Source organism: Leiobunum rupestre, chromosome 5 (genome assembly GCF_980474605.1).
Source record: "Leiobunum rupestre chromosome 5, qqLeiRupe1.1.hap1, whole genome shotgun sequence".
NCBI classification, from domain to species: Eukaryota; Metazoa; Arthropoda; class Arachnida; order Opiliones; family Sclerosomatidae; genus Leiobunum; species Leiobunum rupestre.
Window position 1 is genome coordinate 37,927,554 of NC_143388.1, and position 72,089 is coordinate 37,999,642.

Sequence of the window (72,089 nt, forward strand, 5' to 3'; positions counted from 1 at the left end):
GTGTATTAGTCTCACGTACAGTGTAGCCGTTGCCGCCGATGCCGCCCACGGTTATAACTAGAAGATGATATCTCGTTCGAATGTACATACATTACCATTGATAGCCTTTCATAAAGTTTTCAAATCGGAACCCAAGAAGTTGGGCATTGCCCGATTTACCGTTTTCGGTAGTTTGGCTTTGTGTGGTTGATATTTTGTTAACAATTAAGTCCAGTAACGTTAAAAAAAATATTATTGGATAGGTTAGGATTCAGTGGAACTACAACTTCGGTTATATCAGTAAATATTAAATTTAACTATAGTTTTCGGGGTTATTTACGGGACCCCAATGTTCGTGGTTTTATATTTCCGCCTGAAAGTCGACATAATGTTCCTTAATTTAAGTCCGATTTTCATGAAAGTTATATTTTTGAATAGCTGTGGTTTCCATAGCACATACAGTACCGCCTAGAACAAAGTTCACTAAGCGAGCGCTCGCTTAAAGCGGCTCTTATGGGGGGGAAACATGAGCTAGGGCTGCTGCCAGACCCCCGCTTCGCTTTAAGCGAGCGCTCGCTTAGTGAACTTGGTTCTAGGCGGTACTGTAGATTTGCAATTACGTTGCTTAATTTTAATTCTAAGTAAGGTTTTTTGGGCAGCGTATACGGACCCCCTCAACTTCCAACATTGGAAATACGCGTGGTTATAGAGACTATACGCGAATTTATCTCTGGCATTTTTCAAGGCCGTTCTAATATGGCCCAAAGTAATAAATAAGTGTGACACTTATTGGAGTAATACGCGATGCTTACAACGTATAACCTGAAGTAACAAATAAGTGTGACCCTTACCGGAGGCACTTCTAATATGACTAAAAGTAACAAATAAGTGTAAATACAATTATGTGTGGCCGTGGATATATATTGGTTGTGATACCGGCGTTGCAGGTTGCTGTGAATAGCTCAAACAAACTTAACACATTAGGTTTGTGTGTATTCTGACCATCGTACGTCTTGTTCTCTCTCTGGATTGTTAGGAAATCGGTGACCGACAGGCTGCATGTGGATAGCGAAGACATCGCGCTTCTTAGATTCGTGGCAGCTTTGACCATTACTCGCTGATCGGAATGCCCTGGATGGATGTCATCTGGGTGATTAGCGATTAAAATTTAGTTCGCGACCGGCGCGAGGGATCAGCGAGGGATACTTTACTTAGTTAAATTAATAGGAGATTCGAGCGCGACTTCATCGCAAATTTTTTATGTTCTTTGCGACATGGCTTCTCTCGCACTCCGAGAATCAGAGCTCTGACGTTTGTAGCTCTATCCTCTGGTTTTGTTGGGTGGAGTTGAAACCAAAACAAATGGTGATCACACGTTTTATGCGGGTCATTGGGGAACTTAAGACTCGTGTCTTGTGATGCTACGGATGACGTCGTCTGATCTAGGAAAATTCACTCGGGGTTGCGGGGATCTCCGAGAGTCTCGGAGTAACTTTAAGTTTCGTATCCAAATATTGATTTGGACCTTAATTAAATCTTAAAACGTGATGTGTCAAAAATACTCCCAAAATTGTGTTTCGGTAAAATCATAGACTAAGACTGGACACACGACGTTAACTTTCCGCAGTAAAAATTCAGGTTTTGACTTTTGAAAAGATTGGTTCAGTATGGTGTCGCCTCTAGCGAAAGGTAAACACAACAAGACGTACGACGGTCAGAATACACACAATCCTTCTAATGTGTTAAGTTTGTTTGAGCTATTCACAGCAACCTGCAACGCCGGTATCGCAACCAAAGTATATCCACGGTCACACATTTATACATATTAACACTTATTTGTTACTTCTAGTCATACTTTGAAAGCATCGAAGATTCCTTCGATCAGTGTCACTTTTATTTTTTACTTCTGATCACACTTATTTCTTACTACTAGTCAGCCGTTGAGTGTCACACTTATTTCTTCTAGTAACTTATTTGTTACTTCTGATCACACTTATTGGTTACTTCTGATCACACTTATTGGTTACTTCTGATCACACTTATTTTTTACTTCTGGTCATACGCCGAAGACTAGGCCGATCAGTGTCATACTTAATTGTTACTTTTGCTCATACGTTGAAAACGCGGCCCACTCAGAACGGCCTTGAAAAACGCCTGAGGGAAACGTGCGCGTAGACCTCTATAAACACGCGGATTTACAATGTTGGAAATTGCGGGGTCGGTATACGCTGCCCAAAAAACCTTACTTAGAATTAAATTTAAGGAACGTATTTGCAATTCTAGGTTAAATGTAAACCACAGCTATTCAAAAATATTACTTTCATGAAAATCGGACTTAAATATGTAGATTTTTAGGCGGAAATATAAAACCACGAAAATTGGGGTCCCGTAAATTACCCTGAAAATTATACTTAAATTTAATATTTACTGATATGACCGAAGTTGTAGGTCCAGTGAATCCTAACCTATCCAATAATATTTTTTTAACGTTATCGGACTTAATTTTAATCAAAATATCTACCTCATAAAGGAAATCACCGAAAATAGTAAATTTGGCAAATTCCCAACTTCTTGGGCTCCGATTTGAAAACTTTATGAAAGGCTATCAATGGCAATGTCTGTACATTCGAACGAGATATCATTGACTCGTCTAGCCGTAACCGTTGAAGAGGTATGCGCGACACGGCGGCATCGGCGGCAACGGCTACACTGTACGAGAGACTAATACACACAAATCCTTAGGATTGTGTGTAAAAACGACACAGCGTAGGCGCGTCGATAGAAAAACTTCATTTCCCGCTACTCACAGGGTTTATAATAAGTTATAAGCTTGTAGTTGTCTGTGTTGTTTTTAATTATAAAGGAGTAATTTTCAATATTATTTATCATTTTGTGGATAAGCACTGCGGAGAGTCTTATTACAGATATGTAGTTGGATATTTTTCAACTTTAAAGCTTTCAAATGTGGATAGGTGCTTGTAAGCTATTTGAATTTACAAGCCTCTGACACGAAACATAACTTCTAAATTTTTTAAATACCAAAAAAAAAAAGATTTGCAGAATAAGTTAATCGTACCATTTCGAAAGTCAGAAATGAAGTGAATGTATTTGCTAGCTTCGTTGGCTTGATCGCAATGGATCATAAGAAACATTCGCGTAGTCGATTTATGGAGATGGAGAAGAATTACATTTACATCATAGAGGACAGAAAAACACAAGGAAACCACAAATATCAGAACTAAATATTGGGTTATTTGTAGAAATTGCTTCGTCTACTGAAATTGAATAATATCAGCAATATTTTTGTCTTTTACTAGATTAAATCCAACTAAACGATGATCTCGTGTGTAAATAAGTTCAGCGTAATTTTATAAGGTACATGAAATTAAATAACATTGGTGCTATAGAAAACTACACCCCTGAACTTCAAGTGATTAATAACCTATAGCGTATTTTGCCACCCACTCTCATACAGACGAAAAACTATCCAGCTGTTAAGTATGTGGCCTCAAAAGTTAGTGCAGTATAGGATAATATTTTACCAAAAGTTAAAACAATACTTCATCAGAAGTCAACTACAAATGCGAAATCTCTCTCGAAGATGGGAATTTATTTTTATAATTGATGTCATCCATTTACTAATAACTACCAGAAACTGTGCGCCAGGTTTAAAAACTATGAATGAATGGACAATATCTCCTTTGGTCAAGCTTTGAAGAAATGTGTAATTTGGAAAAAGCCATAAAGTTAAATTTAAGACAACTACAGAAAATTATGATGAAATATAAATGCTCAGATTCTTTCCCAAACAATGGCTGCATAGCCTGCAATATCTAAGAAATCACTAGCATTACGAAGAGAAGGTGTCAGAAACAATAATTTTTTTAACAAATGGTTCAAAGTTATGAACACTTGGCCGGAATCGACCCTTCGATCTTTGGGTCACCGTCTCAACGCTTCTTCCACTGGACTACCGAGGCTACATATTAACAGGCCTCGGACATCGAATTTTGGAAGGCCTCGGTAGTGCAATGGAAGAGGCTTTGGGACGGTGATCCAAAGGTCGCAGGCTGGATTCCTGCACGAGGTATGTGATCTTTCACCCTCTGGTATGTCAAGCATGCGCATAACTTTCCTTCATTACAAATATTCTGATATAGTGTTTATACCTGCCCAATAAAAAAAAGGATTGAATTCATGTAGACTTTAACATAGCTCGAGTAACCGTATGTTTTAAGCCGCGAAACATACACAGGGCTATTTCAAGCAAGTAAAGGATATACATTTATATTTAATCTTTAAAATTTTAAGTTTATTTTTGAGTTAAGGCAATGTTTGAAATCGTACAGTTTTTGATACAGAAAGGTGCACTATTTGCTTTTACACGGAGTTTTAATCAAGATCCTTTGTACCATGAATTTAGTCGTTTACGTTAGCCTGGGGTGCTGCAACAAACCCTACACTGAGCCGAGTGGAAACTTTAACCAAATAAGAAGTACAAACTTGAAAATTTCTGTAATGCGAGGAAATACTGAACAAAAAGATTAATAAATACCCTTTTTATACACCCTTTAAACATTCTTGAAGTACTTTACCTGATCCAATGCGATGCTAATATTTATTATTTGCACACTTGACATTCTTCTGAAACATTTTAATTAAAATTTTAAAAGCTCAACTCAGTAAAATATTTCACTAAAATATTTAAACAAAATCATTAAAAAATAAAGAAAAAGAAGCGGGGTTTGGATATGTTTTTCTACAAAACTTCAACAAGGATTAATCAAAGTTTAATTTCATTATAAATATTTTAAAATGACTAACATGCAAATAATGACATGTTATTGTACCTTTTAGAGAACGGTGGATTAAATTTCAAATAAAAATTATATATATTACGAAATTACTGAGATAAATTCAACTAAATTTGATAATCTGACTGTTACTTTTCGTGCCAAGAAAGCAAGTTGGCATTTAATTTAAAAATGCCATTTAATTATTATTAAAAAACATTTTTAACCGCAAAATGTTTAATCCTATATAAATGCTAGCGGCCAGACACATTGATTAAAAAAATATGGTACATAAACAACGCTTATCTGATTAATTGCTAATCCCTCCAGCCTTTAAAACGACTAAACGATACCGAACACTTATGGTTCTTTCTGATCATTGAAAATTTATTTTATTTGTTTAAAAGGTTTTAACACCATTATCTTTATACTACTTAAAAAGCAATATGAAAACTGTAAAATATTTTATAGATCTAACGTTTGAAATGGTAGGAATATTCATTGGTTTTCAAATTTCATTTTTATGGGGAATATTTTTGCTAGCTTACTCGAAACAATGTAATGTAAAAAGATCTCGTTGCCAAATTAATCATGTACTCTTAGTTTGAGAAAACAATTTGTTTAAATTTCAGCGGTTTTGGGTTAAGATTAAATGAATTTCTTCTAAGCTATTATATTGATAAAATTTTATTACTAAAAAATAAAACGCGAACAAATTTTATAATAGAATTTACTTACTTACTTTATAAGGGAAGTACAAAAAATATTTAAAATATTCCTTAGGAAAATTGTTTTCCCCAAAGGAACGAGCATGCTTCATGTAGACTTATTGACAAAATCAGGGGAGGGGGGCGAAAGAAAAATATGCGGTGGGGTACCAAAGTATAAACCCGAAAATCCAATACCTAATTTATAAATATTGTCTAAATATTTACTTACAAGGTGTTTATTTACCCAGGTGTTTATGGCTGACTTTGTTCAAAGTTGGGAGAAATGTAGACCTATTTAAGATATAAAATTTCTCAAAAGGAGACGTTGCACTACCCATTTGATTTCCCACGGCACGTTTTGACAACTGAAAATGTATCTGTCCAAAAAGTGTGGCAATTTTATCACAACTTTATTCCAATTTACATAAATGTGGTCCTAATAACCCATTTCGTGATTTTAAAATAAAAACAAATTTCGTAGCAAGTGCCCTGTGAAACCGAGAAAATTCCATGCTTTTTTAAATTTTTTGTTTTACTTGGTCAAAAACATTTCTAGTTGCCATGTCAAATCGAATGGGTAGTGCAAGGTCTCCTTTTGGGAAATTTCATATCTCATTTAGGTTTGCATTACGCCCGACTTTGAACAAAATCAGCAATAAACACCTCGGGTACTGTCCTTGTTAGTGTTTGTCCTCATGTACCTTGTTTAACCAAACAATAACTAAAATAGTTGTTTTCTTTAAACAGTGCTTTTTCTCTTACGAGTCGTTAGTGTTTCCTTCTCGCCAAAATGTTTTTATTATTCTTATTCAGTTGGAAAATTACAAACGTAAAAGAAAATTTTGGCGAGCGTATTTTTAGACGAGATTATAAATACGAACATTTTACCCTCACTAAAAAATGGGGGAAATGAACCTCGAGAGCCCCATTTTTCACCGCCTTATTTTTAAATGTTATTTTTCTCATAATTTATATTTTCCTCTAACGTTTGAAATTAGTTTATAGGTTTAATAATATACACTTTTAGTTTGATATATCTTAATGTATAAATTGAATTTTAACTTCAGCTAATCGAAGTACAATATCTTTCCAGTTAACTGCGTTATGGTCAGATCATGTTTAGTGAGCACTGGTTATTAAACGGCAAAAGAAAGTATCTTAAAATTCGACCTTAGTTGCTTTTACGGGACACACGTTTAGTCTGAATGTATTATCTGAAACAGTTGGTGCTGTAATTCCCATTAATTTGTGTTTATTATTAATTATAAATAAAGATCTGGGGAAGGTTTGTCGTATCTATCGATTGAAGTTCCATTAAAGGTTATACAGGTCACTGATTAAAATTTCTCTAATATCTAGTTGTCATTAAACCAACTTCACAACTTTAAATAGTCAAAAGAGGGTCAACCTCAATATATAATCGAGGCCTGGTGTTCAAATTTAAATGTTTAAAAGCTGATTGAAAGAAATTTCTACAAAACAGGAATAAACTAGAACGAAAATAACCGCATTATCAAACCTTAATATCATTAACGATGGCCTGAGTGACTTAACTTTTTATTATAATAGAGGTTACGTGGTTAAGTTTACTGATAACTTTAAGGTTTTGATAAATGTAATAGAGATATTGCAAGTGTTAACTAGTAAAACTAAATTAAATAAATGTTTAATACATATATAGTGAAATTAATACTCGATCAGAGAACTAGAATACATTTTTAATTTTTACAGGTGACGGTGTATACCAACAATTTCAATTTTAATTCTATGATATTGATAATCACTCAGATCACTAATTACTTTTAAGTAATTTCTCGGATAAACCTCAGAAATAAGTCAAGTTACCGGGTGTTTTTAAATTATTCCTTGACTCTTTTATAGAGCAACGGAACTCTTTTGAGAAAATCTATTACTAGAATAAAGAAAAATAATCTTAATTTCAGCACTCGATAACCCGACTCAAGGAAAATTATTCTCATCTAAGGCCACTATTAGCACAGCCCTACTTTCTTAACCTTTATCTCACAACGATAGAAACGCCAAAATTTTTTAATTCTTCGACTTACCGAGTTGCAATTAGGTCTTTATTTATTGTGTAGTCTGATAAATTTTATATCTTTTCAATTTCTGCAATCTTGCTCCAAATTAACAAGTTTCTTAAAAGATAATCATCGTTTTAAAGGTAGACAAAGCTTTTTATGGTTTATGAAAACGAAAAAGAATAGTAAATAAAGAACTAAAAAAATAATGTAAGTTAAAAATTATATGTAAAATAACAACCAAATTGGGAAATAAAGACCATTTTCAAGAGAAATTAGGTATCAACTGATTAACTTGCCGTACGTATGTCATTTATAGTGTAAAATACAAAAGTTCTAGAAGCTATCTATTAACACGGAATATATCAATTTATAAATTAACTATCAGGGTAGTTTAATCGATAATTACAGGGGAAGTTTCCAAAGTGTGTAATATTTGTCAGTGACGCTCCGTTTTTACCTATAAAGACATTTTCCCCACAAAGCCTCGTTTATTAAGCAGAAAAACAATAACATACCACCCAGATGGTATATTTCACAGAAACGGAGCCAAATCGAACATATACTTCTTTCTCTCAAACATATTCTACAGTTCCTTAATGCTGAGTAAATTCATTTTTCTAAGGAGGTGCCGCCGAACGAGAGTTACCCCTTCCCAACATGGATTGACCCGTACACTCTTAAAGGGATGATGAAAAGCCAATACAAACTATTATTTATCGATTCCTACTCTAAAAATAAACTCAATAATGATACTCACGTTACGAGATAATTTAAACTCAATTTTTGATTACTTAAAAACTTCTTAAAAAACAGGCCTTGGCGACTTCGACAGCTTTCAACTGTATTTCCCGGAAAATAATAAGCGACCAATCGCGTTGCAGCAAGGTCTTCAGCCACGTGACTCGAGTAGGAATTTACTCGCAGCAGGGGGTAGAAACGTACGCGAAATGCGTTGTCTCATGCGATTCCCTAGCAAAGATGGGCACGTTTTGTTCACGAACCAAAGAAAACCGAGATCAGAGCACGAAATATTACATTCCCAAATAAAATACTATTTCTTACCAAAATTATGTTTTGTCATATAATTGAGTGAATGTTATTAGATATCACACTTATTAAATAGTTTTACGGATATCACTTCGTAAAATGACCTTTAGCTCTATATCTACCTAAGATTTGTTATTGAATAGTCAGTTTTCAGATTGATCATTTTAGAATATATTAATTACGACTTATAGGCAAAATTACGGTCGTGAATTATTATTAGAATAATTTTTACCGGCGATCACGACGTGAAAATATTAATATTGGTTTCGAACACCAAAATTACCACTGTTATCTGACAAATAAATATTTAATCACCAGTAAACCGTACGATAATATATCTGGACATAAAATAATTTACATTCTTGAAAAAAATAAATACCGAAACACGTCTTGAGTTCGAGATAAAAAAGGACCAGATAGGATTTTTTTTAAATAATATTATCTAACTTTTAATTTAGTCGGCCGTATTCTGCATGACCCCGCAAGTAAGAAGGGAAACGCCTACTTGCTTCGGCCCTACCATTCGACGAGAGCTCACTGATTTCCCTCTTCTTCCCCTCTTGCTTGGCCAATTGAAGGGCTGCCCTCTACTCCAAAATTAAGCGTACAGTGTCATCTAGTGTTATTTTAGGGAAGAAAATTTGCAATGCCATCTATTTTTCATTTTTTATTCCAAACTTTTGTAATGCCATCTTCTTACAAACCAAAAAGTAATAACCCTAAAACAATGCCATCTATTTTAAATTTCATTAACTTTAGAACAACATCTTTTAGAATAATAACAATCATTAAAAATAGCCTTCCATGGTAATCTTGTTTGAAATTAAAACAGAATAAAAATATAATTATTTTTGACAATATTTTTGTTACATATTCAGCTTTAGTGTACAATTTATTGAATAAAATTTACATAAATTTACAGCCAACTTTGAGCACTCAGTTGCGCGGGGAAAACGGAAGAAGAGCTTCGTGAAGTTACCAACAAGTGACGAATATTCTTTAGTTCGTTTACTTTATGGAATTATATTCTAGCAAGAATTATGAACCTGTAGGCCATATAAAATTATGCACCTATAAGCCATATCAAAATAGGAACCTGTAGGAGTAACGAACTAGTGATTGTATTATCAGTAGTTACTAAGCGGCTGGAGCTCTTTTCCAACAGCCAAATGTAGGCGGTGGTGATAATTACACCTTTTATGTTGCTATAATTGGCTGTATTCAAATAGGGATGGCTCTTAAATCAACTTATGGAAATAACTGCTCACCCATTCGCCATCCCTACAGGTTTTTTTCTCCCAATCACAAAAATAAATAGTTTTTTAGTATTGTTTGGAAAATGTGTAGAAATTTGTGAAATAAATATTTTACTCAGTTCGGTTTTGTGAGATATTTTCGTAAGCATTAAGCAATTGTTTAAAAATGGGTGATGAAGACCCTTCTTATACTGTGGAGGAAGTGGAAGCATCTATTCCCCATCTTAAGGAACCCAAATGGGAAGAGCTTCAGCGGCATAAAAGCAGTGCTCATAACTATAGGCAGAATAATCGATGGGAAACAGTTGCACTCGTGGTTAATCTGCTTTGCTAGACCACAAAATTTCGTCATCTGATTTTACAAAAATTGAACAACCTAAAAACTGATGAAAGAAATAACAATACTGGTGGCGGATAATATTCAGACATACTTAAAAATGAACCACTTAAAAGAAAACACTTGTACATATTATTGCATAATTGTCGTATGGAGGAGTACCTGGTAGTATTTACATCTGAATAGGGGCTTTCTGTGAAAAATCTGCAATATATAAAGAGTGTTAATGATGCGATGAGATAATTGTTAATTGTTACATTCAGCCTTTTCAGTCTGACTGCATCCAGAGATAGTGAGACATTCGGAAGATTAATGAAGCTTCTGGAGTAGGAGAAAAAATTTAAGTAAAAAGCAATTGTGATAAAATAAATATTACCTTTAAGTAATGAATTAACTGAGTTTAGTGCTCTTGATTGAAAAATATTCTTGCCAATTGTAACAGGACGGGCGAAATTTTTCGAAGTTCGAAAAATTATGCAAGAGACAGCAGGATAAAATTATATTCCATCGACACATCGGCCCTAACAGTAAATAAAAAACATTACGGTAAATATCATTCGTATTGACGTATTTTTTAGCCCCAGCCCTTGTGGGTTAGGACACTAAGCCAACGTGCAAAGATATCACCCAAATATACATGCGAATGTGTATTATTGATGTGCGCAGAGTTCATTCGGTAGTACGCATCTGCAAATAAAAATATTTGTATTTCCAAATTAATAATGTAATCATAATTTACAAAGAGTATTGTACCATTGGCTCTTCAATTTTATAATTGTGTACCGGTAAGCCGCATGTGTTGATGAGCGTTACTGAACGTAGCCCAGTTTCGTGGTTACTAGAAAAAAACACGTTGAAAAGATCTTTAACTGTAAAAAAACGCCAATTAAAACCTTATGTTCAACGATTGTAACGTACATATTAAATACCTGTTTCTCCAATGATGCGCTTAGCTCAACATTCTCAATTCCATGCTACCTTCGTTAAAAATTTCTACTTCTTCCGCTAAGCCTAACGCTTCAACTCCCAAGACAGCAGCGATAACTCCCATTGCAGTTTCGGCAAAATTCACTTTACAAATGATATTAAAAATGTCGGAAAATTTTAACCGGAAGTTTGGAATTCAAAACAAGTAAAACGTCACACTAAAGCAGCCCTTCAATTGGCCAAGCAAGAGGGGAAAGAAGAGGGAAATCAGTGAGTTCTCGTCGAATGGTAGGGATGAAGCAAGATAGGCGTTTCCCTTCTTACTTGCGGGGTCATGCAGAATACGGCCGAATATCGTGTGGCGAGTGTTTACTGCTCCTTGAAAAGATTAGTAGACCTTCTATTCGGCTATTACATTATTCGTGTCAATGAAGGTGGAAGGTTTGCGATTAGTAAGCATCCTCAATTATTGATAGTCGACGATGAGCGAAGACAACGAATTAAATCGAGCTACCACGAGTAACGCTGACCAACAAAATCAAGCTCCTAAGTTAATAAAATGTCCAGTTTTTATCGATAAATTCGATACAGGGAATTTCGGGCAGTTCAATCTCCATAAGTACTTTGATTATAAAGGTTCTATTCCAATTACTGGTACAAATACCCCAGGATCAAACAAAGTGTTAACTTGCAAACTATGTAAAGAAAACAAGAGAGGGGACGGAGCATCAAACTTTGAACGGCACATTCAGGTACGTTGTCCGAATTTTAAATAGACCTTAATGTTCTTTCATTACTCTTAAAAAGCGATTTACGAAACGAAATTGATGCACGCGACCAACCGCAGAATTGGGTATAATTCCGTAGAATAATAATAATAGTAAAATTAGCTAGGCACCACCACAGGCTTATGTCATCTTACAATGCGTAGGAGGGTGGGGGCAAGCCCTTCATGCCAGGCGAGCTAGCCGACAGCTCCCAACACTAAATATTACCGTAGAATTTCGTCGAGGTGGGTAGAATTTCGTCGAGGTGGGTAGACCTGATGTTATGTAATGTTTCATTGGATATTTTAGGCCAAACACAAAGACGTTGAACTCGTACCACGTGGCAGCTTGGAAAATAGCCATGAGCTCTTACAATGTCATGGGTTACCACGCAAGCAAGTTCAAAAAATTAAATTGACATCAGCCCAGCAATTGTGTTTCAAACAGTCGATGGTGGATTTAGTGGCTGTCGATGGCTTTCCTCTCAGCTTTATCGAAGGAAAAGCTTTTCAAGCGTTCCTTACGATGTTCTTACCTCAAATCAACATTCAATGCCGTCGAACCGTAACGAGGGACTTAAAAATGGTTGTTTCCAATGAAATAACACCGAAATTAAAAGATTTGCTTCAAAACCAGTCGTATTTACACCTGACGCTCGACATATGGAGCGCACGATCGAGGGTAGCCGTTCTAGGTGTAAAATGCCAATTTATAAATAATGAGTTCGAACTGGTAAATCGCACACTTGCATTCACACATTTCGAAGAAGCACATACAGGGGAAAACATTCTGGCAAAACTTGAACAGATTCTGCTCAACTTAGGCGTGATGTCAACGCCGGTACTTTATTATCTATATGCTCTTTTAAAAATAATTATCAAACATTTACTTAAGTAGATTGTCACAGTTTGTGCTGATAACGCCAGCAACATGGTTAAAGCCTTCAACCTTCAAGCAGTATACTCGGAGCCTTGGGAGGTTGAGGATTCTGCTGACGAGTCTGACGCTGACGATCAATTAGATAATGGTAAATAGCAGTGAGTCTGCATTTTGTAAAAATCATTCTTTGAAACGTAGTATTATTATTGAAGTCACATAAATCTTTAACCCTTGCAAAAATACATTTAAGATCGGTTTACGCCAGACTTATTTCAAAATAAGTAATTAATATCGTTTATTTAGCGTGGAACGATGAAAGTTGGATGATGATTCAAAGCACAATTTCAAGCGCTAAGTGGAATAGATTAGGGTGGGTCGCCCATACGCTGCAGTTGGTAGTAGTCGACAGCCTAAAAAAAGACCAATCATCGAAAATAGTTAGCCAATACGTCACTGGGGTCGTAATGTTTTTTCGCAAGTCTACGAAATGGACGGAAAAACTACGCGCTTTAACGAACGGGTTGGATTTGGTTTGTCCTGTAAAACCCCGGTGGAATTCGTTATGCTTTGCCATGGAGCGTTTCTTAATGGTAATTATTACAGTTTATCAAAAGTAAATGAGTCAAACTATTTGGAATAACCCCCAAAATATGGAGGCATTCTATTTCATTTATCAAAACTTGGTGAAACTTTCGATCAACCCGTCGAATTTGAAAAGAGAGGACAGCCACTCAATTAAATTGGAAAGTGGCGATTGGGTCATTCCATGTCAAATCGAGAGGCTGGTAGGTACCGCCTTCCCGATTTGTAAATTGATGGTTTGTGTGAAAGTTGGCTTAAAATAATGGCTATTCCCAAAATTTGGTCCTTCTAGCCGTATAATTGTCCGTTTTATGTTTAATTGAAATTGAGCTCCACCAAAGGCCCTAAGGACCCAAAAATTAGAATTTTTGACCATAACTTCGAATTAAATATCTTTTACTGCCACAAATTACTTTCCTATACCTACTTTTGACGAGAAATTTGAATCCGGTTTCAAAATTTACCTCTGATTCCTGGATTTTGGAGAAAAATCGGATATCACGTCACCTTTGATTTTTTTTCATTTTTTAATATGTTAGTGCTATTGAACCAAGAAGCATATGCTTAGATTTTCATCAATGTGAAACATTTAGTTAACAATTCTTAACAGAATTTAGAATGGAAACTAAATTTCCAAATCTGTTGACCAAAGAACAAATGAAAAATGACCTTGAAAAAGATGTTCAAGGTCCTCCACAATTTATTATCCTATACACCTTTAAATGGTTAATATATCGTTAAGGTTTCAAGTATTGCCCTTGAAGTGTGACTTCTTTAGCGTTGTCTCTAAGATAAAGCGAGAAATGTGCAGTTTAAAAACTTTATATTAAAAACTATAAAAATACAAATGTCTAAGAACATACATTTCAGATGTTATAAATCTGAAACTGACCATTTAAATTTTTCCTACGAAAATGATAGTATTTGATGACCTTGAAGGTTTTTTCAAGGTCATTCACTAATGATTTCCATGACTAATAGATATTGATATTATTATTAGGGGCAATATTAAATTAAAGTTTTGGGTGTCTCGAAATGGTTATATCGAAATTATAAAAATGCCACCAACGTGTTGGTAATATATTCTTTTAAGTTCTGACTCTTAAGGTGTTTAAATGCAGTGGCGTAGACAAGGGGGTTTCCGTGTCAAAACCCCTCCCTTGGGCTTACCTTTGACTGCAGTAAATTCCCGCCCCCTTCTTGACCCACCTCTTAATATTCACATACTTGGACCCCCCTTGACGAATTTCTGGCTACGCCACTGTTTGAATGTATGTCCTTTAAGGTTAGCAGTCCGAAATTCAATTGCAAAATCTAAAGGATCAAACGTTTTTACCCACTAGTACGGTTGTACGATGTTAAATTTTTGTATATTGTCACGAAGCCCGACATGAAATGTGCCATTACGAAGGTAATAATGGAAGCTATAAACGCTAAAGAAACTTCATTGGCCCAACGTGGAATAACAACTGCACCTTCGCCTGGTTTGTTCAATAAAATAAGGGATATTCAAGGTTTGCTGTCTCCTTTACGAAATGCCACAGATTGCCTTCAAGGCGATGGTCCGCAAATTTCATGGGTCGTTATGAAATTATTGGAAACGTTCGAAACTATATACGAGAATACCACCACCAAATTTGAAAGACTGCGATCACATTTGTTGGAGGAACTGGAATCTAGGTTCAGTAGTCACTTGTCCGATCCGTTTTACATTATACCCGGCATGGTTGACCCCAGACAGAAACTATTTATTTTTCAAGGTAATATTATATTAGTGTTTTTGTTTAACAATTTAAGCTAATAAGCACCGATGTTTATTATATTACGAAATCTATTAGGGTGCGAGCTCCTTAATCGATACAGGGGCGCCGATCGAAATTTTTAAATTAGTATGAATTTCCTCGAATTTAGCATAAAAATTGGAACTTCGCGGTTATATTTCAAAATAAAAGTTCTTAACCAACGTCGACTAAATCGACTATCCGTCACTAGTGTATCCAAAGGTTCATTCATTAAAGTCGTTTCTTCCCTAAGAAAAAAATAAATGTGCACCGCCCGTCCCGAAGTAGGCACCGCCCTGCCCCCTACATGTGTTGTTAATTGGGTTCTCATTTGGAATTGAAATGTTTTTCTAACGAAATGTATCATTATTACACCAGAAACATTATAATCGATCCTCAAAGTATGAATTTAACAAAAAAATCACGTGCTTAAAAGAAAAATGCCTTATTGTAAAAAGTGTCCCGAATATTTTATATAATAATATTAGCTAGGCTAATACCCTAGGTACCACCTCAGGCCCAAGTCGCAAGCGACTTTTATTGCCTTATCCTACATTGCGTTGGAGGGTGGTGGCAAGCCCTTCATGCCACGCGAGCTCACCGTCCGCTCCCTACGTAACTATTACCGTTAACCTAAGCAAGTTTTAAGAGCTCCCAGCCTTTATGGATATTATATGGTCGGGGTAGAAGTTTCGAGCCTCCTTAATTTATAAGAAGACTCATTACCTTCAATTGGTCTTCATTAGAGCTCGGCGAAACGGATAAATTAACCGCTAAAATTTCGATTAACCATAAAAATTACGATTAACTGTTTATTCGTGGATATTATCCAGACTAAAAAGCAATTTAACATGTAAAAATAATAGATTTTTTCGGATAATTTGTGGATGGATAATTGTGTGTTTTGGATAAAAATAAATAAAGTCATTAATTCTTATCCAAACGCCGAGCTCTAGTCTTGATCGAAAGATCGAAACTTTTACCCCCTTTTAAAGGTTTTTTAATTGCATTCATTAACCTATATCTCCCCCACCCTCGCAGCAGCGTAACTATATAGCCTTTTATACGCCTGGTGCGAGCTCCTAAAACTGCGCCCTTCGAATCTGACTAACTACCATGCATGACAGAACAATTTGTAATTTCTGCGCCCCTCCATGGTCTGCGCCTTGTTCCTGGGCATCACTTGCACTACCTTAAGCCCTAGTTTTGGCAGTGCGCCCTCGTTAGGGGAATTACTTATTAAGTGCAGTAGATAACTCCAGTTCATTTACTTCTGATATTATTTGTAGATGATTTCAGTTCACCGCCCTGGGCAGAGGGTTACCCAAATTTCAGAACTCCCACAAAAAAAGACGCCCTTCAAATGTTGGAAAACTATGGGTCAGAGTTTTTTACCCCAACGAATCTGGAAAATGCAACTGTGGAAACGACTTCAAAGTATTTCGGTCTTATGTTGAAAAAGAGACCTAGGTTGGAACCAGGCTCGCTTAAAGTCATGATAAATTCGTACGTTCATGAAGAAACGGCAAATACTGAACTTTCGTGCCCATTGGCTTATTGGAAAGAATACCATACGAAGTATCCGGCAATCGCCGCACTTGCAAAGAGACATTTGTCTACACCCGCAACCTCAGCTAGTTGCGAACGAATGTTCTCCAGAGGCGGATCACTAAAAAGGCCAAGACGCGCGAGGCTTGGAATTAGTTTAGTCGAGGACTGTTTGATTTATAAAGAATACAGGGAGCCACAATTAGAAAAGATTTTGTGTAAAACCGAAAGCTAAATGAATAATGAAGTCATGTAATTATTAAGATAGACTTGTGCCATTATGTTACTAATGTTTATTTACATTTCCGTTAAACTGATATAAAATGCGTTAGAGAAGGTATTTGAATTGTTTTACCTATTACCCTCAAATATTCGAAGTGTCATACTTAATTAATAATAAGAAGAAGAATAATATTAAGCTAAGCTAATACCCTGGGCACCACTACTTATGGACAATATTTTACTTAACGACTTTCGACGAATTACCGGTGGCACATTCCAAAGTAACATTCAAGAGGTTGGGAGGCACCACCTCACCAATTTGTACATGGATTTTTATGTGAAAGTAGGCTTGAAATAATGAACATTCTCAAAATGTGGTCCCTCTGGCGGTAAAATTGGCCGTTTTATGATTAAATTTGTTTTTACAACTACAAATTACTCTACTAGACCTAATTTTGACGATAAATCTGAATCCGGTTTCAAAATGCACCTTTGGATTCGGAGGTATTCTAGGATCCGGGGGGGTACAATTGACCCCCAAAAAACGGAAATGACGTCACCTTCGATTTTCTTAATTTTTTAATATGTTGAAACTGTTAAACCAAGAGGCATATGCTGAAATTTTTGACAATGCGAAACGTTTGGTTAACAATTTTTCAGAAAAGTTCGAATTTAAATTGAATTTCCAAACCTGTTGGTCATGGAAAACATTTGCAAATGACATTGAAAAATAGGTTCAAGGCCATCCACAATTTAGTATTGTAGACACCTTTACATGGTTAACATATTGCCAAAGTTTCATTTCCCTGTGATAATTTGCTGTAAAATTATTGCCCTTGAAGTGTGTCTTCTGTAGCATCTATATTATAAGGAACAGATTTTCCTTAGTCGTCATTGTCGAGCGCTAATTTTCGTCACTTTGGGATCGTCGTGTAAGGCGTTGGGGGCTCCACAGAGTCGTTTCGACTTTGGTATCTAAAACTACGATACGCGTTCTCCAACTTGGCCGTCTCAGATTTTAAATTCAGCTTTTAATTATTTTATAAAAAAATCGTAAACGTGACCGTTCAAATTCACTAATTTGGGGTGGAGGTTCTCCCACTTTCAGAAAGACGGGTTGAAGGGGGAACTGCATTCGAACACGAGAGGTAAACAAATCCCCTTCCAGATATTATCTCCCCCTCGGTTGCTTCCGCCCCTACCAGCTTTACGATAATCAGTGTTGCCAGCCTTACGATAATAATTGTCGTATCATAGATGATAAAATATGTGGAGATGTGGAGATACAAAATCTTAAATATTTCTCACATTATGTTAATGTTGATGTGAAACCGTCAGTCTTGCCATCCATAGTACGCGTCAATAACTTTGAGAAATTTTGGCAGCGTACTATAATTCCAACTACCTACTATATAGTACGCTATTTTCCGATAATTTCACTTTGTCGTACTATAATGTACTATATATTTTGACGTTTGTGCTGATTCGCACTTTCCCCTGACAACGATCTAAGCGATTAACGGGCTAGTCTGAAAAATGGGAAGAGAGGACGGCGGACGTGCTTTCAAAGAAAATATTTTAGAGGGGATTTACGAGCTCAAGTGGCGTTCTTTTAACTGTTACAGCACACTACATTAAAAGGAGTCCAGGGCCGGACTGACCCGGGTGGCTAACCGGCGATCGCCGGTCAGATCGGGGCTAAATAAGATCGGGGGCCACATCCCCGACTTATAGAGGTTATGCACATCTGGGGCCAACACGAATTCATAGCCGGTGGGGCCAACTACTAGCCAGTCCGGCCCTGAAGGAGTCAGTTGGGTTTCTTATGGGTCTAAAGCAGTCTACATGGTTTCTTGAAATTCAGAATCGACACGAGTATTTGGGTATTGTTGTTGATACCAAATTATTGACATATCGGCGATTAAAATAATTTATTAAATAGTGTCATTTTGATCCCATGGATAGTTGTCAGCTAACTGCTTATTGTGAAGTAACTTTGTTGCGATTAGCGCTGTCAGCTTTACGATAATTATCGTCGTCTTATAAAATAGAAAATATGTGGAGATACAAAATCTTTAATATATCTCGGATTAAATTATTTTGATGTGCAACCGTCAGTCTTGGCATCCGTAGGATAGTTATCGTCGTCAAAATAAAAAAATGTGTATTCTTTAATATATTAATGAATTATTATACGAATTATATACGATCATCCCAACTAGCTGGGGCCCGGCCATAGGCCGGGCTTCCCAGCTAGTTGTCTCTTAGATAAAGCGATAAATATACAGTCAGAAAAGTTTATATTAAAAACTATATTAACTCTAAATAAATAATGTCTAACAACACACATTAATTTTAGACGTTATAAATCTGAAAATAAACGTGGCACTGAATTGAAACTTTCAGACCATTTAAGTGGCCCGGGAAAAGTATAATTTTTGATGACCTTGAACTCTTTTTCAAGGTCATTCACTCATTTTTTCCATGGCAAACAGGTTTGGAAATTCAATTTCAATTCGAAATTTTCTCAAAAATTGTTAACCAAACGTTTCTCATCGTCACAAATATCAGAATATGCCTCTAGGTTCAATAGTTTCAACATATTAAAAAATTAAGAAAATCGAAGGTGACGTCATTTCAAATTTTGGGGGTCATTCGTACCCCCCAGATTCTCGAATATCTCCGAATCCACAAATCGAAGGTTAATTGTGAAACCGGATTGAGATTTATCGTCAAAATTAGGTCTAGTAGAGTAATTTGTAGTAGTAAAAACAAATTTAATTGGAAGCTATGGGCAAACATTCGAATTTTTGGGTCCTCTGAGCCTTTGGTGCGGCTATATTTCAATTAATCATAAAACGGCCAATTTTACCGACAGAGGGACCAAATTTTGGGAATAGCCATTATGTCAAGCCTACTTGCACAGAAAAAATCCATGTACAAATCGGTGAGGTGGTGCCTATCACCCTCTCGATTTGACATGGAATGACCCATGTGCATGGTTTCATAATTCGTTATATACAAATACTGCAGTGGCGCACCCAGGGGTAGGCAGGGGACCCCTCCAGGAAGAAGAACAAAATAAGCAGGACCGAAGCTTTCATGAAATTAAAGTAGTCGAAAAATTTGATAACTCGTCGGGCGCCTCCCAGAAAAAAAATCCTGGGTGCACCACTGGGTTACTCAACTTCCCATCAAAGTACAATATACTCGAGATCACTGTTACCAAAGTACACTACCAAAGGCAGGGATTTTTATACGTCCGCTGGAAATATAGTCCCCCAACCGAACCGACTGGTCTTTAGAAATTTTAGCTTAGAGTAAAGTGTAAAATATTGTTTGACACGAAAATGAGCTACAATCGTAAAAGATTTTGTAAAAAATTTATTATCGTACCTAAAATTCAAATTTAAAGTAACACAGGTACCTCGATCACTATCTCGAATATTGCCATTTGTCGTAACAACGGTTTCTTCGAAGAAAAGAACATGACAACACTGTTTTAAATAGTACGTTTGATTTTTCTACTTAAATTAACAATTTAATGTTTCTGTACGAGCTTGAGTAAAAGTTGTTGCGATTACTTAAAATTTGCGCCGCTAAAAGTTCAGTTCAGTTCTTTGTTCCACCCCAAAAAATGATCCCTTTTGGATCAGGGAGGGTCATTTTTGCCTGCACATAAGGGGCACGGTGAAGCACGCCGTGAATTCACCACGTGGGTCGCTTGCAGAGGTTAACGGTAATAGTAAGTGTAGGGAGCTGTCGGCTAGCTCACGTGGTATGAAGGGCTTGCCACCACCCTCTTACGCAAGATAACCCGGCCACTGGTTAGAAGGCCTTATATGTCGCAAGTTGACTTAGGCCTGTAGTGGGGACTTGGGTATTAGCCTAGCTAATTATTATTATTAATTATTTGGTTTTCTAAGAGACCACCACCTGTTGTTTAGTGGCCTCCGTCGATGCTGATTTTGGTTTTTCAGGGGCTAGGCCAAGCCATCGGATATTATAAAGTGTTGAATGCGGTTCGCCTGGGGGAGTAGTCTCTGTCTCTCCTATACAGGGTGTTACGGATAAGAGTACCGAAACTTTCTATATGCATTCTATGGGTCTCTATGAGTACAAAACGTCCATTAAACATGGGTCCTAAAGTGCTTCGTTTCAGAGATATGGGCTCCCAAAAAACTACACGAAAAACCCGGACACAGCCTTAATTCTGTCAAACAATATTCTTCCTTGAACCAAATTGTTTTCATTAAACTATCAATTGTTTTTTATGCGTGAGGCGAGAAACTTTAATAACAAGTGGCAAAAGTGCATTAATGTCATTTTAGAAGTAAAATGAGTTTGAAGACAAAGCCATTTTAATTTAGTGATACGATTTTAATTATTAAATATAAAGATACAAATTTCATAGAAATTCTAAAGGAATGGTTTTAAAATTGTCTAATTCGTTTTGCAGCTAATATGGCACATTGGTCTAGGAACGCTTATTGCACGGACGGGCTCAAGAAAAATGGGTTAGAAGCTCAAAGATCCAACCAGCAGTAGATCATTTTACTTCTAAAAGGACATTAATGAACTTTTGCCACTTGTTATTAACGTTTCTCGCCTCACGCATAAAAAACAATTGATAGTTTAATGAAAACAATTTGGTACAAGGAAGAATATTGTCTGGTTTTTGGGGTAGTTTTTTGGGAGCCCATATCTCTGAAACGAAGCAATTTAGGACCCATGTTTATCAGACATTTTTACTCACAGAGACTCATAGAATGCATATAGAAAGTTTCGGTACTCTTATCCGTAACACCCTGTAGATTCGCGTTCCCTAGTCAGGACCGGACACTTTTCCAGGATGTGCTTGACGGTTTCTGCCTGAGTGGCGCAGAGTTTGCAATCCGGTGCATTGCCCAGAAGGTCGGACTCCCTGGCTGCAGTTGGCAAGGCTCCCGTACGGGTCTGGAAAAACAAACAGCTTCCTTGGCTGTTGTCGTACATTCGTTCCTAGGCAGGTTTTGGTTTCAACCGTTTTTCGTGGAGACTGGATTTCTTGGCCACGTCGGATTTCCTTCTGGATTCATTGGCAGCCGCCACATCCCTTCAAACCCATTGGCGCCACGTTTTGGCTGTTGGGCACGTTCCAATCATCGACAAATAACCCTCAGAGGGACTCGAAACCGTTAATATTTTCAAATCCCTACATGGGAGATGCGCTTTTGTTAGTGCCAGCATCTAGTGAATCTCAACGCAACTAAAATCGAGGAGCAAATGGCGCCGTCCACTAAAGCAGCTAATCCTGGTGATATCTTTTTGAATCCATAAACCATGTCAAGTCGTAAACTGCTTTAACTCTCTTATTTTATATTTTTAGTTCATTATATTTGTTATATTTTATAAAGTTGTTACTTAATCACACTACAAATAAGTTGAAATCTATTTCTTTGCTGAAAAACAATAAGCCTGGTTCATTCAGAGATCACTTATGGAAGCGGCCATTTTGGCTTTCACCCCGCGTTTTGAACTCATTTTTACGCCACTAGGTAGCATGACACCGAAATCAACGCGCTCGTGTAGATACGAATAATTTTGTATGGGGAAATGCTACGGAGTGGAGTCCCTCTGAGGGTTATTTGTCGATGTTCCAATGTTCGCGCGCACTCCGAACTTCTTGTAGGGGCAGTTTGTGCGGCGAATCCATTGGGTACGATGCATGGGACGGTTGATGTAGTCATACACCGCACGGTAGGCATGTTCCCAGGTAGTTTATTTTCGCCCTAGTTTCTCTTGCTTCGAACTTGGATCAGCCCATTTCAGCCTTCAAAGGCTGCATTCGCGGTGATTACATCCTAAGGCTACTTTACCGACTTCCCTCTGGCGGCGTTCGAGAGAAGTCCAGGTTGGAGTTGCTAAACAGAGGGCTCCGTGGCAAACGTAAGAGCTGGAACTGCGACTGCTTTCCATAATGAGCGGGCTACTTCATAGAGGTCATATATAGAAACCTCTGCCCGTGGACAAGATTGTACCTTTTACTTTTGTGACCCGTGCCGCATTCATTGCTGCAAGATAATACTCTTGCGTTGAGAAATGGATCCCCAAGTACTTTTCCTCAGTGAACTCTTGGAGCAGGTGCCACCAAAGTAAAAACTCTTTGTTTGGGGGTCGTCTGGAAACCAGTGACCATTCTCGCCATCTGTTGGTCAGTTAATGAAGTTCCGCGTACGTATATTGTTGTTAAATACCGACCAATTTATTGCCTCAGGTAACAGTGATTTCGAGTATAGTTGCAAGGAAATGCTCCTCTGCTGAATAAAAAACAGCGTCGTATTTATGGAAGCAAATTTATGTTATAGCTTTGAAACTATTTCAAGGTTATTCACGGCAGATATCTATGTTGTTGTCGTTTTCCTATTCAAAGTTTCTTCGGTATTATTTTTAAACAAAATTTGAGCGCGGATGAATTTTTGATATTATCGCGGTATTGACCTTTTTTTGGCAGAAGGAGAAAGTTTCTGTGTTCTGTTTTCCCATAGCCTCAAAACCAGATTTTTCTGAAAAAACCATATTCGCTACCCCAAAATCTTATCAAAAAAAAACCAGCGAAACAGCCAGTGACCAAAAATTAACTGCGAATGTTACCTATTGAATATGTTCTTTACGTTCGAACGATTGTTTTTTCTCGACAAGATCCGTTAACTATATGAAAAAAAATTGTTCTTTTCTTTCTTAAAAATATTTTAATGAATGTAACGTCTCGAGGTTTGAACGGAAATAGATTACGGTATGTGGATACACTTGCCGTAGTTTTTTTAAGATCTTCATTAGAACGACCTTTGCCGTGATAATATCAAAATCAAGCCGTCAATTCTTATATGATCACTGTTATTATCAAGAAAAACGAACTCGATTGGGAACTTTTAAGGATGTAGGAGTTCACTCGTGCGGCGAAACGAGCTACTTTAAGTAAGACTGTTCTTGCTCAAGTCAGTGAATGAACATGAATGAAAAATTCGCAAAATGCCCATCTTTGTTCCCTAGTGGGAGAGTGGGGGTGAAAGTTTAAGTCTGAAAAGTTTCAGCGGGTTCGCCTGGACCTCGTTCGGGCCTCGGACTCAAAATGGATCACGCTTATTGTCAAAAGAAACAACCCAAATCTAAAAAGCCGAAAGGTTAGTATTACAATTTTAATTATCATCGATGTAGTCATATATTGTTTGTTTTAAATATAATTTCAGGGGTAAACTTTAAAAAACGCTTCAAAATTAATATCTTTGCCCAATGAAGAGATTGAATCTCCTGATTTACCTTTTGTAAAAATAAGTTTTAAATGCTTAATTTCAAATGTTTTTCTATATTTTTATTCTTTTTAAACAGCTCTGCTTAGAAACAAATTAAGGCTAGAGGTCGGCGGAACGAATAAATTAACCGACAAAATTTGGATTAACCATAAAAAGTTTGGTTAACTGTTTTTTATGAACATTTTGCACGAATAAACAACGATTTAACATGCAAAAATAATCGTTTTTTTCGTTTATTTTTTGAATAATTTGCGGTTATGAATAAAAATAAATAATTGGATAATTTCTTATTCAAACGCCGATCTCTAATTAAGGCAAATCCAATAAAAAATGATAACAAATGAAGCATTCCATTAGGCCTACAGCCACTTGTCCATATCTACAATTGAAGGCACCAACGTTATTATTAAACTTCGCTACAATTTCAATTTAACCCAACTTGTGATTCAAGATGATTTGTGATAGTTCTTACAACTCTTGAATTGGCAAGATTTTCCCATATTTAGTTTACACCTTAGTAAAATAAAATTCCAATCAGTAAAATAAAGAAAATTTACGCTTCAAATCAAACTTAGTCGAAACCTCGGGCCTCGTCCTCCAGTCCCGATTTTTTTTGTTTAGACTGCCAGCAGCCAGCACCGACCTAAGATACGAGATTTAAAACTGAACCGAATTGAATTTTTCAGACTTTTTAGCCCCACGCTATTACATTGCCCCCCGCAACTAGGGAATCGCATGCATTTCCAATCTAGGGTACGTAGTCTAGATTATCTTTGCTCACAGACATAGTTTTTTTTTTGTTTTTTCTCAGTCGCTAAGCCTACTCGCGCTGACTACACGGTCTGTTTACGCGTTCGTTATTTACCTCGATTTCGGCGGATTTTTAAGCGTTTCTAATTCGATATTTTGCTCGTTGAAAGGTTCGCAACATTTAGGCTTCTTTGGTAAGAATAAATAATCACATATAGCTATAATTCAGATAATTTTGTTAAACGTTTAATCAATATTTTTTCAGGTTAAATCTTATTGAAAGATGCCCGGCGGTTACAAATGTGCAGTTTTCACATTTCAGAATACGAAAAATGAGAACATAAAGTTTCATTACTTTCCCAAGGATCCCAATCTTAAATGCCAGTGGTTTAAAGCCCTGGGGAGAGCCGATGATTGGAATCCTTCTGCTAGTTTAGGAGTATGTTCCAACCACTTTAAAGAAGACAGTTATAACTATGATTATGCTGGCGTAAAACAGCACCTTAAACCTGGCTCAGTCCCCAGTGTATTTGGTAATATACGGTACGATGATTCTCAACCAAAAAGAATTAGACTAGTCGTTGCTAGTGCAGATCGCGCTGAACCATGCTCATCAGCTGTTTCTGTCACTCCGGCATTAGAAGTTCCTCAACCATCAAATATAGAAGAGACTCCATCTTTAGTTGAAAGTGTGTGTTGTGGAACCTAGGCAAGTTTTCACGAGGCTCAGAGTTCAGCACAAGCTTTAGCGTTACACTCGTATGCCTCAAAAGTAAACCAAACATTTTTTGTCTAGTGTAAGAATTATTTTGGTTAGATAAATTCTGTTAAATTTTAGAAAACCACTAAATCAGGAGGGGTTCAAACCGAAGAAGCAGCTTTAGTTTCTATAACCAAAAGCGTATCAACACTTGTACGCCCATCGGATAAAAATAAACATTTACTGTATTTATAATAATAAGTTTGAATGCAAGCGTGACTAACTGCTTGCTCTCTTATTCGCCCTACCTCCTGACAACAAAGGCTTTCTGCAGCTGTTGGCATCTCTTTGCAGTTGTAGCATTTACACCTACAAATTTACGTTTTTTTTTATTATGTCAACAAGGGTACAAAACTACAACTAAATTACTGACCAGTTAGTATTTCCAACGCGTTCAATGTAAACATTAACGTCAACTTCATTTTCCTCCTCCTCCTCCTCGTCTTCACTGTCTTGGAGATATCTGTTACGATTACGATCAGCTACTCTTGGTTCATACATGTAAGGTTGAGCACCTAAATCATCTTCTTCCATAATAACTTAGCTCCCACAATCTTTCAAAGGGCACAATTATTTACTTTTAGGTTAATATTTTGGAAGAGGATAGTTACTACTTACACTAAAATTAGTGATGAATTTGAGTATCAGCCCTGTAATCACTTCTCTCGCAGAGACATACTGTCAATATCCAAAAATCGATGTAAAAAATGCGTATTAAAATTTAAAAGGAGGCAGACCGTGTAGTCAGCGCGAGTAGGCTTAGCGACTGAGAAAAAACAAAAAACAATTTCTGCGAGAAAATTCCTCCACGAATGTGGCTCTTTGACTACTTGGACTAGAATCAGTTGCAAAATTAGAGTATTTTCTTGCCTCATTAGATACAGTAGGTATTAAACTAGGTAATGAACCTGCCAAATATAATACAGGTATAAAATTTATTTATTATTCAGTAGTTTGTAAATAAAAAATAGTATAAAAGTTTAGATGTAATAGTATTAACGTTAAAATGAAATACTGTAAAAGTATATAATGCAAAGCATGTAAAAATATTAATGTATAGAGTAGTGTCAGTGCTACATCACACAACGTCACCCATGCTTTTTCCTATAGAGAAAAAAAACACGCCTAAAATGGCGGCCATGGCCAAAGCTACGAGGTGATACTACTCTATAGTATGAAAACTGGGTTCGAAGGATGAAGCCTGCAACAGACTCAAATGGTTTTCGATACCTCGACAGTTATAATAGTGAAGTTTACTTGTATAAACATGGCTTTTAGTTTTACCAGAATCCGTGCTAGGCTCTTGCAATTCTTGATTCTTATTTTCAAAATATTTCGGTGGAACAGCATTCCGAAGTAGTTTCGATCTATGTTTCAGAAATATACAATATATATATTTTGTACAGAATTGACATTAACTTGCACATACCTGGAGCTGGGGTTGAAAAACTGACTATTTTCGAAGTGCTCGCTACAAACCTTTTTTTCTGAACTACCCTACCCGAGTTTTCTATCCATTTTTTACATCTATTTTACATAAAATATCAATGAGCCAAGGCATACGTAAAAATAAATAATTTATTATAACTAACCTCTGTTTGTCTTTTGGGAAGAAAAAAAAAGAAATTCCAGTCTTTAAGTTATACTGTGCAATTTCACCATTTAAAAAAGTACAAGATTTTCCACCGTAATATTTCCAATTTGAAGAAATACTCTTATTTTTTTTTTTACTTTCGTCAGCCCCCCCCCCCCCAAAAAAATAGTTCAGCATGGTAACTAGGGGGCAGCAGGTTCGCGTTTCAAAAATCACTTTACACACTCCAAAGGCGGAGTCGGCTCTCCCTGCTATCCTTCGGCTTATGACATTCTAGCAGACTTTCGGCAATTTATCTGTTCTTAGAAATAGAGATGAAAGGTTCTTACATTTATATTGACGATTCTCCAAAGAGGTTTATATTTTATCAAAAATGTATACATTTCGGATTTCTAATCCGGAAATTACAATTCTTTATGGATTTTTTTTTGAAAAATGTGCAACTTTAGGTGGTTCTACTTGAATGTTTAAATCGCTGAAATAAAATATTTTTAAAATTAAACAATCGTCGGTGATATTATTGAAAGTTGAAATTTTATATTTAATAATATATAACTTTTTTTGATTTCAATATTAAACAAAAGTTGTTTATAAACAATAATTACATTGATCTGTCTCAAGGTTCCATAGGTTTAAAAATTTTGAGATACCAAATTTTGAATTAACTTTGGTTTTACGCGTATATCTTACTTTAAAGAAACTAATATATCATAGATCACATTTACAATTAATTTTGTTTATTAGTTTTTATAATCGAATTGTTTACAAATATGCTAATTAATAACTCTGTGTGAAAATTTTGAAACACTAATATCCTAAGGTAAAATGTATTTCGAAACGTTATTTTTCTTAAAAATCTTTTAATGCGTAAAATACACGTTTAAACTATAACCGTAATATTATATATTATAGTAGGCAGTTCGTTTCTAAACCAAGACCAACACTTTAAACATTAAAAATGGATGTGCGAAAAGCGCGCTCTTGTAGACATCCCAAAAGGTCGTCTTATGGGGCGGGCTCGCACGCACTGCCTTCCAATCCTTAGAAGTCCTAAAATCATAGTAATAATTCCAAGTTCCATTATTTCCCAGTATTGAGTTTAATCGCCATTTTCTGAAATTCAAAGTATTTTCCCCGATGGATGCTGGGATAATTGAGTTGGAAATATATAACTAGAGATACAATTATGGATTCAGAAATCGGGGTTTCGTTGGACGAATTCTTCACTGTCTGTAAACTTTATCATTCGGTGATGGCACCTTATATTTTTTCCAAAAAAATATTTTTTTGCAAATATCGTCTGCTTATATACTTTTTTGCACGTGTTCACGTGTATCATAGTGATAATTTGTATTTAGATAATTAAATTACTGGGAATAAACTCAAAATAACGTTTAATATTACTATTATAATATTTTACTGAGTTTTAAGTGTAAAAGTTAATTACTTTAGGGACGGTGAAATTTAAATGATATAGTTCAAACCAACCTATCGGTCAAACTTGTGGTCATTCGAATATGTTTCATCATGGTCAAATATGATCGTGGTTGAGGCACCTTCGAACCAGCAACTCAATTTTTAAGGTAAGGCGTTTATTTGAGGCCCCTTGATTTTCCAGTTTATTATTGCCATAAGTGGTATTACTCTAAGTACCCAACTTCGAACGGGTTCTATGGGGGCCATGCTTGTCCGTGTGCCAAACTATCTCTCTCTAAAATAGAACTATCTATACCTGCTACTAAAATGAATGCTAACCATTGCCGCGGTAGGCTTACGCTTAAGTGCTTGGTTACTAGAAAACCGAAGGGGAAGAAAAAAACGAATGTCTCTCGAGTTTCCTCTCGATTCCCGAGGCTCGGCTCGATTCACGGAGAGGGGGTTAGTTTTGAATATTCTTTCCCCCAAAATCTTCTATACAAGAGAAACGGCCTAACCCTGCCTAACCCTCCGCCCCGTTAATTCCCGTTTGGCACACTAGTGGGCGCCACTACCAGAAATAAAATTCAAATCTTTCTCTCTTCGATTCTCTCGAGGATTTTTCGCGCTCGCAACAGCCCCCTGAACAACCTCACGTGCTGACGTCACGAAAAGGGGGTGAACATGTCCCAGAGAACAGCGCGTCTTGGGTACTTAGAGTAATACCACTTATGTTATTGCTTATGCATTTTTCCTTTATTTGAAGAATTTTAACAACACTCTCAGATGGATAAATTAACGCTTCATGATTCCGAAGAATTAATAGGCCTTTCGTTGTTAAGCAGTTATCATGTTGGCGATATTTATCCTTTCTTCCTGCACCAGCTCAAGCAACATTACCAAAGACAAAATTATTTCCTTAAATATAAGCTTAATTTAGAAATTTTCCATTTAATTTTATTTTAATTTTTTCAAAGGTTTTGTTATTTGGTTTATATTTAAATTGTATTTGTGGAATATTTTGCCCGTGCTTTACTATTTTTCAAAATCTACTTTGCATTTTTTGTTGTAATTTTCATGTATCGACATTATTTTTCGTTCAGTTTGATCTAATTTATGAATGTATTGCGTCTTCCTGTGGTTGACCAGGTGTCACATCAAATTGCTTTATAGCCTCAAGCTATTTCAGTACTGATGTCGGTCTTTTAATTAGGAATCTAAATATTAAATCATTGCTTCAGATAAATCCCTTCTATTCCTTATTTCTTATTATACACTTACTTATGCATTAAACATTTTTGTTTCTACCGGTATTAACACAACCTTTAACTAAAACGTTTTGACCCATTATGGTGTTTATTAAACAATTACAATAGCTTATTAATAAATTACAATATCTTAATAAACAAATGCAAAAGCTTATTAAACAATTACAAAGCTTATTAAAAATAATCTTTTTACATAAATTTACTTTGTCCATAAGTGGTATTACTCTAAGTACCCAACTTCGAACGGGTTCTATGGGGGACATGCTTGTCCGTGTGCCAAACTCTCGCTCTCTAAAATAGTACTATCTCTACCTGCTACTAAAATGAATGCTAACCATTGCCGTCGTAGGCTTACGCTTTAGTGCTCGGTTACTAGAAAGCCGACGGGAAAGAAAAAACGAACGTCTCTCGAGTTTCCTCTCGATTCCCGAGGCTCGGCTCGATTCGCGGAGAGGGGGATAGTTCTGAATATTCTTTCCCCCAAAATCTTCTATACAAGAGAAACGGCCTAACCCAAGGTTGGTAAAAATACTGCGTGGGCCTAGCCCTCCGCCCCGTTAATTCCCGTTTGGCACACTAGTGGGCGCCACTAGCAGAAATAAAATTCAAATCTTTCTCTCTTCGATTCTCCGAGGATTTTTCGCGCTCGCAACGGCCCCCTGCACCACCTCACGTGCTGACGTCATGAAAAGGGGGAGAACACGTCCCAGAGAACAGCGCGTCTTGGGTACTTAGAGTAATACCACTTATGCTTTGTCTAATAAATCACTGTAACTTTGAGACACGTTTAGTTGGCTAAGCCTAATTTTCCGTTTAAAATTTTGCGTTAATTTCGCGCGAAACAACGTCGCCTGAAAGTAAAATCCACTAAATATATTTAGTGGATACACAAATCAGAAAGTTCTACGTGAATTTCGTTATCAGGCTTTATTGATTCCCACCGCGTCGAGGTATAACGTTTCCGATTTCAAGCTACATTTTTGCCCCGCGACTATCAGATTCAATTGCACTTCTATTTACTCCAAACCAAACTCAATGGCTGGGATAGTGTGTCTTATTTTGGAAAGCGCGCAAGAGAGAAATACGAGTGTTAAGGAAGACACGGAATGGTACTGATACAGTTTGATTTGCTTAAATCCTGACCATTAAGTCTAGTTGGATGAAATCAATAACACTTACAATACCACACTTCAGCTGCACTTCAAACCAAACACTAGTTGTGTAGACTTTATCTAACTTTATCTCCTATCTTAGTTCAGGGGTATAAATTTCAATAAAGTTATTTAATTTTTTTAAATCCAGCGAGGCCCTTAATTTTGACATTCTTCTTTATTTTTTAATAATCAGTAAGTTATCTCAATCACCAGATGGCAACCCCCTCGCTGTCTTCCCCTTTTCACCATATTTTACAAATCACGGTTTTCCCCTTCGCTCTTATTCCCCCAATCACGAGACATCAATCGCCAGAGTTCAAATCGGACCGTGAATCGCTAATACCGGACCGGTTTCCCCGAATACCAAACTGATAGCGTACAAACTGGACCATTTAAATGAAATCTAATGAAATTTTTCCAAAGTAATTTGAAGCTAAAGCCTGTTCGGCTTTCGGTTTGATTTTGGGCACCCATTTGAAATTGAACAAAAAATATGGGGATTGGAAATTCTGAGGAATACAAGTTATGGCGATTTGGGAAAAGAGTGGGTTAACAAATTCCGACGAATACAAATTACGGGAATTGAAAGTTCTGGCTAATACAAATTATGGCGATTAGGTAGAAGAGTGGTTAAACAAATTCCGTCGAATACAAATAATGGGGATTGAAAGCTCTGGCTAATACAAATTATGGTGATTGGGGAAAAGAGTGGGAAACAAATTCCGTCGAATACAAATAATGGGGATTGAAAGCTCTGGCTAATACAAATTATGGCGATTGGGGAAAAGAGTGGGAAACAAATTCCGGCGAATACAAAATATGGGGAATGAAAGCTCTGGCTAATACAAATTATGGCGATAGGAGAAAACAGTTGGTAAACAAATTCCGTCGAATACAAATTATGGGGATTGAAAACTCTGTCTAATACAAATTATGGTAAATGGGGAAAAGAGTGGAAAACAAATTTCGGTGAATACAAATTATGACGATTGGGGAAAAGAGTGGGTAAACAAATTCCGGTGAATAAAAATTATGGCGATTGGAATTTCTGGCTAATACAAATTATGGTGATTGGGGAAAGAGTTACCCTAATTGGGTTAGAGTGTGCAATAACTGGTGGCTTTAGGGAGTAAGGGTCCGGATCTTGTAACCCAAAAGGGTAGTGGTGCACTAGGATATGTTAGCTCTTCTCAAATGGTTCTATCTCAACCTCTGACTTCGGTCAGGTTTGGGCTGGAAACTGAGCTTCAACTCGGGCTAACGGAGATGGTCCGTGAAAACGAGCTGCCTCGGTGGATTGGGTAGCCTGCTGTGGGGCGGTCTTTGAATGATTGCGTATCCAGAGGACCAAATCTAAACCCAAATTAAATTAAAGCTAATAATACGTTTTCGAAGCTATCAGTTTGCGGTGACAGCCGACATTGAAAAGGCTTTTCACCAGGTCAGCTTGGCCAAGGAAGATAGGCGCTCAGTCAGATTTTCATGGGTGAAATCTGAAAATGGTAAAATTGAAGAAAACGAGTTTCTTTCGGAGTATCGGCTAGTCCTTTTCTCCTCGCGGCCACAATCAAATTGCATATTGAAAAATACAGAGACGACGAAGCTGAAGTCGTTAGATCTCTAGATGAAGATTTGTACGTCGACGATTACGTTACAGGAGCCAAAAATGTTGATGAAGCGTACGAATTGTCCCAGTCAGCTTCGAAGATAATGAAGGATGAAAATATGACCCTTCGAAAATGGAAATCGAATTCTGCCGAGTTTCGTGAGAAATGGGGAAGTGATGCTGCCGAAATCAAACGAAGTTGCTAAATTTGACTCAGAAAGCATTGACGAACAAAAGATTTTAGGATTGTTATGGAACCCTGAAAAAGATAGTTTTTCGTTTGACCTCTCTAAATTGTCAGAAATACTCAGAGATATTAAAGGAACCAAACGTCACGTTTTAAGCGCAGTTTCACAAATATTTTACCAACTTGGAATGCTAACACCATACACCATCAGAGCCAAAGTACTATTCCAAGAACTATGGAATCCTTCTTTCGAGTGGGATCAACCACTACCTGATGATCTAAACGAAAGTTTTCAAGAGTGGTGCCAAGAAATCGCCACCATCCGTAAAGTTCAGCTCGATCGGTATTATTTCAATAAAAACCAAGAAGAAATTACCAGGAAAGAGCTACACGTTTTTTGTGACGCTAGTCAAAGGGCATACGCGAGCGTAGTCTACATTCGTTTTAAAGCAAGATCTGGAGCCGCAGGAGTAACATTTTCAACGTCAAAGGCCAGTGGGCGCCACTGAAAAAACAATTAACTCTACCCAGACTGGAATTGATGGGATGCCTTTTAGGAGCTCGCCTCGCTAAGAATGTAAAAGCCGTTGAAAAATGACGATATTCGGGTTGTGTATTGGACCGATTCTATTTTCGCACTGCACTGGTTAAAGAAACCACCTAGAACCTGGAAACCGTTTGTACAAAACCGAGTGGCAGAAATTCAGAATTTAACGAACGCTGAAGATTGGAGACACTGCCCCGGTCTGGATAATCCCGCGGATATTCCTACTCGAGGAATCAAAGCGGATGAATTGGTTCAAAGCGAGCGATGGTGGAAGGGAGCTCAATGGCTTGGAGAAGAAGAGTCTAAATGGCTCGGAGAAGAAGAGTCTAAATGGCTCGTAGTTGAAGTCCTAGGAACCAGAATCGATCCAACTGAAGAGGTGAATTGGAGCAACGCAAAACCGTCCTCGCAGTTCAGTGCGAAGAGAAAAACGAAATTCATAATATTATTCAAATTGATACGTACAGTGATATCAACAAAATATTCAGAATTACAGCGCTCGTAGTACGATTCGTAAATAAAACGAGGAAAATCGAGGTCGAAACGGGACCTATCGCCGCCACTGAAATGAGAAAGGCCGAATGTAGATGGATTTGGAATATTCAGAATTTGGATTACGGCTCTGAGATAGAATCTTTGAAGAGAAATCAAGCGATTCCGAAAGATTCGAAAATTCTCAAGCTCAGACCGATATTAAGAAATGGTCTTTTATGTGTGGGTGGACGTCTCGAGCAAGCTGATTTAAATGAAGATGAAAAACATCCGATAATTCTAAATAACAAGCGGCACTTATCCTAACTATTGATGAGTAGAAGTTACTTGGAAGTGCTTCATTCCGGAGTACAAAATACTCTAACACAAGCTAGAGGCCGTTATTGGTTCATTTGTGGTCGACAATTGGCGAAATCTGTGGTCGAGAAATGCATGATTTGCAGAAAATTACGATCTAAACCAGGAGAAGCTCCGACGGCTCCGCTTCCTAGAGAACGAATTGAAGAATCTCCCCCATTTGAGGTTGTCGGTTTGGATTTTGCTGGGCCATTGTATGTAAAAATAAATGGAAAAATGGAAAAATGTTATATTTGCCTCTGCACATGCGCGGTAACGAGGGCTTTCCATCTAGAACTTGTTCCACTACAAGATACAAACCAATTTATCCTGGTCTTCAGAAGAATCATCGCGCGAAGAGGAATTCCGCACATTGAATATTCGGACAACGCTAGCACCTTTCGACGTGCTGATAAAGAACTACGATCATTATGGAAAAACATATATGGAAAAGAAGCTCGAGAATTCTTTGGAAACAAAGGAATTCAGTGGCGTTATATTGCACAGAGAGCACCCTGGTGGGGTGGCTGGTGGGAGAGATTAGTGCGATCCACCAAAACGACCCTAAGAAGAACTCTGCGTCGTGAAGCCTTGACTTATCAAGAAATGGAAACGAGTCTCGTGGAAACCGAATCTATGATCACTTCGAGACCAATTACTTACGTGTCAAGTAACGTTGAAGATCCCTCGCCACTTACTCCAGCTCATTTCTTGATGGGAAAACGACTTACTTGTCTACCACCTCACGAGGTTATGGTAACTGGAATACCAAATACGCAAGTACAAATGACTCGACGAGAGCAGCATCGAAATTCACTCATGGATGGACTATGGAAGCGTTGGAGAAAGGAATATTTATTAGAATTACGCTCCGCGCATTACGGTAATGGCAAGACTAAAGAATCGTCGATAAAGGAAAATGACGTAGTACTGGTACACGAAGAGAAATATCCCAAACACATGTGGAAATTAGATCATGTTTAGTCAGAGTCCCAAATGGAAACATTATAAGACGACCGATTTCGCTCCTATACGCTTTAGAAATTAATTATTAATGCGCTACGGTGTAAAAAAAATGGAGTAAAATAATACTAATAATATAGCATTATTTTGGGGGGAGTGTTGAAAATTATCGCGCATTAAACAGTATAATTAGTTTATTTTGTATTATTGATTTTAAAAATGTAACGCTGTCAAAATTTATTGTGTAAAAAGAGCAAAAACTGTTGGTATAGAAAAAGCTATAATTTTAATACATGTTTATTTATATTAAATAGTATTCGCGTATATATGTATAGCAGAATAAAGACCCATAACCAATGTAATATATTGAAGGAAATTAACGGCGTCAGACGCGTGATTTGAAATTCACTCCTTTAAATCGCGCGCTCTTCCGAGCGTTAATAAAAAGAAAACCCAACGATCTTTAGTTTTTCAAATATAATTAGAGTTTGTTAGTTCCCGAAAAGTGGAGCTCCGTTTGCAATAACCAAAAAGTGTTATTAAATACCTGTTTGTTCTCAACAGATGCGTTTTTTGTTGATATAGCCATAATAGTTCAGGGAGTTTAAATGATTTTTCAGTCTTTCATTTTAATTAAAGTCGGAACAGCTCTCCCGAAATTCACTTAGCGTCTTATACGATTCCGACATCTTATAATAACAGACGAAGACGCAACAGAGGGATCGAGTTGGTTGTTTGGTGAACGCGCGAGAGAGCGGAAGGCTAGATTTTTAGTGAAGTTTTTAGGGACTGTGTGTGCCGGAATAAATTGAAGAAGTTAAAGATGAACTTGGGAGAGCTATTATAGGTTTGGGTACCGACTGAAAAATACCTAAAGGTTAAACTGGTGCGGGACTACGGTGACTTTTAATATCGCGAAATTAGTGGAAACGGATTTGAAAACAAAACAACTTTTAATTGAACTTAAAGATTATTAAAATGGAATATACTACAGTCGCGGCAGCCACAATTTTCGGAGATGGCTGGCAAAGATGCTGTACGTGAAAGGAGTAGAGTCCTTTTGGCGCGTAAAGTATTGGTATTGTTTAGGGTCCTCGGGTAACTGGAGCTGGGGGGGATGGCTTGGTTTTCTCGGAAAAGACAAGACGACCAAGTAGCACACCCATCTTTTCCTCGAAAGGGTCATAAAAGGGCGGAATTCCAAAATGAACGCCAGAGGCGCCTAACTTTGACTGTCCAGTTCCCCGAAGTACCCATGGAAAGAAAAGCGAGGCTAGAGAAAAAAGCAATAGAAAGGATACAATTTAAAAAACGGACAGTTCACAAATTATTATATTTTTACAGTTCGAGGCTTCGTTGATTGTGATAATAATAGTTACGAAAGAAAAGTTATACAGGAAGTTATTGAATTATTTAACACTGTGATTTTCGGAAATAAATGAGTTATTTTTCTTAATCTTAACTTGAGTCCTTAATATTATAGATTATAAGTCGACAGAATAGACCCACGATAAGTTAATGTAACACTACTACCCATGTTGGATTTGTCACGTGTCCGGGCTTGAGGACGCTGGCGTTGGGCACTATGATGATTGGCCTCCAGTGGTATGGCCCCTGTTGCTAGATACACCGAACTATAAATTCTGACACAGTGGGGGGAAAAGTAGGTAAAAAAATTCCAACGAATACAAACTAAGGCGATTGGGAATTCTGGCTTATACAAATTACGGGGATTGGAAATTGTTGCTAATACAAATTATGCCGATTGCAAATTCTGGCTAATACAAATTAAAGCGATTGGGGAAAAGAGTGGGTAAACAAATTTCGACGAAAACAAATTATGATGATTGAGAGTTCTGACTTATACAAATTATGGCGACTGAAACATCTCTATTCTCGATGAAAAATGAGGGTGGGTGGAAAGGAGAAAACCATTAATTGGGATTACGGAAAACAGTGAGGGGACAATAAGTTTTGGCGATCGAATTCTAGAGATTGGGAAAAAGCACTGATGGAGAGGGAGGGGAAGGAGGGGTTTCCATCTGGCGATTGAGATATAACACTGATCATCGAATCGCCAGACAGTGAACCCTTTCTCTGGCCGAGTACAGTTCCCTTAAATACCGTTATAAGATCGACGCACATTTGCCGCTGTTGACAGACGCTTGAAAGAACACTCAGATTTAATATGGACAAATTCGTAAGAGATTGCAAAACGTACCTTACGGGACAGGTACTTACACTTATTTTAATCAAATAGTTTTTTATTTAAACATGATATTCGAGATGATTTGGCCTACCTTTAAGTTAAGTAAATTACTTCACCAAAGTGGATTTAAGAAAATGACTTTAGGTTCGAACCGTTGTCGAAAACCATCTTGGAACAAGTAGCCGGTGAGTTGGAAAATAAATTCATGGTTTGAAAAATTCTGTATCGGCATTAATTTCTCCCATATCACCTTCAAAAGGTTCAAGCTTTGAGAGACTACTCTTGGCGAGTTGAGTTTTCTCATTGGTTTGTTAACAAAGTATGTCGTGAGCATTAGTTCTCAAGTATTTTGTTAACAGCCGATGAAGCCTACTTGCACAACACTCACCAGTGAAGTCAAGATAGCCCCCACGGGACTAGCGTTATATCTCATCGAGTGCTGTTTATCCAAAATGTTTTTTGTGGTATTGTTGGTGACCATTTAGTTGGTCATTTTTCCATCCGCCTAGGATTAATTGTCAGGCACACTTACAATTGCTGTAGGATAATTTACCCGAGCTTCTCGTAGACGTGCCGTTAGAAACGAGAAGGCGAATGTGGTTTCTGAAGAATGGACCTTCACCCCATTTAAACCCAAGCTACTTTTTCCTCTATGGCTATCTTCTGCGACTATGCATAATTGCTGGCTGTTTAACTTTCCACAACATATTTGGTATTTTTGAAAGTGTTCGGAAAACGTTTGTACGACGAGCTCAGTTTTTGAACCATTTTGGTAACATTTTAAATACAGATAATTGCATACTTTCTAATATTTCTAACCATGCTTTTCATCTTTGAAATAACTTGGCATTTTTGAAATTATTGTAGGATTTAGCACCTGTTTGTATTTCTGCTAGTTCAATGATGAATTTTCGGCATTCGTTATGGTGTTAAAAGGTTAAAACCGACGAAATTTTCTTGGTGTGCATGCTTTAAAAGTTTATAAAATAAAACCCCAACCAAAGTTGTGATATTTTTAATGGTTCTTGAAAATTCCACCACTTTGGCAACGATATAACTACAGCAGGGTTTTGTAAATGTAATTTAAGTTGGTTAACCAACATATTCGTTGTCTTTATTAATTTAAATTTTCTTGATTACAAAAAATTATTAATATAATTTGTAAAACGGCCTTTTCAGTCGGCCGCAATAACACTCTCATAAAGAGACGAATTTAATATACAATTTGGTGGACGTCATTGCCAATGGAAGAACAACTATGGCCAATCGGCAACTGACACCCAGGGTATTTGTGAGTTTAAATTCCTTTCGTCGCTGTGTGTTCTAGGAATCCAAAACCCTCAATTTAGTTTGGAAGATAGGGGTGAAAACCGCTCGATCCCACTGTTGGTAAAATATTTGGTGGTGACAATACGATAACTGCGGTACTCTTTTCTCCCATCCCGTTTGTGACAAGTTGGTATCAAATTAATGGTAGGTTTCGAAAATGAGTTCATTTATTATGTCTTTACTGCATGGGAATTCGTATTCAATATTGTAGAATTTCGATACTTAGTTTAGGATAAAAAATAAAGTCAAGTTACACTGAATCTTCTTAACCGCATCCGATCTGAACCGGATTGTTAAGCGATCAATTCACTTTAGAATCAAATTTATATTATTCGTTACAATAAATAGAATTGATAATGTTCACAGGGCCTTACTTGAATAGCACTACCAATTGTGTTATCACGGTGTGAGTCATTTCAGATAATTTTGTACAAGGTTTAAATAGGCCTTTCCATAAAATATTTCTACATGCTTTCACTGTTGTTTCTACGTCACCCACCACCAATTTCGCTAAAACGAAACAAAAAGCTGTACTTTTGACATTTTCCAAGAAAGATTTCCCCAAAAATTTTACACGGAGCTCGGGTTAGGCTTGGTGAATTTCGAGTTCAAACTGATTTTAATTTATTTTTGATACCATTTAAATGATTTATTATTGCAATAATTATATCAACTCTGTGAAAGAATTGTTAATTTTTAAATATTTATTAGCTAATATTTTATGATAAACCACATTCTTTACCTGATACACAATGGTGGCTGTCAATTAAATGTTTAGCCTTAGTTCACGAGGCTATAAACTCTAAAACATCATCGAAACCGTACTAAATTTTAGTTACAATTTAAATATTTAAATCCTCTTCTTTTATGACCATTTTAGTTTAGGAAATACTTTTATTATTTTAACATTTGATAAAACAATATCACTTGGATTAATTTTAATCCGCCGTGTTTTGTAGCGGACGACATACCGAGCTCAAGAGTCGAGCGAGGGCAAAAACAAGGAGTAATATATACAACGTTGATCCTTGCAAAAACAGTTTTCCTTCCTCCTCTTAACGTAACGAACATTTTATGGAAAGGTCTATTATATTGATTATTATGTATTTACTTATGCCGTCACTCCAATGACATTCTATTTAAAACAAGTGTCAAACAGACGATATATATAATTATATATCATTATGCCCTACGCCAGCGTCCACAGACCCGGACAGGCGGCAAAACCAGCATGGGTAGCAGAACCCCACTACTGATGGACGCGCCCTCGACGCAAGCCACTCAACCCAGCAGAAGGTGCAGCAATGGGTCGACCAGCCCCCACTTCGCACACAGCAGTGGGAATAAGAGCGGAAGCTCTGGCAACGCCAGCCGACACCCTACCTAGAAAGGTAGAGAGCCAAGCCCTTTGGAAGGAGCGCCTAAAGGGGAAAAGCGGGCACACGGCAGCCCGCATAACCCGGCACAGCTGGCACCGGATATCCCGGCGGAACCCCAAAAGGCCGGGAGATGGGTCCGCCGTGCCCTCATACGGAGGCCCGCCGCCCCACAGCAGGCAACTCAATCCGCCGAGACGGCCAGTTTTCCCGGCCCCTCTCCGTTAGCCTGGGCCGAAGCCCAGTTACCAGCCCACACCGGACCGAAGTCGGAGGTGGAGATGAAACCATTTGAACGGAGCTAACATCTCCCAGTGCGCCACCGATCGTGCCGGGTTACAACACTGCAAATCTTTTGAACACCTAAAAGACGTTTAAAGAACGCCTGTAGAACGCCAAAAAGTGAAACCAAATTGGAGCAGCTGACATCTGTTGAACGCTTGGGCAGATGTACTCTTAGCGTTTATTAGGTGTAATAAAGTGCACTCTAGGTGTACGTTAGACAATCTTTATCCGTTTCCACAAGTGCACTTTTCGGAACACCAAGAGAACAATAGTGAAACCAAATTGGAGCATCTGTAATGCATACAGAACATCGGACATTTGCGGAACGCCAACCGAAAAAAGCACCAGAACACTAAATGAACACAAAGGGAACACTTAACGAAGGCAGCTCAATGCTTTAGCTCCTTGATCACTGTTAACAATTACTGTTAAATTTACAGTAATTTACCTGGAAAATCTTAGCAAGTAAAAACCGTTTGCTACAGTATATATAATGTACATTTGGATGTATAAAGTGCAATTAACAGTATTTTAAAAATAGAACCTTCAATGTACTATCCTGTTGTGACAAGGAATTACGCTGTTGTTATAGGCATAACGAAATTAAATTTAAATATCAGTTATTACAAAAGTATGTACATAAGTGACCTAAACAAATTTTTTATGTTAATAGGAATTTTCGATTTAAATATATAAAAGTAAATTATTGAATGAACTAATTTATTTCAAAGACGTGGTACACCTATATAGAATTAAAACAACTTAAGTTAACAAAATTTACTAAAAATAGATTCACAATTTTTACAGTGGTTAAATTACAATGCTGCCCAGAAGCCCCACATTGGTTAACATCAATTATATTTATTTATTTTTTTAAATTTCATTTAGGTAGTTTTTTTTAAATTTGAGTTTGAAATGTTGATACCCTATACCATTTATTTAAAAGCTCAAGCAATTTTTTTTTCAAATGTGATTGAAATCTCACTAAAAACAATCTTCCCCAAGTCTGACAGGCTGTGTAGGTTAAAAATGAAATGGCTAAATATTTTTGGTTTCAATAGTTGTACTTCTGGGTAAAAATTTGCATTTATTAAAAGGTATCGTGTTGAACGGTCCCGGAGCTTCAGTGTTTTTAGAATTAAATGTAGGGAATGTTGCCTTTAAATATAGTTGAAAATAGTCATTGTTAGACTGTGTTCACCAATTGGTTAAGGTAGGAGATAGAAAATTTTCATTTATACCACTTTTTCAAATTTGAGTTTTAAATAAATGATAATATATGGTTCAGAGTATCAAAATTTAGAACTCAAATTTCAAAAAGTCACCTGAATGAAAATTTTCTATCTCCTACAACAATCAATGGGTGAACACAGATTAACAATGCTTATTTTCAAATATATTTAAAGGCAACTTCCCTAACATATAATTCTGAAAACACTGAAGCTCCGTTCAACACGATAACTTTAATAAATGCAAATGTTTCACCCAGAAATAGAACTATTGAATCCTAAAATATTTAACCACTTAATGTTTAATCTACAAAGCGATTCAGACTTGGGGAAGGTGGTTTTTAGTGAGGGTTCAATCACATTTGAAAAAAAAATTGTTTGAGCTTTTAAATAAATGGTATAGGGTACAGGATATAAAAATTTCAAACCCAAATTTAAAAAAACTACCTAAAAGAAAATTTCCCATCCCCTACCATAATTAGTGAGTGAACACAGATTAACAATGCCTATTTTCAACTATATTTAAAAGCAACTTGAAAACACTGAACCTCTGTTCAACGCGATTACTTTAATTAATGCGAAATTTTCACACAGAAATAAAACTATTGAATCCAAAACTATTTAACCATCCTTATTATTGCTCTAATTATAGTTAGTCAGTATTGGGTAAAGTTGTTTATAAGTGAGGGTGAAAATAGTATTAGGTGTGCTATTTTCTTAAACTTTAATTTAGTTAAGCCTAGGCCATTTATTTATATGAAAAATACAATGAATATATATACTCAACTTTAATGACTTCATTATTTACTTAATTATTATGAAATTCTACTTACTTATTTGTTGTGATGATAATTTTATCTGCATGGAAATATCTGGCCAAGTCCGATAGAGTGAACCACGACCTAACCGTTACTCTTTGAAAATCGCAAGAGGGCAAGACATAGGCAATTTGGTATTAATATGTAACCACGGCCAACTTCGATTGCGCGCTGTTCGCGCTATAGCGGCCATATCATTCGCGTAAGTTCCAATGTAATCGAGTTAGCAGAAAAACTCCCGCTAGGGCGTTCAAATCATACACAAATTATATCTTTTTTTATATTGGATAAAGGGGGGAAATTCGAACCTTTCGAATCAAAACTGTGTTTTCGTCGTTTTTACCCAAATTTCAATCACAAAAATTTTATTATTACTAAAGTAACATATTTAACATATTCTACCGAAATATTAACGCCAAAATATACCGAATATTTTAAATACCGTGAGAAAAACGCGTTAATAAGCCAAGTGGCTTTTTTTGGGCGGTGTTCTTGGCGCTATTTTTAAAGCATGTATATGGGAGACGCGTTTTTTATTTACCAAACATTAATATAAATTATGTAAAATCTTAAGTTTTTTGGTCCACAGTTAGGTAAGATTAATTGCTGAATAATTGAAAAACTTTAAAAATGTGTTTTAATGGTTTTTTTTGCATACTAATTAGAGAAAATGCCATCTTGTTGTGTGCCAAAATGCACATCCAACACGCGAAACAGCAAACATTTAGCATTTCATTATATTCCCACGGATGAAAATCTTCGCAAATTGTGGCTTAACAACATTAGAAGAAAAGACTTCTCAGTAAATGATAAAAGTGCATCAGATGTTGTATGCAGCTTGCATTTCTTGCCTTCTGACTACTGGGAAGGTTTATGAATATTGCTTTATCCTACCTCTCTCCGTGAACCTTTATACCTGAACCATTTTATTATAACATTTAGACATTATAATTTTAAAATTTTAATATAAACATTTACATTAGCTAGATAAATATCATATTTATTTTAGGTCTCAAAGTACGTAGACTGAAAAAAGGGAGTATTCCAAGTATTTTCCCGGGATATCCTTCTTATCTCCAGCCTAAGATTCCAAAAAAGAGAAAACCGTTACATCGCGGTTCAAATCCAATACCAAAGAAACAAGTAAAACCTTCTTTAGCCTCCTCAGAGCCAAGTTCTTCTGACATTCCCCAAAATTTAAAAGACCCAAATTTAGATGCTGAGGAAGTTTCACAACTTCAGAAACAAGACTATGTAGTAAAACCTTCTTTAGCCTCCTCAGAGCCAAGTTCTTCTGACATTCCACAAAATTTAAAAGACCGAAATTTAGATGCTGAGGAAGTTTCACAACTACAGAAACTCAAAATTACAATCCATAATCTGCAAACAAAAATATGGCGTCAAAATAAAAGGTTGCAAGACCAACAAGATCAGATTGACACCTTAAGAGAGAAAATTATAATATTTCAAAATAAGCCATACCAGAAACTATCAGACATAATAGAAGATGCTGAGCAGTCTGGGGAAGACGAAGCGGTAGTTTTATTAGATCTAATTAAAAATTACAAAGCTAAGCGTCCTTCATGGAATACAACTACTGTGAGACTATGTGCTGTCTGGAATATTGGGTCTCCGAAAGGTTATAAAACACCTAGAAAACTGGGATTTATGAAACTACCTTCTAAGTCAACTTTACAAAGATATGTTGGTAAAATTGATGGTCAAACTGGTTTTACTAAAGCGATAAAAGAGAGGCTAGTATCTGAAGCAAGCAAGTTAGACCTACACGAGCTCTTTGTATCGCTAATTATAGATGAAATGGCAATAAAGTCTCAAATTATATATGATAAAAAATTGGATCAAATATTCGGATTAAAAGACACTAAAAAACACATAGAAGACAAATTTGCTTTTGAAAACTCTGATGAATTTCAAACTGAGCAGCAAAAAGAACCTGTTGTCGCAAATCAGCTCTTGCTTTTTTTAATAAATGGTTTAGCAACATCTTTCTCTATTCCAGCAGCATTTTTCTTTTCGAAGCAACTAACCGGGCATGACCTGTATTTGTTAACTCTTTCTGTGATTAGAGAAGTAGAAAATTGTGGCTTTTATATTATTAGAATTGTCACAGACAATCACAAGTCAAATGTAGCTATGATGAGAAAGCTCGGAGGATCAAGAGATCTAAAACCAGAAATTCATCACCCATTGGACAATCAACGCACATTATTCCTTAGCTTTGATCCCAGCCACATTATTAAGAACTGCAGAAACAAATTAATGGACACAAAATCAGAAGAAGGATCAAAAGAAATTTCAGGGAAATATGTCAACCAACTTTATGAAATGCAGAACCATGAGAACATCAAAGCCGTGAGGAATTTGACCAGGAAATGTGTAGAGCCAACAAATTTCGAGAAAATGAATGTCAAAAGAGCTATTGTCATTTTTTCACCAGAAGTCATTGCAGCTCTAAAATACTTAGAAAAATACAGTTTTAGTCACCCTAAAGCAGCACATTTCAAAACCGCAGGACCTACCATCGAGTACATGGAAATAATTCAAAAATGGTTTGATATCCACAACGTTTGTAATAGGCATCACGGCATTGAATCTAGGAACCCCAACAAAAATCATTTTTTCTCCCTCAATGATGAAAGACTTTCATGGCTTCAGACAACCTTTTTGGAATATTTAAATCAAGTTATATGTGTTCACCAGCAACAAATATTAACTAATGAAACTTACCAAGCAATTAAATTGACAACCGAGTCTACAGTAGCCTGCACAAAATATTTACTGAAACATGGATTTGAATTTGTGTTGACTCGGAAACTAACAAGTGACCCTGTAGAGATGTTTTTTAGTATTTTGAGACAAATGTCAGGAGCCAACGACATGCTAGATGCTAGGGCAGTCGTTTTCTCCATAGAAAACATTCTTAAAAAGGGAACCATTATGTCATCAGTGATTTCTTCAAATGTAGCAGCTGATAGTTTTTGTGCAATTGAAGCCTACAGAGATAACTGCGTGGATTCGAGGATTGACCAAAGACCACTTGAAAATTCTAATAGGCAGATTTCTGAAGATTGCCTAAAAATTTTAGATACCCTTTTAGTGTACCCCGAAAACCAACGCTCTACCTTGAAATTAGCTAGTTTAGCTTACATAGCTGGATACATTTTGAAAGAACTGGAGAAGAAGGATTTATGTAGCTCTTGCATAGGTAACATTTCACAACCATGTGGTAGCTCTCCTCTTCTTAACTTAATCAAGGATGTAGACAGAGGAAACCTTCGATATCCCAGTCATCAATTTGTGTTGGTCATATCGACAATTGTTACTTTTGTAGAACATGCGTTTCCATTCATAAAACATTCTCAAGGTATGTACTCTGAAATCGAGTCGCATGTATTACCCAAACTAGAGATATGCCCTATATTAACTTCCCTTCACGAAAACCATGCCAAAACCATTGCCAAAATAATCTGTAAAAAATTAATTCCACCCATATTAGATAACATCACACGTACAGTTTCAGCACGATTTGAAAAAGTTAAGGAAGTTAAATACAAACCTCTTTCAAGAAAAATTCATAAATTGAATTAATTATTTATTTTATATTTATAATTCAGTATCCATTATTTATTTCGAGAAACATGTGGCTTAAGATGGTTTATGTTACCATGATGTTACTGTGCAATAAACTTTGAGAGCATCATCTCGTGACTACACATGACTATTTGTTTTACTTTTTAAAATTATAAATATAATAAAAAAAATTACAGGAATATAAAAACTATTTCAACGACATTTAAAAATTAACATTTACTTTGTTTTAATAAAATTGATTAAAAACGTGTTTTTAAATCTTGTTTTGGTGGTTTCGACACCAGTTTTTATATAGACGCCAATGTAAAAAATGTGTATGAGTGCAGCAAAAAATTTCCCTGGCGGGAAAATCCTTGCTCACTTAAAATACGCGAATGATATGGCCGCTATAGCGCGAACAGCGCGTGATCGATCGAAGTTGGCCGTGATGTAACACAGGCGCTCCCTAAACGACCCGTTAGATGCAACATAGATGTTCCATGTTCCACAGATGTCCTATGGACATATAGAGTACGGATTAGACCATTTAGAGTACACGTTGAACATCTGTATTGCATTTGTAAATATGTAAATAGCATCTAAGTCATACATAATGAACATCTGTAAGACATATGAAGGCATTTTATGTGTTCAACCGATGTTTTTAGGTGCTCTTTAGATGTCATAAAGATTTGCTGTGAAGAGCCGGACCCCGACTCCCCGGTAAAGCCCATAGAAATCTCATAGGTAACTAGAATTCTGCCGTGTAACTGGCAAATGGCCCAAACGCCGTGGCAGACGAAGCCAGATCTCAGCCAATCAGAGCTCAAAGAGCGGTTCTGCCAAGAATTTAATGTCACCGGAGAGAATGACGTCACCTATCTCCCGCTATAGTAACGGAACCAAGGAGGATTATTATCCTCCTTGGCGGAACCACTCTACGGCCTCTCATTGGCTGAAGGTTCAAGGCGAACTGGCGTCAAGCTCGGCTGTAGGCGGCAGCATTCTAGCAAAGTGTATAAAAACTACGTAACCTAGAGATATAATGACGGTTGAAAGCAGTAAAGGAAGTTGTAGCAACCGGGGGGGAAGGCACTCAGTGAATTTGCACTTCAAATTTCGGTACCGCAGCGCCACTACGGCAGTTTTTAGTACAATAAATAATAATACCGGAGAAAAATGGCAGTTACGGTGTTGCGGAGGTGCTAAATTTGGCATTTTGGATATTTAATTGTCTAATATCTGTCAATTCAAAAAAGTGACAGTAATTGGTTACTGTTTCGTGATTTTTTAGTTAGAATTTGTGGATTCGTTGTTTCGGTGTTTATTTTCAAAAATTGAAGAATAAGGCGTTTGTTTTCTAACCTCCCGGGTAGCAAAATTTCGTTGATTAACGGTTGTCAAACGGTTACAAACTTGTTGTTAAAAAAACGTTATGAAATCGTCAACAATGTCCGGCAATAAAACGACAGATAAAACGGGTGAAAAAACGTTATGATCAACTTTATACTCACCAAATATCCACGATATTAATTTTAACGTCTTTAGAACGTCTCTATTAAAACGTTTTTGTAACGTGATACCAATTTAAACAAAAACGTTATGAATCCGTTGAAAATGTTTGGCAATTAAACGATGTTTAAAACGGTTGAAGAAACGTCACACTCACAGAATAACGACGATATTTTATTTTAACGGCTTTTAAATACAATAAAAAAACCATAAAATGAAATTTACAAAAACTTTTTTTTAACTTTTAACAACAAAATATTTTTTTTGCTTAAGTTATTTCACTTAACCACAGTTGACCCTGTGGTAGATTTTAACATCAAATGCTAGTTAATAAAATGATTGCTTTTAACACTAGGCGTATTTTAAAGAAGGCACTTTTGTTTCAATTTGTTTATTTAAGTATCAGATCCTTTTTATGAAGATTTTAATATCAGGTTACTTTTTATATAATTTTTAAAACGAGGTAGTTTCTATTTAGTCGACAAAACTTCTTTCTAGGTTGAAGTCAATACGGTACTCGTTATCACAGCATGCACATTTTAACCATAACAAAACACTTTACCAAAATCAATCTTAGATAAATGGAATCGTTAGTCTAAATGCAGAAAAAACTAAACGATTAGCTAGTTGAGATCAAATTTTGAATTTCTTAAAAAAATATATTTTTGCAGAACAAATATTCTCAAAACAATTATCTATTAAAACAAACTTTTATAAAAAAAATTACTTAGAAACTGTCCATTCACGTGGTGTTTCAAAAAGGTTTGGTATGATTTAATAAAAATACTAAAAAAATTAGCGACAGTCTTGTACGCCTAATTAAATTTAAAAAAAAAACACATTAACAAAACAAGAATCTTGCAATAAGCCTGGTTTTATCTAGCCCATGTTTAAAAAGAGCTTGAGAGCTTCAGCATTAGCTGTCTTTGCTGCATTTTCAGTAGGATCTGTTGGTTCTTTCGATTCAGTCAAAGATGATTCTGAAGTTACTGTAGAGCTCACGGGGGTACTAGAAAGCTGTTTTCGGCTCTTCAAACGAGTCTTGGAATATTTTAATCGCAGCTGCAATTACAAACTCATCCGCTTTGTTAAAGCACTCGTTTGACCGTACTGCAGCTATAAAACAAAAAATTTACTTGCAAAAATATTTAATCTAAGAAATACAGTTGATTAAAATTACCAATAACAACATCTTTCAGAAGTAGGGTTATAAAACCCATTTTGTTATGACCAGCCCAGTTTAACTGACCAACCTCATTATCTAACCACTTCAAAGCTTTAAATATCACCTTAAAATATCAATTGGGAAAACTATACTTTTGAAAACTAGACTAGCCCCTTCTGTTTTGAAAGAAATTACTTGAATGTCACAAATCAAAAACATAAAATATGGGTTAATCCATTTAAATAATATTTTATAATAAATTTAACTGACCAACCTCATTATCTAACCCCTTCAAAGCTCTAAATTTAACCTTAAAATATCAATTGGGAAAACTGTACTTATGAAAACTTGACTAACCCCTGCTGTTTTGAAAGAAATTACTTGAATGTCGCAAATTAAAAACATCAACTCATATTTTATAATAAATTTAACCAATGATACCAAGAGGCTAGTTTTTTCTACAGAAGTCTGGGCCAGTAAAAAAATAGTGCAAAATATGGTAAAAATGGCTAATAGCTGCTAATAAAGAAATATCGCATGTAAAAAAGCTAAAAATCAGTATTTTTACAAGTTAAAAACTCATTATTTTAGTGCAGTAATGTTCTAATGTTACTTAGTTGTAACACAAAATTTTAGCCCAATAATACCTTTATACTCTGGTAAAATTACAATTTTCATGAGTTTCTCTAGTAAAAAAAGTATTATAAATTATTTGCCATATTGGCCTAAAATCTCATTTTTCTTCAGTCCCTAAAAATTTACAATTTTCCATGGAATTTCCCCTTAGATCAAAATCATCAAACATGTAATAATATATTTTATTTGATATTTTGTAATAATTTTCACCAATTATCCTCATTATACAACCCCATAGCAGACTTAAATTTCACTTTAAAATATCAATTGGAAAGATTTTAGACACTAGAATTAAGTAGCGGTTGATTTTCATAGTATAATACAAATAATTCAAAAATAGATAGAAAGATCTTCCACTAACCATTTTGTTTGCCAAATTTCAATGAAACCAAAAATTTTGCGTATTAAGCCTTTGCATATTAATTAGTGTTGAGCAACTTGAGCTTACCTTTAAGTACCTTTCCGGTTTTCGGTAATAAGGAACTGAATCACCGGGCAGAAAATAAACTTAAAATACCAAAAAATTGAATTCTTGTACTAACAAATTTCTTATTACGTGCAAACCATATTAAAATATTTAGAGAATACCAGGAACTGAGGAAAGCTTTTTGCGTCGTTAGAAATTTCAATTCCGGATAAAAACCGTTAACAGGGTTGTCATACGTAAAACTCAATTTTTATTGGATGGCAGTTAAGTCGGCTGTACTTACGTAATATGGTGGGAATATTCAATTTATTATTAAATAAGTAAATAATTTATTTAAATCTACCTAATTAATTAAATAATATTTGATTTATTTTAATAACAAGAATTTCCTGAATTAAACCAAACTTTATTGTCAGAATAATCTGCTACTTTAAGGTGGACATTTAGGCAAGTTCAGTTGGCTGCTGGCAACTCTATTAAGTAAATTTGTGGGTAATTTTTGTCAAAAGTACGGTCACAATAATATCAATATAGTTCATATTTACACTAAAAGATAAATAATGTAGCATTGTTGTTGCCTGCAGGTTCGGCTCATAAGGCGGCCAAATTTATGCCCCCAAGCATTTGAGCTATGCTAAATGTTTTGGTATATTTTTTAACGAAGACCCTTTCGCCTCCCCTACGATTGTCTGTAGTAAAAACGTTAGCAAAACGTTTTGATTTTATTATAAAATAACGAAAACGTTACGATCTATGTTAAACGATAATATGACGTTACATGGACGTTAACATTTATGCAGTGGATAAGTTGTGAAATATTCACTTATTTTCAACGTCGAATATAAAGTTATTAAAAACGAGAAAACGTCAATTTGACCACAAAACCACAAATCAACGAACGTGAAACGTTTCGTTGCTACCCGGGCTTGCCAAGTCCTAAATGTAGCCAAGTCCTTAAGGAATTTTCAAGAATGTTGAACTAAATCAAAATGATTGCCACTTAAAACTGCCGTAGTGGCGCTGCGGTACCGAAATTTGAAGTGAAAATTCACTGAGTACCTTCCCCCCCGGTTGCTACAACTTCCTTTACTGCTTTCGACCGTCATTATATCTCTAGGTTACGTAGTTTTTATACTCTTTGATTCTAGTTACCTATGAGATTTCTATGGTAAAGCCACCAGTTATTGCACACTCCGACCACTCGTGGGCCATCTTATAAGGCTATCCCAATAATTTATATATAGATTGTAATCGAATGTGTGACTTTTAAAATTTTCCCTGATGTTAGATTAAAAGACCAGTTAGGTCCCCATACATAATTACTTAAATCGTGTGTAAAATAGATTTTACACCAAAATCAATAAAATATAGCCAATTTAATTGAAAAGATTTAAAAAAAATTAACTATTAACACATAAAGATGTGTGAAACTGTCCCCAAATATCCATTATAAAGATTGTAAAAGTCCCCAGTTTAATATAAATCTTCCAAAAACACCAAAATTCCTATATTATTAGGCTTTCCTAATATTTCATCTAACGATAGTTATGGAATGTGTGACTTTTAAAATCTCCCCGGATGTCAGATTAAAAGACCATTGAGGTCCCCGTATACAAATTTTGAAATCGTGTGTAAAATAGTTTTTACACCCTAATCAATAAAATATAGCAAAGTAAATTGCAAAAATTGAAAAAAAAATATATAATTTAAAAATTTAACTATTTACAACTGTCCCCAAATTTCGATTATAAAGATTGTGAAAGTCCCCACTTTACTATAAATATTTCTAAACCACAAAAATTGCTATATTATAAGGCTTTCATAGCATTTCATGTATCGATAGTTATCGAATGTGTGACTTTAAAAATGATCACGGATATTAGTTAAAAGACCATTTAGGTTCCCATATATAATTACTTAAATCGTGTGTAAAATAGTTTTTACACCCAATCTTAAAATAAAAAACAGCCAATTTAATTGAAAAAACTTAAAACAATATAATTAAAAAATTTAACTATTAACACATAAAGATAATAATCAGCTAGCTAGGTTAATACCCAAGGCACCACCTTAGGCCTAAGTCATCATGCGACTTTTGAAGCCCTTAATTCAGGTGGCCGGGTTACAATGCGTAGGAGGGTGGTGGCAAGCCCTGCATGCCACGAGATCGAGCCAACAGCTCCCTACACTAACTATTACCGTTAACCTAGACAAGTTATTATGGAAGGGAAAACCGAAGAACTCGGGGGGAAACCCCTTAAACCAGTGGGGAGAGAACTAACAAACTCAACGCAGAAGGAGTTGTTCCGAGTTTTTCACCCAGTGCCACAAGCTGGGATCGAACCCGGCTCCTCTTGCTGCGAGGCGAAAGTGCTAACCACTCCGCTACCCCAAATATCCATTATAAAGATTGTGAAAGTCCCCAGTTTAATATAAATATTTCTAAAACACAAAGTTTTTTATATTAGAAGGCTATCCCAGTAATTTATATAGATAGTTATGGAATGTGTGACTTTTAAAATGTCCCCGGATGTCTGATTAAAAGACCATTGAGGTCCCATATACAATTATTGAAATCGTGTGTTAAATAGTTTTTACACCATAATCAATAGGATATAGCAAAGTTAATTGCAAAAATTGAAAACAATATAATTTAAAAATTTAACTATTTACACATAAAGATGTGTGAAACTGTCCCCAAATATCGATTATAAAGATTGTGAAAGTCATCAATTTACTATAAATATTTCTAAAACACAAAAATTGCTATATTATAAGGCTCTCATAATATTTCATGTATCGATAGTTATCGAATGTGTGACTTTAAAAATGTTCCCGGATGTCATATTAAAAGATCATTGAGGTCCCATATACAATTATTGAAATAGTGTGTAAAATAGTTTTTACCATAATCAATAAAACCGTTAAATTAATGCTTAAAATATTGAAAACAATACTTTTTATAATTTCAACTACCTATCCATAAAGTTGTTTGAAAATGTCTCCAAATATTCATTATTAAGATTGTCCGCACTTTAAAAAAATATATATATTTTTGAAACTCTAAAATTTAAATTATTTAAGAATATTCCAATATATCTTCTATTGTCAGTTATCGAAACGTATTTAAAATGTACCCTGATGGGTAAATGTATCATGGATGTCTTCATATATAGAAGTTAAAATCCTGTTTGAAAATAATTTTATATAAAAATCAAATAAACAAAACCCAACAAAAATATTAATATGGAAAACAATACTATTTTAAATTTTAAGTATATGCCTGTAAAAATGTTAAATATCACTATATCCTTTAATAGGATTGTAAAAATTCTAAAATTAAATATTTTTTAAACACAATATTTTTAGTTTTCTAAGATCATCCTAATATGTTGCGTATGATCAGTAAACGTAATTTAGTGAATTTGAAAATCTCAAAAATAAGCAAGGTCAACTAAAACACAAATGTTTGTTTATTTACCAAATGCTCTACTTAGTTATGAAAAATACAATGCATTTCAATAATAACTGCCTATTGTTTTTTCCCAAAATATTTATTTGGATCTTAAGGCACTTGACTAACATATTTCAAAACCATTTTTATTAAAAAAAATGCTATATTTATAAAAAAAAATGTTTTATTTTGACCCTAAGACATTTAACTATTATTTTAAGAAACCTTGTTTTACGACAATGATTTTCGTAACATATTGCACTATTTTTAAAACCATTTTTTTAAACTTAAATTTTAAAAACCGTAGTTGAGTCCTACTTAATGAGCGCTGAGGTAATAATCCCTATAAAATAAAGGGGTTTCAAACAAAATTACCAACATTTAATTTTAAAATTATTTATGAAAATTTCTTGAGATTCAGTAACAAAAATAATTTAAATGTAAATCTTATTTAAGTTTTAATAGTTGTTTGTTATATAACTTGGAAAACATAACAACCAAGAAAGATTTAAAAACAAATATGACTATAGTTAATTGAACATAAGAAAACCTTTTCAAAATAAAAAATTACTTCCGTGAACATGAAGATTTTAAAAACATGACTAATGTTCAAAGTATCCCAAAAGATATAGCAGTAATTTTTATTAAAACATATTTTGGACCCTAATGACTATATAAGTTGTTTTTATAGCTATCTTAGCAAATATAACAAATAAAAATGATTTTAAAACAAATTTATGTAGTTCAAAAGAACATGTTCTTCCAAGCAAATATGACTTGTGTTAAATTGAACAAATGAAAGAATTTCAAAAATACCAATAAAACAAATATTAAACCAAAATGACAATAGTTGTTTTGGACAAATGATAAAGTAAGATTCTAAAACAAAATGGAAAAAGTTAAATTCAAAAATTATTGGAAAAAAAGGTTTCGAAACAATTTTGTATTTTTATTTTAACACAAATTGATTGTGAGAAGAATACTTCTTGGTTAGCTTTTTTTCTTAAAAATGTTTTGTATGCGTTTTATTTGGGTGTATAAATAATTTTTCACATCTTTCCAATTTCTTGACTTCAGTGTTTCAGCATTTAGGGAAATACAGATATCCGCTTCAGATTTTCTAGGAACAACTGGTTTCAAACAAGTTGTTTGGTGATGTATTTACAAAAATGATCGTAAACAGCTGTTTTTTCTGGAGTTGCCCATCTCTTGCGGGGTTAAGCAACTTCTAAAAAAGAGTTGATATTATTTATCAAATCTAGTTAAATACGGAGCTTACAAAACTGAGTTCTTGGATCTAACGTAATACCGTTGGTTTCATCTTAAAAAAACTACATGGCGCTATGCTACACAATTCTAATATCGAAATCAGAGTACTTACCTCCTCCTTCAGGGCATGATTCTACCCTGATCGTAAGCTACTTTTCATTAACTAATATAATTTCAATGGAGCAAACGAAAATTTTACTTCTTTAACTCTTAACAATAAGAGTAGAATTACGACCAAGGAGTATTTTCTTTACCATATCTGTCTGTCAAAATCTATAAGTTAAATAGTTCTAGCTTTCTCAAGAAACTATTTAATTTATAGAACTACCCTATTTCTCTCGTTTCCATAATCCAATAAACAAATTAATCTGTTAGAGGACAGCTACGAGTGCGACATTAGTGTAAAAAATTATAATATATGCAGATGGCGTTTACCTTTAAAAATTGCGCGGCTTCATAAATAAATTGTTTATAAATAAAACCCTAGCAGTACCGAGAGGAAATGTCCAGGTTTCATTAATTTGTTGTTTATATACTATGTTTAAAAATAAATCAGATCTAAAATTAAAATGAATTTAGTTACATTTTCATAAAAGCCGCAATTTTATTTACGTTCTAAGATTCTCATGTTGCAGCTCCCTAACTGGTTCTAGAATTAGTAAATAGAACTAGTATTGCTAGGATCAATGATAGGCTTTTTCTAAAATAGCGAAAATGTATTTAAAATGGCAAAATAATCTATAAAAGGGAGGTAGGCCACTGATAGGCCCTTTCTAAAATAGCGAAAATTAATTTAAAAAGGCAAAATAATCTATTAACGGGAGGTAGGCCACTGATAGGCCCCTCTAAAATAGCGAAAATTAATTTAAAATGGCAAAATAATCTTTTAACGGGAGGTAGGCCACTGATAGGCCTATCTAAAATAGCGAAAATTAATTTAAAATGGCAAAATAATCTTTTAACGGGAGGTAGGCCATTGATTGGCCCCTCTAAAATAGCTAAAATTAATTTAAAATGGCAAAAAAATCTATAAAAGGGAGGTAGGCCACTGATAGGCCCTTTCTAAAATAGCGAAAATTAATTTAAAATGGCAAAATAATCTTTTAACGGGAGGTAGGCCACTGATAGGCCTATCTAAAATAGCGAAAATTAATTTAAAAAGGCAAAATAATCTATTAACGGGAGGTAGGCCACTGATAGGCCCTTTCTAAAATAGCGAAAATTAATTTAAAATGGCAAAATAATCTATAAAAGGGAGGTAGGCCACGATAGGCCCTTTCTAAAATAGCGAAAATTAATTTAAAATGGCAAAATAATCTTTTAACGGGAGGTAGGCCACTGATAGGCCCTTTCTAAAATAGCGAAAATTAATTTAAAAAGGCAAAATAATCTATTAACGGGAGGTAGGCCACTGATAGGCCCTTTCTAAAATAGCGAAAATTAATTTAAAATGGCAAAATAATCTATGAAAGGGAGGTAGGCCACTGATAGGCCTTTTCTAAAATAGCGAAAATTAATTTAAAATGGCAAAATAATCCATTAAGGGGAGGTAGGCCACTGATAGGCCCTTTCTAAAATAGCGAAAATTAATTTAAAATAGCAAAATAATCTATGAAAGGGAGGTATGCCAATGATAGGCCCTTTCCAAAAAAAATAATTTAAAATGGCAAAATAATCTATGAAAGGGGGGTAGGCCACTGATAGGCACTTTCTAAAATAGCGAAAATTAATTTAAAATGGCAAAATAATCTATGAAAGGGAGGTAGTCCACTGATAGGCCTATCTAAAATAGCGAAAATTAATTTAAAATGGCAAAATAATCTATTAACGGGAGATAGGCCACTGATAGGCCCTTTCTAAAATAGCGAAAATTAATTTAAAATGGCAAAATAATATATGAAAGGCAGGTAGGCCACTGATAAGCCCTTTCTAAAATAGCGAAAATTTATTTAAAATGGCAAAATAATCTATTAACGGGAGGTAGGCCACTGATAGGTACTTCCTAAAATAGCGAAAATTAATTTAAAATAGCAAAATAATCTATGAAAGGGAGGTATGCCACTGATAGGCCCTTTCCAAAAAAAATAATTTAAAATGGCAAAATAATCTATGAAAGGGAGGTAGGCCACTGATAGGCCCTTTCTAAAATTGCGAAAATTTATTTAAAATGGCAAAATAATCTATTAACGGGAGGTAGGCCACTGATAGGTACTTCCTAAAATAGCGAAAATTTATTTAAATTGGCAAAATAATCTATAAACGGGAGGTAGGCCACTGATAAGCCCTTTCTAAAATAGCGAAAATTAATTTAAAAAGGCAAAATAATCTATTAACGGGAGGTAGGCCACTGATAGGCCCTTTCTAAAATAGCGAAAATTAATTTAAAATGGCAAAATAATCTATAAAAGGGAGGTAGGCCACTGATAGGCCCTTTCTAAAATAGCGAAAATTAATTTAAAATGGCAAAATAATCTTTTAACGGGAGGTAGGCCACTGATAGGCCCTTTCTAAAATAGCGAAAATTAATTTAAAAAGGCAAAATAATCTATTAACGGGAGGTAGGCCACTGATAGGCCCTTTCTAAAATAGCGAAAATTAATTTAAAATGGCAAAATAATCTATGAAAGGGAGGTAGGCCACTGATAGGCCTTTTCTAAAATAGCGAAAATTAATTTAAAATGGCAAAATAATCTATTAAGGGGAGGTAGGCCACTGATAGGCCCTTTCTAAAATAGCGAAAATTAATTTAAAATGGCAAAATAATCTTTTAACGGGAGGTAGGCCACTGATAGGCCTATCTAAAATAGCGAAAATTAATTTAAAAAGGCAAAATAATCTATTAACGGGAGGTAGGCCACTGATAGGCCCTTTCTAAAATAGCGAAAATTAATTTAAAATGGCAAAATAATCTGTAAAAGGGAGGTAGGCCACTGATAGGCCCTTTCTAAAATAGCGAAAATTAATTTAAAATGGCAAAATAATCTTTTAACGGGAGGTAGGCCACTGATAGGCCCTTTCTAAAATAGCGAAAATTAATTTAAAAAGGCAAAATAATCTATTAACGGGAGGTAGGCCACTGATAGGCCCTTTCTAAAATAGCGAAAATTAATTTAAAATGGCAAAATAATCTATGAAAGGGAGGTAGGCCACTGATAGGCCTTTTCTAAAATAGCGAAAATTAATTTAAAATGGCAAAATAATCCATTAAGGGGAGGTAGGCCACTGATAGGCCCTTTCTAAAATAGCGAAAATTAATTTAAAATGGCAAAATAATCTATGAAAGGGAGGTAGTCCACTGATAGGCCTATCTAAAATAGCGAAAATTAATTTAAAATGGCAAAATAATCTATTAACGGGAGATAGGCCACTGATAGGCCCTTTCTAAAATAGCGAAAATTAATTTAAAATGGCAAAATAATATATGAAAGGCAGGTAGGCCACTGATAAGCCCTTTCTAAAATAGCGAAAATTTATTTAAAATGGCAAAATAATCTATTAACGGGAGGTAGGCCACTGATAGGTACTTCCTAAAATAGCGAAAATTAATTTAAAATAGCAAAATAATCTATGAAAGGGAGGTATGCCACTGATAGGCCCTTTCCAAAAAAAATAATTTAAAATGGCAAAATAATCTATGAAAGGGAGGTAGGCCACTGATAGGCCCTTTCTAAAATTGCGAAAATTTATTTAAAATGGCAAAATAATCTATTAACGGGAGGTAGGCCACTGATAGGTACTTCCTAAAATAGCGAAAATTTAATTAAATTGGCAAAATAATCTATAAACGGGAGGTAGGCCACTGATAAGCCCTTTCTAAAATAGCGAAAATTAATTTAAAATGGCAAAATAATCTATTAACGGGAGGTAGGCCACTGATAGGCCCTTTCTAAAATAGCGAAAATTAATTTAAAATGGCAAAATAATCTTTTAACGGGAGGTAGGCCACTGATAGGCCCTTTCTAAAATAGCGAAAATTAATTTAAAAAGGCAAAATAATCTATGAAAGGGAGGTAGGCCACTGATAGGCCTTTTCTAAAATAGCGAAAATTAATTTAAAATGGCAAAATAATCTATTAAGGGGAGGTAGGCCACTGATAGGCCCTTTCTAAAATAGCGAAAATTAATTTAAAATGGCAAAATAATCTTTTAACGGGAGGTAGGCCACTGATAGGCCTATCTAAAATAGCGAAAATTAATTTAAAAAGGCAAAATAATCTATTAACGGGAGGTAGGCCACTGATAGGCCCTTTCTAAAATAGCGAAAATTAATTTAAAATGGCAAAATAATCTATAAAAGGGAGGTAGGCCACTGATAGGCCCTTTCTAAAATAGCGAAAATTAATTTAAAATGGCAAAATAATCTTTTAACGGGAGGTAGGCCACTGATAGGCCCTTTCTAACATAGCGAAAATTAATTTAAAAAGGCAAAATAATCTATTAACGGGAGGTAGGCCACTGATAGGCCCTTTCTAAAATAGCGAAAATTAATTTAAAATGGCAAAATAATCTATGAAAGGGAGGTAGGCCACTGATAGGCCTTTTCTAAAATAGCGAAAATTAATTTAAAATGGCAAAATAATCCATTAAGGGGAGGTAGGCCACTGATAGGCCCTTTCTAAAATAGCGAAAATTAATTTAAAATGGCAAAATAATCTATGAAAGGGAGGTAGTCCACTGATAGGCCTATCTAAAATAGCGAAAATTAATTTAAAATGGCAAAATAATCTATTAACGGGAGATAGGCCACTGATAGGCCCTTTCTAAAATAGCGAAAATTAATTTAAAATGGCAAAATAATATATGAAAGGCAGGTAGGCCACTGATAAGCCCTTTCTAAAATAGCGAAAATTTATTTAAAATGGCAAAATAATCTATTAACGGGAGGTAGGCCACTGATAGGTACTTCCTAAAATAGCGAAAATTAATTTAAAATAGCAAAATAATCTATGAAAGGGAGGTATGCCACTGATAGGCCCTTTCCAAAAAAAATAATTTAAAATGGCAAAATAATCTATGAAAGGGAGGTAGGCCACTGATAGGCCCTTTCTAAAATTGCGAAAATTTATTTAAAATGGCAAAATAATCTATTAACGGGAGGTAGGCCACTGATAGGTACTTCCTAAAATAGCGAAAATTAATTTAAAAAGGCAAAATAATCTATTAACGGGAGGTAGGCCACTGATAGGCCCTTTCTAAAATAGCGAAAATTAATTTAAAATGGCAAAATAATCTATAAAAGGGAGGTAGGCCACTGATAGGCCCTTTCTAAAATAGCGAAAATTAATTTAAAATGGCAAAATAATCTTTTAACGGGAGGTAGGCCACTGATAGGCCCTTTCTAAAATAGCGAAAATTAATTTAAAAAGGCAAAATAATCTATTAACGGGAGGTAGGCCACTGATAGGCCCTTTCTAAAATAGCGAAAATTAATTTAAAATGGCAAAATAATCTATGAAAGGGAGGTAGGCCACTGATAGGCCTTTTCTAAAATAGCGAAAATTAATTTAAAATGGCAAAATAATCTATTAAGGGGAGGTAGGCCACTGATAGGCCCTTTCTAAAATAGCGAAAATTAATTTAAAATGGCAAAATAATCTTTTAACGGGAGGTAGGCCACTGATAGGCCTATCTAAAATAGCGAAAATTAATTTAAAAAGGCAAAATAATCTATTAACGGGAGGTAGGCCACTGATAGGCCCTTTCTAAAATAGCGAAAATTAATTTAAAATGGCAAAATAATCTATAAAAGGGAGGTAGGCCACTGATAGGCCCTTTCTAAAATAGCGAAAATTAATTTAAAATGGCAAAATAATCTTTTAACGGGAGGTAGGCCACTGATAGGCCCTTTCTAAAATAGCGAAAATTAATTTAAAAAGGCAAAATAATCTATTAACGGGAGGTAGGCCACTGATAGGCCCTTTCTAAAATAGCGAAAATTAATTTAAAATGGCAAAATAATCTATGAAAGGGAGGTAGGCCACTGATAGGCCTTTTCTAAAATAGCGAAAATTAATTTAAAATGGCAAAATAATCCATTAAGGGGAGGTAGGCCACTGATAGGCCCTTTCTAAAATAGCGAAAATTAATTTAAAATAGCAAAATAATCTATGAAAGGGAGGTATGCCACTGATAGACCCTTTCCAAAAAAAATAATTTAAAATGGCAAAATAATCTATGAAAGGGGGGTAGGCCACTGATAAGCCCTTTCTAAAATAGCGAAAATTAATTTAAAAAGGCAAAATAATCTATTAACGGGAGGTAGGCCACTGATAGGCCCTTTCTAAAATAGCGAAAATTAATTTAAAATGGCAAAATAATCTATAAAAGGGAGGTAGGCCACTGATAGGCCCTTTCTAAAATAGCGAAAATTAATTTAAAATGGCAAAATAATCTTTTAACGGGAGGTAGGCCACTGATAGGCCCTTTCTAAAATAGCGAAAATTAATTTAAAAAGGCAAAATAATCTATTAACGGGAGGTAGGCCACTGATAGGCCCTTTCTAAAATAGCGAAAATTAATTTAAAATGGCAAAATAATCTATGAAAGGGAGGTAGGCCACTGATAGGCCTTTTCTAAAATAGCGAAAATTAATTTAAAATGGCAAAATAATCTATTAAGGGGAGGTAGGCCACTGATAGGCCCTTTCTAAAATAGCGAAAATTAATTTAAAATGGCAAAATAATCTTTTAACGGGAGGTAGGCCACTGATAGGCCTATCTAAAATAGCGAAAATTAATTTAAAAAGGCAAAATAATCTATTAACGGGAGGTAGGCCACTGATAGGCCCTTTCTAAAATAGCGAAAATTAATTTAAAATGGCAAAATAATCTATAAAAGGGAGGTAGGCCACTGATAGGCCCTTTCTAAAATAGCGAAAATTAATTTAAAATGGCAAAATAATCTTTTAACGGGAGGTAGGCCACTGATAGGCCCTTTCTAAAATAGCGAAAATTAATTTAAAATGGCAAAATAATCTATGAAAGGGAGGTAGGCCACTGATAGGCCTTTTCTAAAATAGCGAAAATTAATTTAAAATGGCAAAATAATCCATTAAGGGGAGGTAGGCCACTGATAGGCCCTTTCTAAAATAGCGAAAATTAATTTAAAATGGCAAAATAATCTATGAAAGGGAGGTAGTCCACTGATAGGCCTATCTAAAATAGCGAAAATTAATTTAAAATGGCAAAATAATCTATTAACGGGAGATAGGCCACTGATAGGCCCTTTCTAAAATAGCGAAAATTAATTTAAAATGGCAAAATAATATATGAAAGGCAGGTAGGCCACTGATAAGCCCTTTCTAAAATAGCGAAAATTTATTTAAAATGGCAAAATAATCTATTAACGGGAGGTAGGCCACTGATAGGTACTTCCTAAAATAGCGAAAATTAATTTAAAATAGCAAAATAATCTATGAAAGGGAGGTATGCCACTGATAGGCCCTTTCCAAAAAAAATAATTTAAAATGGCAAAATAATCTATGAAAGGGAGGTAGGCCACTGATAGGCCCTTTCTAAAATTGCGAAAATTTATTTAAAATGGCAAAATAATCTATTAACGGGAGGTAGGCCACTGATAGGCCCTTTCTAAAATAGCGAAAATTAATTTAAAAAGGCAAAATAATCTATTAACGGGAGGTAGACCACTGATAGGCCTTTTCTAAAATAGCGAAAATTAATTTAAAATGGCAAAATAATCCATTAAGGGGAGGTAGGCCACTGATAGGCCCTTTCTAAAATAGCGAAAATTAATTTAAAATAGCAAAATAATCTATGAAAGGGAGGTAGGCCACTTATAGGCCCTTTTTAAAATAGCGAAAATTAATTTACAATGGCAAAATAATCTATGAAAGGGAGGTAGGCCACTGATAGGCCCTTTCTAAAATAACGAAAGTTAATTTAAAATGGCAAAATAATCTATTAACGGGAGGAAGGCCACTGATAGGCCCTTTCTAAAATAGCGAAAATTTATTTGAAATGGCCAAATAATCTATAAACGGGAGGTAGGCCACTGATAAGCCCTTTCTAAAATAGCGAAAATTTATTTAAAATGGCAAAATAAACTATGAAAGGGAGGTAGGCCACTGATAGGCCCTTTCTAAAATAGCAAAAATTTATTTAAAATGGCAAAATAATCTATGAAAGGGAGGTAGGCCACTGATAGGCCCTTTCTAAAATAGCGAAAATTTATTTAAAATGGCAAAATAATCTATGAAAGGCAGGTAGGCCACTGATAGGCCCTTTCTAAAATAACGAAAGTTTATTTAACATGGCAAAAAATCTATTAACGGGAGTAAGGCCACTAATAGGCCCTTTCTAAAATAGCGAAAATTAATTTAAAATGGCAAAATAATCTAGGAAAAAGAGGTAGGCCACTTATAGGCCCTTTCTAAAATAGCGAAAATTTATTTAAAATCGCAAAATAATCTATGAAAGGGAGGTAGGCCACTGATAGGCCCTTTCTAAAATAGCGAAAATTTATTTAAAACGGCAAAATAATCTATGAAAGGGAGGTATGCCACTGATAGGCCCTTTCTAAAATAGCGAAAAGTTATTTAAAACGGCAAAATAATCTATGAAAGGGAGGTATGCCACTGATAGGCCCTTTCCAAAAAAAATTAATTTAAAATGGCAAAATAATCTATGAAAGGGGGGTAGGCCACTTATAGGCCCTTTCTAAAATAGCGAAAATTAATTTAAAATGGCAAAATAATCTATGAAAGGGAGGTAGTCCACTGATAGGCCTATCTAAAATAGCGAAAATTAATTTAAAATGGCAAAATAATCTATTAACGAGAGATAGGCCACTGATAGGCCCTTTCTAAAATAGCGAAAATTAATTTAAAATGGCAAAATAATATATGAAAGGCAGGTAGGCCACTGATAAGCCCTTTCTAAAATAGCGAAAATTTATTTAAAATGGCAAAATAATCTATGAAAGGGAGGTAGGCCACTGATAGGCCCTTTCTAAAATTGCGAAAATTTATTTAAAATGGCAAAATAATCTATTAACGGGAGGTAGGCCACTGATAGGCCCTTCCTAAAATAGCGAAAATTTATTTAAAATGGCAAAATAATCTATAAACGGGAGGTAGGCCACTGATAAGCCCTTTCTAAAATAGCGAAAATTTATTTAAAATGGCAAAATAATCTATTAACGGGAGGTAGGCCACTGATAGGCCCTTTCTAAAATAGCGAAAATTTATTTAAAACGGCAAAATAATCTATGAAAGGGAGGTATGCCACTGATAGTCCCTTTCCAAAAAAAATTAATTTAAAATGGCAAAATAATCAATGAAAGGAGGGGTAGGCCACTGATAGGCCCTTTCTAAAATAGCGAAAATTAATTTAAAATGGCAAAATAATCTATGAAAGGGAGGTAGGCCACTGATAGGCCTATCTAAAATAGCGAAAATTAATTTAAAATGGCAAAATAATCTATGAAAGGGAGGTAGGCCACTGATAGGCCCTTTCTAAAATAGCGAAAATTAATTTAAAATGGCAAAATAATCTACGAAAGGCAGGTAGGCCACTGATAGGCCCTTTCTAAAATAGCGAAAATTTATTTGAAATGGCAAAATAATCTATGAAAGGGAGGTAGGCCACTGATAGGCCCTTTCTAAAATAGCGAAAATTAATTTAAAATGGCAAAATAATCTACGAAAGGCAGGTAGGCCACTGATAGGCCCTTTCTAAAATAGCGAAAATTTATTTAAAATGGCAAAATAATCTATGAAAGGGAGGTAGGCCACTGATAGGCCCTTTCTAAAATAGCGAAAATTTATTTAAAACGGCAAAATAATCTATGAAAGGGGGGTATGCCACTGATAGGCCCTTTCTAAAATAGCGAAAATTAATTTAAAATGGCAAAATAATCTATGAAAGGGAGGTAGTCCACTGATAGGCCTATCTAAAATAGCGAAAATTAATTTAAAATGGCAAAATAATCTATTAACGGGAGATAGGCCACTGATAGGCCCTTTCTAAAATAGCGAAAATTGATTTAAAATGGCAAAATAATCTACGAAAGGCAGGTAGGCCACTGATAGGCCCTTTCTAAAATAGCGAAAATTTATTTAAAATGGCAAAATAATCTATGAAAGGGAGGTAGGCCACTGATAGGCCCTTTCTAAAATAGCGAAAATTTATTTAAAATGGCAAAATAATCTACGAAAGGCAGGTAGGCCACTGATAGGCCCTTTCTAAAATAGCGGAAATTAATTTAAAATGGCAAAATAATCTATGAAAGGGTGGTAGGCCACTGATAGGCCCTTTCTAAAATAGCGAAAATTTATTTAAAATGGCAAAATTATTTATTAACGGGAGGTAGGCCACTGATAGGCCCTTTCTAAAAAGCGAAAATTAATTTTAAATGGCAAAATAATCTATAAGAGGGAGGTAGGCCACTGATAGGCCCTTTCTAAAATAGCGAAAATTTATTTAAAATGGCAAAATAATCTATGAAAGGAAGGTAGGCCACTGATAAGCACTTTCTAAAATAGCGAAAATTTATTTAAAATGGCAAAATAATCTATGAAAGGGAGGTAGGCCACTGATAGGCCCTTCCTAAAATAGCGAAAAGTTATTTAAAATGGCTTAATAATCTATAAACGGGAGGTAGGCCACTGATAAGCCCTTTCTCAAATAGCGAAAATTTATTTAAAATGGCAAAATAATCTATTAACGGGAGGTAGGCCACTGATAGGCCCTTTCTAAAATAGCGAAAATTAATTTAAAATGGCAAAATAATCTATAAAAGGGAGGTAGGCCACTGATAGGCCCTTTCTAAAATAGCGAAAATTAATTTAAAATGGCAAAATAATCTACGAAAGGCAGGTAGGCCACTGATAGGCCCTTTCTAAAATAGCAAAAATTTATTTAAAATTGCAAAATAATCTATGAAAGGGAGGTAGGCCACTGATAGGCCCTTCCTAAAATAGCGAAAAGTTATTTAAAATGGCATTATAATCTATAAACGGGAGGTAGGCCACTGATAAGCCCTTTCTCAAATAGCGAAAATTTATTTAAAATGGCAAAATAATCTATTAACGGGAGATAGGCCACTGAAAGGCCCTTTCTAAAATAGCGAAAATTAATTTAAAATGGCAAAATAATCTATAAAAGGGAGGTAGGCCACTGATAGGCCCTTTCTAAAATAGCGAAAATTAATTTAAAATGGCAAAATAATCTACGAAAGGCAGGTAGGCCACTGATAGGCCCTTTCTAAAATAGCAAAAATTTATTTAAAATGGCAAAATAATCTATGAAAGGGAGGTAGGCCACTGATTGGCCCTTTCTAAAATAGCGAAAATTTATTTAAAACGGCAAAATAATCTATGAAAGGGGGGTATGCCACTGAAAGGCCCTTTCAAAAAAAAATTAATTTAAAATGGCAAAATAATCTATGAAAGGGGGGTAGGCCACTGATAGGCCCTTTCTAAAATAGCGAAAATAATTTAAAATGGCAAAATAATCTATGAAAGGGAGGTAGTCCACTGATAGGCCTATCTAAAATAGCGAAAATTAATTTAAAATGGCAAAATAATCTATTAACGGGAGATAGGCCACTGAAAGGCCCTTTCTAAAATAGCGAAAATTAATTTAAAATGGCAAAATAATCTATAAAAGGGAGGTAGGCCACTGATAGGCCCTTTCTAAAATAGCGAAAATTAATTTAAAATGGCAAAATAATCTACGAAAGGCAGGTAGGCCACTGATAGGCCCTTTCTAAAATAGCGAAAATTTATTTAAAATGGCAAAATAATCTATGAAAGGGAGGTAGGCCACTGATAGGCCCTTTCTAAAATAGCGAAAATAAATTTAAAATGGCAAAATAATCTACGAAAGGCAGGTAGGCCACTGATAGGCCCTTTCTAAAATAGCGGAAATTAATTTAAAATGGCAAAATAATTTATGAAAGGGTGGTAGGCCACTGATAGGCCCTCTCTAAAATAGCGAAAATTTATTTAAAATAACAAAATTATTTATTAACGGGAGGTAGGCCACTGATAGGCCCTTTCTCAAAAGCGAAAATTAATTTTAAATGGCAAAATAATCTATAAAAGGGAGGTAGGCCACTGATAGGCCCTTTCTAAAATAGCGAAAATTTATTTAAAATGGCAAAATAATCTATGAAAGGGAGGTAGGCCACTGATAGGCCATTTCTAAAATTGCGAAAATTTATTTAAAATGGCAAAATAATCTATGAAAGGGAGGTAGGCCACTGATAGGCCCTTTCTAAAATAGCGAAAATTAATTTAAAATGGCAAAATAATCTACGAAAGGCAGGTAGGCCACTGATGGGCCCTTTCTAAAATAGCGAAAATTTATTTGAAATGGCAAAATAATCTATGAAAGGGTGGTAGGCCACTGATAGGCCCTTTCTAAAATAGCGAAAATTTATTTAAAATGGCAAAATAATTTATTAACGGGAGGTAGGCCACTGATAGGCCCTTTCTAAAATAGCGAAAATTTATTTGAAATGGCAAAATAATCTATGAAAGGGAGGTAGACTACTGATAGGCCCTTTCTGAAATAGCGAAAATTAATTTAAAATGGCAAAATAATCTATGAAAGGGAGGTAGGCCACTGATAGGCCCTTTCTAAAATAGCGAAAATTTATTTAAAATGGAAAAATAATCTATGAAAGGGAGGTAGGCCACTGATAGGCCCTTTCTAAAATAGCGAAAATTAATTTAAAATGGCAAAATAATCTACGAAAGGCAGGTAGGCCACTGATAGGCCCTTTCTAAAATAGCGGAAATTAATTTAAAATGGCAAAATAATCTATGAAAGGGTGGTAGGCCATTGATAGGCCCTTTCTAAAATAGCGAAAATTTATTTAAAATGGCAAAATAATTTATTAACGGGAGGTAGGCCACTGATAGGCCCTTTCTAAAAAGCGAAAATTAATTTTAAATGGCAAAATAATCTATAAAAGGGAGGTAGGCCACTGATAGGCCCTTTCTAAAATAGCGAAAATTTATTTAAAATGGCAAATTAATCTATGAAAGGCAGGTAGGCCACTGATAAGCCCTTTCTAAAATAGCGAAAATTTATTTAAAATGGCAAAATAATCTATGAAAGGGAGGTAGGCCACTGATAGGCCCTTTCTAAAATAGCGAAAATTTATTTAAAATGGCAAAATAATCTATGAAAGGGAGGTAGGCCACTGATAGGCCCTTTCTAAAATAGCGAAAATTAATTTAAAATGGCAAAATAATCTACGAAAGGCAGGTAGGCCACTGATGGGCCCTTTCTAAAATAGCGAAAATTTATTTGAAATGGCAAAATAATCTATGAAAGGGTGGTAGGCCACTGATAGGCCCTTTCTAAAATAGCGAAAATTTCTTTAAAATGGCAAAATAATTTATTAACGGGAGGTAGGCCACTGATAGGCCCTTTCTAAAATAGCGAAAATTTATTTGAAATGGCAAAATAATCTATGAAAGGGAGGTAGACTACTGATAGGCCCTTTCTAAAATAGCGAAAATTAATTTAAAATGGCAAAATAATCTATGAAAGGGAGGTAGGCCACTGATAGGCCCTTTCTAAAATAGCGAAAATTAATTTAAAATGGCAAAATAATCTACGAAAGGCAGGTAGGCCACTGATAGGCCCTTTCTAAAATAGCGAAAATTTATTTAAAATGGAAAAATAATCTATGAAAGGGAGGTAGGCCACTGATAGGCCCTTTCTAAAATAGCGAAAATTAATTTAAAATGGCAAAATAATCTACGAAAGGCAGGTAGGCCACTGATAGGCCCTTTCTAAAATAGCGGAAATTAATTTAAAATGGCAAAATAATCTATGAAAGGGTGGTAGGCCATTGATAGGCCCTTTCTAAAATAGCGAAAATTTATTTAAAATGGCAAAATAATTTATTAACGGGAGGTAGGCCACTGATAGGCCCTTTCTAAAAAGCGAAAATTAATTTTAAATGGCAAAATAATCTATAAAAGGGAGGTAGGCCACTAATAGGCCCTTTCTAAAATAGCGAAAATTAATTTAAAATGGCAAAATAATCTATAAACGGGAGGTAGGCCACTGATAAGCCCTTTCTAAAATAGCGAAAATTTATTTAAAATGGCAAAATAATCTATTAACGGGAGGTAGGCCACTGATAGGCCCTTTCTAAAATAGCGAAAATTTATTTAAAACGGCAAAATAATCTATGAAAGGGAGGTATGCCACTGATAGTCCCTTTCCAAAAAAATTAATTAAAAATGGCAAAATAATCAATGAAAGGGGGGTAGGCCACTGATAGGCCCTTTCTAAAATAGCGAAAATTAATTTAAAAAGGCAAAATAATCTATTAACGGGAGGTAGTCCACTGATAGGCCTATCTAAAATAGCGAAAATTAATTTAAAATGGCAAAATAATCTATTAACGGGAGATAGGCCACTGAAAGGCCCTTTCTAAAATAGCGAAAATTAATTTAAAATGGCAAAATAATCTATAAAAGGGAGGTAGGCCACTGATAGGCCCTTTCTAAAATAGCGAAAATTAATTTAAAATGGCAAAATAATCTACGAAAGGCAGGTAGGCCACTGATAGGCCCTTTCTAAAATAGCGAAAATTTATTTAAAATGGCAAAATAATCTATGAAAGGGAGGTAGGCCACTGATAGGCCCTTTCTAAAATAGCGAAAATAAATTTAAAATGGCAAAATAATCTACGAAAGGCAGGTAGGCCACTGATAGGCCCTTTCTAAAATAGCGGAAATTAATTTAAAATGGCAAAATAATTTATGAAAGGGTGGTAGGCCACTGATAGGCCCTTTCTAAAATAGCGAAAATTTATTTAAAATAACAAAATTATTTATTAACGGGAGGTAGGCCACTGATAGGCCCTTTCTAAAAAGCGAAAATTAATTTTAAATGGCAAAATAATCTATAAAAGGGAGGTAGGCCACTGATAGGCCCTTTCTAAAATAGCGAAAATTTATTTAAAATGGCAAAATAATCTATGAAAGGGAGGTAGGCCACTGATAGGCCATTTCTAAAATTGCGAAAATTTATTTAAAATGGCAAAATAATCTATGAAAGGGAGGTAGGCCACTGATAGGCCCTTTCTAAAATAGCGAAAATTAATTTAAAATGGCAAAATAATCTACGAAAGGCAGGTAGGCCACTGATGGGCCCTTTCTAAAATAGCGAAAATTTATTTGAAATGGCAAAATAATCTATGAAAGGGTGGTAGGCCACTGATAGGCCCTTTCTAAAATAGCGAAAATTTATTTAAAATGGCAAAATAATTTATTAACGGGAGGTAGGCCACTGATAGGCCCTTTCTAAAATAGCGAAAATTTATTTGAAATGGCAAAATAATCTATGAAAGGGAGGTAGACTACTGATAGGCCCTTTCTGAAATAGCGAAAATTAATTTAAAATGGCAAAATAATCTATGAAAGGGAGGTAGGTTACTGATAGGCCCTTTCTAAAATAGCGAAAATTAATTTAAAATGGCAAAATAATCTACGAAAGGCAGGTAGGCCACTGATAGGCCCTTTCTAAAATAGCGAAAATTTATTTAAAATGGAAAAATAATCTATGAAAGGGAGGTAGGCCACTGATAGGCCCTTTCTAAAATAGCGAAAATTAATTTAAAATGGCAAAATAATCTACGAAAGGCAGGTAGGCCACTGATAGGCCCTTTCTAAAATAGCGGAAATTAATTTAAAATGGCAAAATAATCTATGAAAGGGTGGTAGGCCATTGATAGGCCCTTTCTAAAATAGCGAAAATTTATTTAAAATGGCAAAATAATTTATTAACGGGAGGTAGGCCACTGATAGGCCCTTTCTAAAAAGCGAAAATTAATTTTAAATGGCAAAATAATCTATAAAAGGGAGGTAGGCCACTGATAGGCCCTTTCTAAAATAGCGAAAATTTATTTAAAATGGCAAATTAATCTATGAAAGGCAGGTAGGCCACTGATAAGCCCTTTCTAAAATAGCGAAAATTTATTTAAAATGGCAAAATAATCTATGAAAGGGAGGTAGGCCACTGATAGGCCCTTTCTAAAATTGCGAAAATTTATTTAAAATGGCAAAATAATCTATTAACGGGAGGTAGGCCACTGATAGGCCCTTCCTAAAATAGCGAAAATTTATTTAAAATGGCAAAATAATCTATGAAAGGGAGGTAGGCCACTGATAGGCCCTTTCTAAAATAGCGAAAATTAATTTAAAATGGCAAAATAATCTACGAAAGGCAGGTAGGCCACTGATGGGCCCTTTCTAAAATAGCGAAAATTTATTTGAAATGGCAAAATAATCTATGAAAGGGTGGTAGGCCACTGATAGGCCCTTTCTAAAATAGCGAAAATTTCTTTAAAATGGCAAAATAATTTATTAACGGGAGGTAGGCCACTGATAGGCCCTTTCTAAAATAGCGAAAATTTATTTGAAATGGCAAAATAATCTATGAAAGGGAGGTAGACTACTGATAGGCCCTTTCTAAAATAGCGAAAATTAATTTAAAATGGCAAAATAATCTATGAAAGGGAGGTAGGCCACTGATAGGCCCTTTCTAAAATAGCGAAAATTAATTTAAAATGGCAAAATAATCTACGAAAGGCAGGTAGGCCACTGATAGGCCCTTTCTAAAATAGCGAAAATTTATTTAAAATGGAAAAATAATCTATGAAAGGGAGGTAGGCCACTGATAGGCCCTTTCTAAAATAGCGAAAATTAATTTAAAATGGCAAAATAATCTACGAAAGGCAGGTAGGCCACTGATAGGCCCTTTCTAAAATAGCGGAAATTAATTTAAAATGGCAAAATAATCTATGAAAGGGTGGTAGGCCATTGATAGGCCCTTTCTAAAATAGCGAAAATTTATTTAAAATGGCAAAATAATTTATTAACGGGAGGTAGGCCACTGATAGGCCGTTTCTAAAAAGCGAAAATTAATTTTAAATGGCAAAATAATCTATAAAAGGGAGGTAGGCCACTAATAGGCCCTTTCTAAAATAGCGAAAATTAATTTAAAATGGCAAAATAATCTATAAACGGGAGGTAGGCCACTGATAAGCCCTTTCTAAAATAGCGAAAATTTATTTAAAATGGCAAAATAATCTATTAACGGGAGGTAGGCCACTGATAGGCCCTTTCTAAAATAGCGAAAATTTATTTAAAACGGCAAAATAATCTATGAAAGGGAGGTATGCCACTGATAGTCCCTTTCCAAAAAAATTAATTAAAAATGGCAAAATAATCAATGAAAGGGGGGTAGGCCACTGATAGGCCCTTTCTAAAATAGCGAAAATTAATTTAAAAAGGCAAAATAATCTATTAACGGGAGGTAGGCCACTGATAGTCCCTTTCCAAAAAAATTAATTAAAAATGGCAAAATAATCAATGAAAGGGGGGTAGGCCACTGATAGGCCCTTTCTAAAATAGCGAAAATTAATTTAAAAAGGCAAAATAATCTATTAACGGGAGGTAGGCCACTGATAGGCCCTTTCTAAAATAGCGAAAATTAATTTAAAATGGCGAAATAATCTATGAAAGGGGGGTATGCCACTGAAAGGCCCTTTCAAAAAAAAATTA

At 35.2% G+C, this 72,089-nt stretch overlaps 3 protein-coding genes across 3 annotated transcripts; all 3 read left to right on the forward strand.

The window, feature by feature from the left end:
• Positions 1-25,195: 25,195 nt before the first annotated feature.
• LOC149944400 (THAP domain-containing protein 1-like) lies at positions 25,196-25,621 on the forward strand. Its single transcript, XM_090176342.1, has one exon. The coding sequence runs from the start codon at positions 25,196-25,198 to the stop codon at positions 25,619-25,621; it is 426 nt and encodes a 141-aa protein (XP_090032468.1).
• Positions 25,622-30,985: 5,364 nt separating this feature from the next.
• Positions 30,986-34,242, forward strand: LOC149944401 (uncharacterized). The gene is made up of 6 exons (XM_090176343.1): positions 30,986-31,059; positions 32,500-32,643; positions 32,697-32,869; positions 32,928-33,367; positions 33,551-33,823; positions 34,051-34,242. Exons 1-6 carry the CDS (start codon positions 30,986-30,988, stop codon positions 34,240-34,242), a joined length of 1,296 nt encoding a protein of 431 aa, XP_090032469.1.
• Positions 34,243-34,248: 6 nt separating this feature from the next.
• LOC149944402 (uncharacterized) lies at positions 34,249-35,256 on the forward strand. Its single transcript, XM_090176344.1, has one exon. The coding sequence runs from the start codon at positions 34,249-34,251 to the stop codon at positions 35,254-35,256; it is 1,008 nt and encodes a 335-aa protein (XP_090032470.1).
• The last annotated feature ends 36,833 nt before the right edge of the window (positions 35,257-72,089 follow it).

Bases quoted from the DNA above. Each gene is read 5' to 3' on its own strand.
- LOC149944400 (XM_090176342.1), top strand. From the start codon at position 25,196: ATGCCCGGCGGTTACAAATGTGCAGTTTTCACATTTCAGAATACGAAA.
- LOC149944402 (XM_090176344.1), top strand. From the start codon at position 34,249: ATGAGTAGAAGTTACTTGGAAGTGCTTCATTCCGGAGTACAAAATACT.
- LOC149944401 (XM_090176343.1), top strand. From the start codon at position 30,986: ATGGCTGGGATAGTGTGTCTTATTTTGGAAAGCGCGCAAGAGAGAAAT. The intron at 31,060-32,499 runs GTACTGATACAG...ACGTTTTCGAAG, and splicing joins GTTAAGGAAGACACGGAATG to CTATCAGTTTGCGGTGACAG. The intron at 32,644-32,696 runs GCTAGTCCTTTT...TGAAAAATACAG, and splicing joins GAGTTTCTTTCGGAGTATCG to AGACGACGAAGCTGAAGTCG.